Source organism: Capra hircus, chromosome 5, assembly GCF_001704415.2.
Source record: "Capra hircus breed San Clemente chromosome 5, ASM170441v1, whole genome shotgun sequence".
NCBI lineage: Eukaryota > Metazoa > Chordata > Mammalia > Artiodactyla > Bovidae > Capra > Capra hircus.
In genome coordinates this window covers 97,275,507-97,347,595 of record NC_030812.1, presented here as the reverse complement: position 1 = coordinate 97,347,595, position 72,089 = coordinate 97,275,507, and the positions used below count along the sequence as shown (strand labels likewise).

Sequence of the window (72,089 nt, the reverse complement as noted above, 5' to 3'; positions counted from 1 at the left end):
GCAACTGAACTGAACTGAACAGTAAGTATAAGGAGGATAAACAAGAGAAAACTGTGAGTTTTTCTGGTAGCACATAATGCTGACTGGAATCAAATAGGTAAAGCACTACATTTTTAAAAGAGCTATGATTCTTTGAAAGATCTGCCAGCCAAGACTAGGCTGCATGCTGAGATAAAATTCCTAATCCAGAGATAAATTTTAACACAGTATAAAGACAAATGGGTGAATATAGAAGATAGGAGCAAGTCTCATAACTATTATATTTTGTCTTTTTCTACTTCTGAAAGTGGGCTTTCCTGATGCTTCAGCGGTAAAGAACCTGCCTACCAGTGCAGCAGACTTGGGTCAGGAAAATCCACTGGAGATCCCTGGGTCAGGAAGAGCCCCTGGAGAAGGAAATGGCAACCCACTCCAGTGTTCTTGCCTGGGAAATACCATGGACAGAGGAGCCTGGCAGGCTACAGTCCATGGGATGGCAAAAAGTCAGACACAACTGAGCAACTGAGCGTGCACACGCTTCTGAAAGTACGTTTCTATTTATAAGAAATTTATGTTCTTCTTTCCCTTTCAAGACAACTTCAACTATCCTTGGCCTTAACAGAGACCAGTCACACTAGAAGATCCTAGAAATGCAACAACACCACCCAGCTTATTTAACTTATATGCAGAATACCTTGTGTGAAATACTGGGCTGGATGAAGCACAAACTGGCATCAAGACTGCCAGGAGAAATATCACTAATCTTAAGTATGCAGATGACACCACCCTTATGGCAGAAACTGAAGAGGAACTGAAGAGCCTCTTGATGAAAGTGCGAGAAGAGAGTGAAAAAGTTGGCTTAAAACTCAACGTTCAAAAACTAAAGTCATGGCAACTGTTTGCATCACTCCATGGCAAATAGATGGGCAAACAATGAAAACAGTGAGAGACTTTATTTTCTTGGCCTCTGAAATCACTGCAGATGGTGACTGCAGCCATGAAATTAAAAGACACTTGCTCCTTGGAAAAAAAGCTGTGACCAACCTAGACAACATATTAAAAAGCAGACATTACTTTGCTGACAAAGGTCTGTCTAATCAAAGCTATGGTGTTTCCAGTAATCACGTATGAATGCGAAAGTTGGACCATAAAGAAAGCTGAGTGCTGAAGAATTGATGCTTTTGAATTGTGGTGTTGGAGAAGACTCCTGAGAATCCCTTGGATTACAAGGAGATCCAAGCAGTCAATCCTGAAGGAAACCAACCCTGAATATTCATTGAAAGGACTGATGCTGAAGCTGAAGCGTCAATACTTTGGCCACCTGATGTGAAGAACTAACTCATTAGAAAAAGACCCTGATGATAGGAAAGACTGAAGGCAGGAGGAGAATGGGATGTCAGAGGAAGGGATGGTTGGATGACATCACCAACTCAATGGGTATGAGTTTGAGCAAGCTCTGGGAGTTGGTGATAGATAGGGAAGCCTGGCATGCTGCAATCCATGGGGTCTCAAAGAGTCGGACATGACTGAGTCACTGAACTGAAAAAACATATAAATCCTTACATTAGCTAAAGGAGAGTTTAGTGGAAGGAAGGAGATATCACTGAGAAAAAAAGAAAGCTGAGGCAGGTGACAAACCTAACAGTTATGTACAGGAATCAGTCAGTAATCCAAGCAACCTAGTTATTGAATTAGCTCACTGTTCTTCCTCTAGTGAAAGCATCATGAATTCCACAGTTAATACCACCATGAAAATGCCTTCCTCTAGAGAGAGGCTTCCGTGGTGGCTCAGAGGTTAAAGCGTCTGCCTGCAATGCAGGACACCTGGGTTCGATCCCTAGGTCGAGAAGATCCCCGGGAGAAGGAAATGGCAACTCACTCCAATATTCTTGCCTGGAGAACCCCATGGATGGAGGAGCCTGGTGGGCTACAGTCCATGGGGTCATAAAAAGTCAGACACGACTGAGCAACTTCACTTTCACTTTCACTAGAGAGAGAAAACCCCAGATTTTTCAGTAGTGTCTCATGAGTTAAGGGATTGATAGCCAATATTTATTGTTTTTTTAGTTCTCTGTTGCTATTTCATTTGATCCATAAAAAGGAAAAATCCATTCTACTGTGGTGTAGGGCCACATCCGTGTTTATGAAAGCATAACACTCATTTTTCAAATGACTCAGCTAGCAATTTAATTCTAGCAAGTACATCTTCTATTTTCTTTGATGAATCATGGGTTATATTTTTCCATATTCAAGAGTATCCAAAAAATTGCAGTGTTCTCAGATGCAAATATGGGCCCAGATTTCCTTTCACTGTTTTCACCCTCTAATGAACTTATTAACACTTTATGATCCCAAACTAGGTTGGAGACAAATAGCGGATTGAATAACAGAATTGATAGATTTCTGAATTTAGAGATGGCAATTTGGCATCCCTATTATTACCAGCATCGTTATTTGTTCATTCTTGAAGTGCTTAGTGAAAGAGGTAAACTAGCAATGAGGAGTTTGGATTCAAAACCACACGTGACATTTTGTTAGTTATAAACATTACTGTAAAAATCAAATTTTAAATATTAAAGAAATACTGGAAAAGGTCAGTTTTCATTCCAATCCCAAATAAGGGCGATACCAAAGAATGTTCAACTACCACATGACGGCACACATTTCACATGTTAGCAAGGTAATACTCAAATTCCTCCAAGGTCTACTTCAACAGTACATGAACGGAGAAATTCCAGATGTACAAGCTGGCTTTAGAAAAGGTAGAAGAACCAGAGATCAAATTGTCAACATCTGCTGAATCATAGAAAAAGCAAGAGAATTCCAGAAAAACTTCTGCTTCATCAACTACACTAAAGCCTCTGATTGTGTGAATCACAACAAATTGGAAAAATTCTTAAATAGATGGGAATATCAGACCACTTGCCTGAGAAACCTGTATGCAGGTTAAGAAGCAAACAGTTACAACTGGACATGGAACAACAGATTGGTTCAGAATTGGGAAAGGAATATGTTAAGGCTGTATAGTGTTACTCTGCTTATTTAACTTCTATGCAGAGTACATCATGCAAAATGCTGGGCTGGATGAATCACAAGCTGAAATCAAGATTGCCAGGAGATATAATACTAACCTCAGATATGCAGATAACACCACCCTTATGGCAAAAACCAAAGAGGATCTAAAGAGCCTCTTGATGAAGGTGAAAGAGGAAAGTGAACAAGCTGGCTTAAAATTCAACATTCAAAAGCAAAGATCATGGCATCCTGTCCAATCACGTCATGGCAAATAGAAGGGGAAACAATGGAAACAATGAGACTATTTTCTTGTGCTCCAAAGTCACTGCTGGTGGTGACTGCAGCCATGAAATTAAAAGGTGCTTGCTCCTTGGAAGAAAACCTATGACAAACCTAGGCAGCATAATAAAAAGCAGAGACATCACTTTGCCAACAAAGGGCTGTATAATCAAAGCTATGGTTTTCCAGTAGTCATGTACAGAGGTGAGATTTGGATCATAAAGAAGGCTGGACGCTAAAGAATTGATGCTTTTGAATTGTGATGCTAGTGAAGAGTCTTGAGAGTCCCTTGAACTGCAAGGAAATCAAACCACTCAATCCTAAAGGAAATCAATCCTGAATATTCATTGGAAGGACTGATGCTGAAGCTGAAGCTCCAATATTTTGGTCACCTGATGCGAAGAGCCAACTTATTGGAAGAAAAGACCCTGAGGCTGGGAAAGATTGAAGGCAAAAGGAGAAGTGGGCAACAGAGGATGCGATGGTGAGGTAGCATCACTGACTTGGTGGACATGAATCTGATCAAAACAGGAGACAGTGGAAGACAAGGGAGCCTGGCATGCTGCAGTCCATGGGGTCACAGAGTCAGACTCAACTTAGCAACTGAACAACATCAAATTTCTTTACAATTTTATTTATCATTTTGTTCAGTTCTTGAGTTGATTCTATGACTCATTATTTTGGCAAATATCTTTTTTCTAATACATGAAATACTGGATGTGAATTTTTAGCTTTAGCATATCTCGAGTTTGATTATACAGAGGATTTTTTTGTTTTGTTGAGTTCTAAATGTTTATCTCTTACTTAGAAACTTAAAAGAGAGAGTTTAATTTCTGAATTTATTTTTAAATTTATTTAGCATTTTATTGCATTATAATTTATGTAAGATCTCTCCTATAGAATCTGCTGAGACTTTTACTGCTAGAGTATTACACATGGTCTGTGTGTAAATGTTTTATGCATATTTGAAATGATTGTGTAAAGATTTCTGTCAAGTACATATTCCACATAAAATCATTTGATCAATTTTGGTAATTGTATCCTTCAAAATTTTCAGTCACTAATTTGCTTGTTGTATTACCTTATGGAATGTGTGTTAAATTCTATTTGTGTACTCATCAGCTTCTCTTTGTGATGAATGAGAAGCTCCCTTTCATTTTGCTCTATTTGTTTTACCTAATGCACTGTTCATTGTTGCTGTTGTTGCTTAGTCACTAAGGTGTCCAACTCTTGTGAAGCAATGGACTGTAGCCCACCAAGATGCTCTATCCATGCTATTTCCCAGGCAGGAATACTGGAATGGGTTTCCATTTCCTTCTCTAGGGGATCTTCCCGACCAAGAGATTAAACCTGTATCTCCTGCATTGGCAGATAGAATCTTTACCGCTGAACCACCAGGGAAGCCCCAGTGCATTGTTAGGTGTGTTTAAATTTATGACTATCACATCTTTTCCATAGATGCGCTCTATCATTATTATTCAGGAATAATACTTCTTTACCCACTGGTGCTGTTTTCCATAAATGTCCTTTGTCTTATACATCCCTTTCTGTAATATATTAGTTGTAATTTGACTAGATATGACCAATATAAACAAATAAACAAGATATTTAATGCTAGTAACTTAACCATATAGAAGAATCTCTATTTCTTCTATAACTAAAATGCACACAGATAAGCATTTGTAGCACAACTACGTCAGAAAGAATAGTGAGATTCTATCCCCACAAAAGGGAAGGATAATAGATGATAGGAGACAAGCAGTAGTCACTATGGTTATTAATACATGGTGCATTTTTATCCATTTATTTCCGATCATTATGGTTTTCTGCTTTAGGTATACTCTTGTAAGAAGAATATAGCTGTGTTTTGTTTTGTTTTTGAAATTCTATCTTTTGACTGGAAATAAAATAAATCTGTTTAAATTCATGTCATTTCTAATAACACTGGACTCTTTTTTTTTTTTTTACCATTTTATTAGATTTTTCTCAGTTCAGTGCAGTCACTCAGTTGTGTACAACTCTTTGTGACCCCCATGGACTACAGCACATCAGGCTTCCCTGTCCATCACCAACACCTGGAGCTTGTTCAAACTCATGTCCATCAAGTCAGTGATGCCATCCAATTGTCTCATCCTCTATTTTCCCCTTCTCCTCCTGCCTTCAATCTTTCCCAGCATCAGGGTCTTTTCCAGTGAATCAGTTCTTCATATCAGGTGGCCAAAGTATTGGAGCTTCAGCTTCAGCATCAATCCTTCCAATGAATATTCAGGACTGATTTCCTTTAGGATTGATTGGTTTGATCTCCTTGCACTCCAATGTATCCTCAAGAGCTTCTCTTGAGATTTTTGCTGGTTATCAATTTTCTTTATTCGTTCTCTTTTTTTGCTTTTGGATTAGACTGATAGAATTCTTTTCATTCCCTCCTATATCTACTCTTGGGGGAGGCTGGTGGGCTGCCATCTATGGGGTCGCACAGAGTTGGACAGGACTGAAGCAACTTAGCAGCAGCAGCAGCATATCCGCTCTCAGTATCAATTTCTGAATTATCAACCACCCCCAAAATGGGGAGTAAAATGGAAGCTTATTTTTTTCATGGTTCTGTTGATTCCCTGGCCATGACAAGACAGTTCTTAATTCTGACCTTTCATTTAGCTGCCATCCGATGATGACTGGGACCAGTCATTTGAAGGCCCAAATTGGAGGGACATATGACATGGTCAATCTAATGGCTGAGAGTTGATGAAGGTTGTCAGCCAGGAGCTCAGCAGCAACTGTCCACTGAGGTGCCTACAATGGCCTGTCCCCGTAGCTTGGCTTCTCACAGTTTGGTGGCTGGGTTCTACAAATGGTTGTTTCAAAGACAGAGAGAGGAGAATATCAGTATGATAAAGATGGACCTAGATACTGGGAATGGCACCACTTATGCCATGTTCTACTGATCAAAGCAGTTACAGAATCTGCCCACATTCAGAGAGAGGGGATGGAGACCCCCTTCTCAACAGTAGGAATGTCAGAGATTGCAGCCATTTTAAACCCTTCATATCATCTTTAACTTTTAAAATTATACCTTCTTTTCCTATTAACTCAAACTATACCTGTCAAATACAAATTTTTTTCTTTTTTCAAAAAGCAAAATATAGTTCAATTTTTCTGTTCTCCTCCAATCAAGACTAATTCTATGGTATCCAGATGTACTTTACCTTTCTTTATATTTTAAAATATTCTACAATTCTTCCAATATTTGAAGCTTGTCCCTGTAGGAAAATTATATTTCAAATAACATAAATTTGAAAATTTGTTTAAAAAGCTATTGGAAATTATAGCATTTAATGAATATATCATAACAGTATGATATATTCATTTATGCATGATTTATATATCACATATATCATTGATATATTCATTTATATATCATATAACAATATGATGCATTCACCTTGAACAGTAGCAGAAAGTTAAAGGACATTTTTCTTTAACATGAAAGAGACAGAAATAAGGGAACCAATGTCTTGAATAATATAATAAATATATTTAACACTATTTGTATATGTCAAATTTTGAAACTTGAAGCAAAAAGCATATTATTTTCTTATGGAATTGATTCAAATAAAACAAAGTAAGAAGTGAACTTTTGTAAATCACATTCTTATAACCCTATAAAATATTTGAAAATAGAAATCTGATGCAAATCACATCATTTATATTTTTGAAATATTTACATAATGTAAACACCTGATCAACAGCAAAGGTCCATCCAGTAAAAGCTATGGTTTTCTAGTAGTTGTGTATAGATGTGAGAGTCGGACTATAAAGAAAGCTGAGCACCAAAGAGTTGATGCTTTTGAACTGTGGTGTTGGAGAAGACTCTTGAGAGTCCCTTGGACTGCAAGGAGATCCAACCAGTCCATTCTGAAGGAGATCAGCCCTGGGATTTCTTTGGAAGGACTGATGCTAAAGCTGAAAGTCCAGTACTTTGGTCACCTCATGCGAAGAGTTGACTCATTGGAAAAGACTCTGATGTTGGGAGGGATTGGGGACAGGCGGAGAAGGGGACGACAGAGGATGAGATCACTGGATGGCATCGTCGACTCAAAGGACATGAGTTTGAGTAAACTCTGGGAGTTGGTGATGGACAGGGAAGCCTGGCGTGCTGCAGTCCATGGGGTCACAAAGAGTTGGACACGACTGAGCAACTGAACTGAACTGAAGCAGCTAGTCAAAAATAAAACTGAAGTTCACTGACAATTTTGAAAATAAAATAGCGCAAACAAACATGTGGAAATAATAGAGGATGGTGGATGATTTTAGCGGCTCAGCCGGTAAAGAATCTGCCTACAATGCAACAGACCCAGATTCAGTCCCTGAGTCAGGAAGATACCTGAAAAAGGGCATGGCAACCCCCTCCAGTATTCTTGCCTGGAGAATTCCATGGACAAAGGAGCCTGGCAGGCTACAGTCCATGGAGTGGCAGAGTCAGACAGATGAAGAAACATTAACTAATACTGGATGATTTTACAAACCAAGAACAGATACTGGAAATAAATTAAGAAATAAACTAAAACAATTAGAAAAGGGGGAATAAAATAAACTTGAGAGAGCAGAAATAACAGTTAATTAAAATAAATAAAAGCAATAAAAGATGAAAGAAAATTACTCATAAATTTGAGACTAACAGTAGTAACTTCTTGAAGATACCATAAAATTGAAAGTCTGTCAAAACCTAGATTACAGAAGGAATACAATCTTAGGAGTAATTAAGTAAAGCTCAAGAAAAGTGTTTTTAAAGAGGAGACTTTTTTCCTACATACAGAAAAAATAAAGAGGAAGATGGGCAGTTTCTATAGATAAAAAGTACAAAGTGAGTTATGATGTAGAAAATGGCATTAAAGTATATTAAACATATGTTAAAGTACTTAAAAATCTAAGTAAAATATGAAATTCAACAGAGAATTGACTCTTCCTCAAAATTGCTGTATATACATGGCTTCATAGAAGATTTCCTTGAATAATAGTTCCTTAATGTGACAACATATACAAAATATTGAAGACAAATAGCCAAAGTTTTTAAATAAAAAGAAACAATCCCTATATGAATACTCTAATAAAGATAATAACTAATAGATCTCACTCAAAGAAATAAAACATTGTCAAACATATTAAAGTGCTTACTTAATTCAAGTGGGTACAAACAAATTACTAGTTAGATGATGATCAAGCAGGCTTTATTCCAAAAATATTAATGGATGTTCATTACTTCTTTTAATAAATAAGAAGTGGGGGAAATTATGCTCATCTCAAAGAACATCAATTTTGTCTGTTGCCTTCTAATAAAAAAGGAACAAAATAAGGATGCTTATCAACATAGTGGATAGTCTTATTTATCATTAGACAAAACAGTATGTAAAAGAGAGAATACATAATCAAATTGAAAGAATAAAATTGTCACTACATACAGATGTCTTTTACTATCCATGAAAGGACAGAGAATCAACTAAAGACAAAAAGAAAGAAAACACATTGTAACAAGTTAATACCATAACTGGTTACTAATGCAATTTTTAAAATCTTTGTGATTACACAATAAGCAGCCAGCAAATATCATAAGAAAGTAACCATTCATAAAGGAATCAAAAGATGTATTGATGGCAACCACTTGATTTTTTTCACAGTTCTGATTTATTTCCTTTTAGATTATAAAACCACCTTCTTTCCTGTGATGTGCTCCCCTGGTGATATATTATCCGCATCACAACAGTCTGCTGCTGCAGGTGCTAGAAATGCTTGAACTCATGAAGTTCAAGTTTATAAACTGAGTCTGAGAAATCTCTGCAATATGCAGTCTTCAGTTTTGGTGAATAAGGCCAAGCTCATTCTCCCAATTCTAGTATGCATAATTCATTCAGTTATTCACTCACTTACTAACCGATCAAATATTTATTGAACTACTTTGTATACCAAGATCTCTTTTAGGTCCTCAGGTTCACTAATGAACAAGACTACCAAGTTTGTTGGTCTTATGGATCACATATTTTACTATAGACACAGAGACTAATAGATAGCATCTCATTATATTCATAAGTTAACATTACTCCCTGACAAAGTTTATTCTTTATCTCTCTTTTGAACTTGATTTTAAGTTGTTGTTCATTTGATAAGTTGTGACCAATGCTTTGTGACCCGATGAACTGCAGCATGCCAGACTTCCCTGTCCATCACCATCTCCCAGAGTTTGCTCTAACTCGTGTCCATTGGGTTGGTGATGCCATCCAACCATCTTATCCTCTGTCACCCTACTCTCTTCCTTCCTTCAGTCTTTCCCAGCAACAAGTCTTTTCCAGTGGCTCAGCTCTTCTCATCAGGTGGCCAAAGTATTGGAGCTTCAGGTTCAGCATCAGTCCTTCCAGTGAATATTCAGGGTTGATTTCCTTTAGGATTGACTAGTTTGATTGCAAGTAAAATTTGACATATTACACTAAGTCTAATCTTCACACAATGAAATCAGTCCTAGAAAAGTCACATCTTAATGTCCTGTTTTCCACTCACCAGTAACGCAGAAGTTCATGATCAGGTAAAATATACATTTAGAAAACAAAACAAGGAATTAAGATTTCAAGCTCATTGACAAGTATAAGTGAAAACGTTGGAAATTTATGCATCCTAGTCTAAATTGTGTATGTATTTAAAGATTACAGTAGGACATAGAAATCAATTAATTCCTAAGAAAATTTGCAATTTCCTGATAATTTATAAATATACATTTCATGAACCATTCAATGAAAAGGTACTGAAGTGAACAAGTAAGTGAAATACAAGTTGCTCCAAAATCTAACAAATATTTGTAAATTAATTCTTGTAATTGAAAAACCAATATGCATGAAAAGAATGTCTTTCACATTTTAGTAAATATATGTCTATCATGTATATTTTTGACATTTTAATTGAAAATTTCCAAAGAAGTAAAAACTGAAATACTATTTATACCACCTGTTGCTGACAAAAGTTCTTATAAATAGTCCATTTAACTTTTCACTTGTATATGTTAAATACATGTATATATGCATGTAACTAACATTTAATAAGCATGGAAAAGAGCCTATTGCAGATAAACATTTAAAACTATTCACTATCATGCATTACAGAAGAACTTTGAAGAATGGTAAAAAAAATATTCTTCAACTTTTTCCTCTTAGAATATATGTTATGCTCTCCAGAATGGTCTATGAATCTGAAGATTTCTTAGCTTTCAGCCACACCTCAACTGCCACAGCACCAAAAGTGAAGCTTTTCTTAGCTTGTCATTTCCCAGAATCAAGACAAATGAGTGGACTGAAGGATAAATAGTTCCAAGAGCTTCAGCAAGCATAAAGGCCAGTTCACTCTGCATCACATTGTGATGAAAAGTTGTCATGAGATGAGATAGGAAGTGAATGGCAAGTAGTATGAGGAAAGGCATCGCCATGATCATGGCTCTGACGTGGGCTTTGCTGCTGGGATCTCTTGAACCCTGGCTCCTCATCTTCTAGACATGATTCAGTAGGGAGAACATTAACAGGAGAAAACAACTCAGGGATATAATAAAGGGTGAGAAAGATCCCATGGTGAATATGATCAATTTGGAAAAGGTTTCAGTGTCACTTCTTTTAGAACTTAAAGTCATATTTCTTTCATATGGATGTATCTTAATATTAATATAGATGCTCACCAAAGTAAGACTTAGAGGCAGCAATACTAATGTCCCCAGAAACATTACCATAAATACCATTCCAATTCTAAACTTTAGGTGAAGAAAAACAGCATTTGAAAAATTGGCTATCTTGAGGAAATAAAAGAGGCAGAGGACTGTGGCAAGCCAGACACTAAAATAATTGGCCAAGAGCCCAGCAATACTAAAAAGTATGACTTTATTTCCCTTTATGTCTAAAGAAGAAAATGGATAAGACTCCTTTGTAAACCAACTCACCATCATTACCAAAATCAGACGAATCCTGGAAATTGCCAAAGCAGTGAGGATTTGATCAGCCAAGCAAACCTTTTGCATCTTGATCCAGTCAATGCCGTTCACCAGTGTTATGAATCCATTCCCCAGAATACCAATTATGAATGCTGAATTTATTAAAATGATAAAGATGTTTTCCAAGGAATCTGCCATGTCTGCAAAAAGAGATCTTCAATCTCTAATTGCAATATTGACCATTTCCTGATTGATTATGTTTAAATGGTATATGTATACCCTTATTTATGAGATATGCAGTTAGTTTCTTCCTTTAAAAAACTGTAGGCTAAAGACCAAATCAGAAAGTACCTAAGAGGTATTAATGAATAGGCACATAGCTCTCTTTGTAAGAATTATTTTCTCCCAGACAGATAGCTACACTCTGAGCCAGGTACTGTGTTCTCAACACAAACTGAAATTTCTCATACTTGATGGTGAAAGAAAAACTGAACTCTCATTTTTTGACATACAAATAAACACATATTCTGTTTATTTTGCACTGCTTGCTTTGTTTAATCTCCACCCAACTTGTTCACCAATTTGAGTTACGACCAATAACTTTAAAGAATGTATATTACCGTATGTGAAATAGATGACCAGTCCAAGTTCAATGCATGAAACAGGGCACTCAAACCCAGTGCACTGGGACAACCCTGAGGGATGGGATGGGAGGGAGGTGGAGGTGGGAGGCGGGTTCAGAATGGAGGACACGTGTACACCCATGGCAGACTCACGTCAAAGTAAGGCAAAAACCACCGCAATTTGTAAAGTAATTAGCCTCCAATTAAAATAAATTAATTTTTTTAAATGCAATGCAGAGAGCTTCATTGGGATTTAAAACTTCTTACTATTTCTTTAATAGCTCAGATTTTAATCCCTCATTAATACTTATGAAGCTTTTCTTGATGTTAAAAATCATATTAGATAGAAAAATACTTTAAAACATTATTAATCTTTGTATTATTTAATACTTAAAACCATTTACAGGGCTTTTGAGAAGTAATAGAACTATTTTTATCCCACAACATTCTCTCAGCTAAAGCCAGGTATGTGCAATAATGAAAAGAGAAGAAAATCATCTACAGAGCATAAATCGTCCTCACTTTGTGTCTCTTCACCACTCAGTAATAGCACTCACCAATAATCGTCAGCAAGGACATACAAGTGAATGAGAAAACAGTGCCCTGCACACAAAGGGTAAGGAGAGTACCTGTCCCTACCAGTAAGATTACATGCTACAGACTGATAGTTGTATCCTCTTCAAATTTATCTGTTAACTCCTAACTCCCAATGCGGTGGTATTTGAGGTGGGGCCATTGGGTGATTAGTCTATGACTGTGGAGTCTTCATAAGTGGAAGTAGGAGCCTTATAAATTGAAAAGCTACTCAGTCATAATAAAGAATGAAATTTTGTCACCTGAAACAATGTGAATGGACATGGAGGGTATTAGGCTTAGTGAAAGAAGTCAGATAAAGACAAATACTATATGATATCACTCATAGGTGAAATCTAAAAATACACCACAAACTAGTGAATATAACATAAAAGAAACAGACTCAAGGAAATAGAGAATAAACTAGTGGTTACCAGTGGGGAAGGGGAAGGGGGAAGTAAGATCAGAGTAGGAGATAAAGAGGTACAAGCTACTATGTAAAAAATAAATAAGCTTCAAGGATATATTGTACAGCACAGGGAATATAGCAAATATTTTATAATGTTAAATAGAGTATAATCTATAAAAATTTTGTATCTCTATATTGCACAGCTGAAACTAATAATGTTGTAAATCAAATGTACATCAATTAAGAAAAGCCACTTCAGAGGGATCCTTTGCCCCTTCTTCCACATAAGGACGTAGGAGATGAACATCTGTGAACCAAGAAGTGGGATCTCATCAGACAGCAAAACTGCCAGCTCCTTGAGCTTGGACTTCCAGCCTCTAGGACTATGAGAAATATATTTCTGTTGTTTATAAACCACTCGGTCTTTGGGCATTTTTGTTATAGCAGACAAAATGGAATAAGACTCTGGAAAAAAACACATTTCACAGGGCATCAGATTGAATGACTAGAAAAGTGTTTCCTCAATGATGGAAAAAAAATTAGCTCCTTTTAACACTGCTCTTGATCCTGTCAAACAAATCTTAAAAGCATAACCCGAAAGGACTAATTCCCAGTAATTTAACTGCATCTCAGAACAAAGCTTATGAATAACTATAGGAATATAAAAATGTCAAGCATTTTACTCAACAGGGTAAAATTCATGATTCCTGATATCAAGTTATCAATTATCAGGTCTGCAAAAAAGCAGTAAAATATGACCCAAAATAAGAAAAATCTAGCAAAGGGAAACTTGATACTGTTAAAGATATTAGAGTTAGCAGAGGAGGATATTATATTGAAACAGTTATTATAACTATATTCTAGGTGTCCAAAAACTTAAGATACAAAGAGGGTATTAAAAAAAAAAAACTCAAATTGAGTTTCTAGAGATTAAAACTGCAACATCTGAGATGCAAAAGGCACTAATGGGATTAATAGATTTGACACTATAAGAAAAAGATCAGTGAACATGAAGACATAGCAATAGAAACTATCCAAAATGAAGCACAAGAAGTAATAGAATTTTGAAAAAAAAAAAAAAGAGGCATCATTGATCTTTGGAGAAGTTTAAGGTGCCTTATGGATGTGTAGCAAGAGTGGCCTAAAATGTGGGGGTGGGGAGAAGAAGTAATGACCAAAATTTTTATAAATATGATGAGAACTATAAACCCATAGACTCAAGAATCTCAATATACCCCAAGCACAAGAAACAAAACAAAAATACACCAAGACACATCATAATCAAATTTATCAAAAGTAGTTTTAAAGGAAAAATATTAACAGTAGCCAGATAAAAAGATGTTATATTCAGAGGAACAAATAAGGATAGATTTCCCATCAGAAATAGTATAACCAAGAATTTGCTGTAGCAACATCTCTAAAATATTTAAATACAAAAAAAATCTCTTAACCTAGAATACCCAGACAAATATTTTTCAGAACTGAAGGAGAAATATAGACTTCTTCAGATTAAAAAAAAAAAAAAAGAGCACACAAACAGCAGACCCACGATATAAGGACCTCTTCCAGGCAGAATGAAAATAATACCTAATGGAAATAAGAATCAATACAAAGATTGAATAGCATTATATATGGTAACTATACAGGTAAGTATATAAGATTCTCCTTTCTTAAAAAAATTTTTTAAGATAACTTTTAAAAACAGTAACAATGGATGGTGGCATTTTTAATATTCAGTCCAGTTCAGTTGCTCAGTCATGTCCTACTCTTTACGACCCCATGGACTGCAACACACCAGGCTTCCCTGTCCATCACTAACTCCTGGAGCCTACTCAAACTCATGTCCATCATGTCGATGATGCCATCCAACCATCTCATCCTCTGTTGTCCTCTTCTCCCACCTTCAACCTTTTTATAATTTTTATTTTTACTTTATTTTGCTTTACAATACTGCATTGGTTTTGCCGTACATTGACATGAATCAGCCACGGGTTAACATGAGTCCCCAATCCTGAACCCCCCTCCCACCACCCACCCCATATCATCTCTCTGGGTCATCCCCATGCACCAGCCCCAAGCATCCTGTATCCTGTATTGAACATAGACTGGCAATTCGTTTCTTACCTGATAGTATACATGTTTCAATGCCATTCTCCCAAATCATCCCACCCTCTTAAAAGTAAAACATATGATAGTATGCTTTTCTAGAATAAACTAGAAAATAATAACTCTTTAAAATGGGATATGATGAAGAGGTAGAGGATATGTAGTTAAACAAATTATCCTACATTAGAAACTGATGTTTAACACCATCCAGAATTTAAAAAAATGAAACTCATCTTATGCCTCTTCCTGATCACACCACCTGTTTTACTCCCAAACAGAAATCATCATCCTGTGTGGAAGTAATTTCTATAGCTTTATTTGTTGTTACCTACATATGATTTCTAGATATTATACAGACACATCTTGGAGATATTGCAGGTTCAGCTCCAGACCACTACAATAAAGCAAATATCACAAGGAAGTCACATAATTTTTTGGTTTTTCAGTACATAGAATTGTTATGTTTATACTATAATCTGTTAAGTGTGCAAGAGTATTATATCCAAAAAATGTGCATACCATAACTTTAAAATATTTTATTGCAAAAAAAACTCATCATCATCTGAGCCTTTAGCTAGTAACACCAAAGATCACTGATCACTAATCCACGTCAGTTCAGTCCAGTCAGTTGAGTCGGTCAGTTGTGTCCAATTCTTTGCAAACCCATGAATCCCATCACGCCAGGCCTCCCTGTCCATCACCAATTCCCGGAGTTCACTCAGACTCATGTCCATCGAGTCAGTGATGCCATCCAGACATCTCATCCTCTGTCGTCCCCTTCTCCTCCTGCCCCCAATCCCTCCCAGCATCAGAGTCTTTTCCAATGAGTCAGCTCTTCGCATGAGGTGGCCAAAGGACAGGAGTTTCAGCTTCAGCATCATTCCTTCCAAAGAAATCCAAGGGCTGCTCTCCTTCAGAATGGACTGGTTGGATCTCCTTCCAGTCCAGGGGACTCTCAAGAGTCTTCTCCAACACCACAGTTCAAAAGCATCAATTCTTTGGCACTCAGCTTTCTTCAGAGTCCAAATCTCACATCCACACATGACCACTGGAAAAACCATGCCTTGACTAGCCGGACCTTTGTTGGCAAAGTAATGTCTCTGCTTTTCAATATCTTATCTAGGTTGGTCATAACTTTTTTCCAAAGAGTAAACGTCTTTGGATTTCATGGCTGCAATCACCACCTGCAGTGATTTGGGAGCCCAAAAAAATAAAGTCTGACACTGTTTCCACTGTTTCCCCAAGTATTTCCCATGAAGTGATGGGACTGGATGCCATGATCTTCGTTTTCTGAATGTTGAGCTTTAAGCCAACTTTTTCACTCTCCTCTTTTACTTTCATCAAGAGGCTTTTTAGTTCCTCTTCACTTTCTGCCATGAGGGTGGTGTCATCTGCATATCTGAGTCTTTGATATTTCTCCTGGCAATCTTGATTCCAGCTTGTGTTTCTTCCAGCCCAGCATTTCTCATCATGTACTCTCCATAAGTTAAATAAGCAGAGTGACAGTATACAGCCTTGATGTACTCCTTTTCCTATTTGGAACCAGTCTGTTGTACCATGTCCAGTTCTAACTGTTGCTTCCTGACCCGCATACAGGTTTCTCAAGAGGCAGGTCAGGTGCTCTGGTATTCCCATCTCTTTCAGAATTTTCCACAGTTTATTGTGATCCACACAGTCAAAGGCTGTGGCATAGTCAATAAAGCAGAAATAGATGTTTTTCTGGAACTCTCTTGCTTCTTCCATGATCCAGCGGATGTTGGCAATTTGATCTCTGGTTCCTCTGCCTTTTCTAAAATCAGCTCGAACATCTGGAAGTTCACGGTTCATGTATTGCTGAAGCCTGGCTTGGAGAATTCTGAGCATTACTTTAGTAGCATGTGAGATGGTACTGACCTGCCTCAAGAGGCAGAAACCTGTATGCGGGTCAGGAAGCAACAGTTAGAACTGGACATGGTACAACAGACTGGTTCCAAATAGGAAAAGGAGTACATCAAGGCTGTATATTGTCACTCTGCTTATTTAACTTATGGAGAGTACATGACGAGAAATGCTGGGCTGGAAGAAGCACAAGCTGGAATCAAGAATGCCAGGAGAAATATCAATTGTGTGGTAGTTTGAGCATTTTTTGGCACTGCCTTTCTTTGGGATTGGAATGAAAACTGACCTTTTCCAGTCCTGTGGCCACTGCTGAGTTTTCCAAATTTGCTGGCAAATTGAGTGCAGCACTTTCACAGCATCATCTTTCAGGATTTGAAATAGCTCAACTGGAATGCCATGCCTTCACTAACTTTGTTCATAGAGATGCTTTCTAAGGCCAACTTGACTTCGCATTCCAGGATGTCTGGCTCTAGGTGAGTGATCACACCATCATGATTATCTTGGACCTGAAGATCTTTTCTGTAAAGTTCTTCCATGTATTCGTGCCACCTCTTAATATCTTCTGCTTCTGTTAGGTCCATACCATTTCTGTCCTTTTTCGAGCCCATCTTTGCATGAATTGTTCCCTTGGTGTCTTTAATTTTCTTAAAGAAATCTCTAGTCTTTCGCATTTTGTTGTTTTCCTCTATTTCTTTGCATTGATCACTGAGAAAGGCTTTCTTATCTCTTCTTGCTATTCTTTGGAACTCTGCATTCAGATACTTCTAGCTTTCGTTTTCTCCTCTCTTCTTTTCACAGCTATTTGTAAGGCCTCCCCAGACAGCCATTTTGCTTTTTTGCATTTCTTTTCCATGGGGATGGTCTTGATCCCTGTCTCCTGTACAATGTAAGGAACCTCCGTCCATAGTTCATCAGGCACTCTATCTATCAGATCTAGACCCTTAAATCTATTTCTCACTTCCACTGCATAATCATAAGGGATTTGATTTAAGTCATACCTGAATGTTCTAGTGGTTTTCCCTACTTTCTTCAATTTAGGTCTGAATTTGGCAATAAAGAGTTCATGATCTGAGCCACAGTCAGCTCCTGGTCTTCTTTTTGTTGACTATATACAGCTTCTCCAGCTTTGGCTGCAAAGAATATAATCAATCTGATTTTGGTGTTGACCATCTGGTGATGTCCATGTGTAGAGTCTTCTCTTTGTGTTGTTGGAAGAGAGTGTTTGCTATGACCAGCATGTTCTCTTGGCAAAACTCTATTAGTCTTTGCCCTGCTTCATTCCGCATTCCATGGCCAAATTTGCATGTTACTCCAGGTGTTTCTTGACTTCCTACTTTTGCATTCCAGTCCCCTATAATGAAAAGGACATCTTTTTTAGGTGTTAGTTCTAAAAGGTCTTGTAGGTCTTCATAGAACCTTTCAACTTCAGCTTCTTCAGTGTTACTGGTTGGGGCATAGACTTGGATATCATGGGTGGCTGTGATGGCACACATAGTGTGGCCAAGAGGAGCTACCCCGCACCCGAGGCCTGGGGCAGAAGCAGGGAGGAGCTACCCTATGCCCAAAGCCAGGTGCAGCGGCCAGGAGAAGTAACTCCACATCCAAGGAGTGGTGGCTGCGTGGGCGCAGGAGCTCCTAGAAGAGCTATTCCACGTTCAAGGTCAGGAGGGGCAGCAGTGAGGAGATACCCCTCATCCAAGGTAAGGAGCAGTGGCTGTACTTTGCTGGAACAGCCGTGAAGTGATACCCCATGTCCAAGCTAAGAGAAACCCAAGTAAGACGGTAGGTGTTGCAAGAGGACATCAGAGGGCAGACACACTGAAACCATACTCACAGAAAACTAGTCAATCCAATCACACTAGGACCACAGCCTTGTCTAACTCAATGAAACTAAGCCATGCCCTGTGGGGCCACCCAAGACGGGCGGGTCATGGTGGAGAGGTCTGATAGAATGTGGTCCACTGGAGAAGGGAATGGCAAACCACTTCGGTATTCTTGCCTTGAGAACCCCATGAACAGTATGAAAAGCCAAAATGATAGGATACTGAAAGAGGAACTCCCCAGGTCAGTAGGTGCCCAATATGCTACTGGAGATCAGTGGAGAAATTACTCCAGAAAGAATAAAGAGATGGAGCCAAGGCAAAAACAATACCTAGTTGTGGATGTGACTGGTGATAGAAGCAAGGTCTGATGCTGTAAAGTGCAATATTGCATAGGAACCTAGAATGTCAGGTCCATGAATCAAGGCAAATTGGAAGTGGTCAAACAAGAGATGGCAAGAGTGAACGTTGACATTCTAGGAATCAGTGAACTGAAATGGACTGGAATGGGTGAATTTAACTCAGATGACCATTATATCTACTACTGCGGGCAGGAATCCCTTAGAAGAAATGGAGTAACCATCATGGTCAACAAAAAAGTCTGAAATGCAGTACTTGGATGTAATCTCAAAAATGACAGAATGGTCTCTGTTCGTTTCCAAGGCAAACCATTCAATATCACAGTAATCCAAGTCTATGAAATACATAAGGCATGCCTATAGTTCAGTTGTGCCAGCAACTAGATTTTAGGAAATTGGAATCATTTAGTTTTCTTTTTAAGGAGTGCATGGGAAAAGTCAAGTTCCACTTATTTGAAAATACATTTTATATGAAATTATTCACATGGTGGTATGTAGTTATAGTTTACTTTTGTTGTTGAATATTATTCAACTGGATGAATTTACCACTTTTATTGATCCATTCTATTGTCAATGGATTATACTCATAATAGTGCTGGTGAACATATTAATCCTTATTAAAAGTGTTTCATGATTTTATGATTATTTAGGATAAATTCAGGATATCTATTCTTTATTCTCCTTGAAAATCCAGTGTACCAGTTTAATCAAGTTATTCAGTAAAATTATCCCTAAACTGGAGGTTAGCATCTGATTTACTTTATTAAAGGTAAGCATTCAGTTCAGTTCAGTTCAGTCGCTCAGTCATGTCCGATTATTTGCCACCCCACGAATCACAGCACGCCAGCCCTCCCCATCCATCACCAATTCCCAGAGTTCACTCAGACTCACATCCATTGAGTCCGTGATGCCATCCAGCCATCTCATCTGTCATCCCCTTCTCCTCCTGCCCCCAATCCCTTCCAGCATCAGAGTCTTTTCCAATGAGTCAACTCTTCGCATGAGGTGGCCAAACTACTGGAGTTTCAGCTTTAGCATCATTCCTTCATTATCAATATCAATGTATATGAGAGTATTAAGAGATTATAAGGTATATACAGTGCTTGTTAAAGAAAAATAATAAAAAATATATAAATAAAAATAAAAAAATAAATTTTCTGCTTAGTGACTAAATCTTACATAAATGTGTATATATTCATATTTCACACTTTGTTTTTTAATATCTCTGAATAAATGAATCTGAATGAAAGTAAGGCTGGAAAAGCAAATTAAATCACATAAAAGAAAAAAGCCTTCAAGTCGTAGAAATTTCTCTGTGAAGCCTTAGTAAAGGCTTAGTGAAGTCAAAAGATTCCTCACTTTTGACTATGTATATATTTACTAATTGGAGAAGGCGATGGCGCCCCACTCCAGTACTCTTGCCTGGAAAATCCCATGGACAGAGGAGCCTGGTAAGAATCCTAATTCAGAAATGTGTAACATCATTAACTACAGATCTTGGCTTTAGATTTTCTCCTTCATGTTGTTTTACTTCATCCTTTTCATACAACTTGAATTTAAGTGTTTTACCTACCTGTAGTGAATTTAGTCCTCCTTATTTGTACCAAGTCATTATTAATTATAGTCACACACATAAAAAGTTTATAAAGATCATAGTTTGCTTCTTGCCAGAAGACACATCATGCCCACTTATTTCCTTTCTTTTAGCCATCAACTCAGTTGCTGCAGAAATGACAGGAAGGACTGTCTTAGTATCTGTTTTCCCCATGTCAGGATAAGTGAAAGACATATGATTCCAAAAGCCTGGCATGCCATGATAACCAAGTTGTTCCACTGCCTATTAGAACTCCAAACAGAAAACTAGAACCAGGAAGTAAATGGCAAATAGAAAATAGAAGACAGTTTGCATGGCTTTTATATGGACCTTGGGCTGGGATCTTGGGGTCCTTTACCACTGAGCTGCATCTTCCCGAAATGTTTCCACGGGGAAAAGATTAACAGCAGAAAGGACGTCAGGGACATTGCAAAGGGTGTGAAGTTTACTAACATGAACAAAGTCATATTTCAAAGGTGTAAAGTGTCCCTGTGCTTGGTCTTCTGAGTGATGTTTCCTTCATAGTCATTTGCCTGGATAGTCTTATTTATGTTTACACCATGAATTAACAAAGCCAAACAGGACAAAGTGAACAAGAAGAATATTTTTAATTTTCCATTTTAGGTAAAGAAAAATAATATTGGAGAATTGGCTATCTTGAGCAAATAAAATATGCTGAGGATAGCAGCAAGCCAGATGCCAAAATAGTTGCTTATTATCCAGGCAATAATAATAATTCTTGCTCTTAAATTGTCTAAAGCTGGGATTAAACACATTTACATATCAATTTATTAATGTTACCCAGAGCAGACCAATTCTGGAGACTGCCAGAGCAGTGAGAATCCCATCTGCTGAAGAGATTTTTTGTCTCTTCACCAGTCAGTGCAGTTCACCAGTGACATGAAACCACTGGAAAAATTTCTTAGAATAAATTCTATTACTAGGATGGAAAAAATGTAATAAAGTTACCATCTGTAGGAAAATAGGTAAATTCAATATCACCAGTCAAGATTTCTTTAATATCCTGACCACAGACTCTATGTGAGCTAATTTTTCTTGATATGAGGTAAAGTCCTTATTTCCTTTAAATTCTGTGACCTGTGTCAGGCAGGAAAGCATGAGGTATGCTAATGGAAGAGCTCAATGTTGACATGATGAAAATCACTGTTATTCCCTGGCAGCTCAAATTAACTTCTATTTACACACTTTATGACCTTGCTGTAGCCTGAAATATTCATATTCATGTTGAAGTGAAAGTTAAATTCTCATTTGCTAACATGCAAATACAACCATATCCTCTTTCACTGCTTTGCGATTTGTTTCTTGTTTCACATCTCCATAATTTGTATTCATCAGCTTTACTTGTCATATAGTAAAATTTTAAAACCCAATACATAGAATATACAGTGACTGTTTTGTTAGATGGAGCTTGGTCATAACTAAGATCTTCATCATTATGAATTTCTTTAACGTCAGAATTATGTAGAAAGAATTCAATCTTTTTCTATCAAAATATCAAAGTTTTCTTGGGGATCTTATAAGTTAAATATTCTTTAAAGGCTGCTGCTGCTGCTAAATCGCTTCAGTCGTGTCCGACTCTGTGTAACCCCATAGACGGCAGCCCACCAGGCTCCCTCGTCCCTGGGATTCTCCAGGCAAGAACACTGGAGTGGGTTGCCATTTCCTTCTCCAATGCATGAAACTGAAAAGCGAAAGTGAAGTCGCGCAGTCGTGTCTGACTCTTCGCGATCCCATGGACGGGGCTCCTCCGCCCATGGGATTTTCCAGGCAAGAGTACTGGAGTGGGGTGCCATTGCCTTCTCGGCTAGTTGTTGATAAATAGCATTTATGTATAGTTTATCGTTTACAAGCTCGTAAGTGTATACACAGACATGCACATCCGTATTCATGGATACAAGTTATTATTGTCCTGTAATTTCCAAAATAGAAAATAAGTCTCAGAAAGGCCATCTGCCCTTAAAAAATCTTTTTTCTCATTCAGGCTTTTCATCCCGTAATTAATAGTTATCATATATCTCATGCTTGGAGAAGGCAATGGCACCCCACTCCAGTACTCTTGCCTGGGAAATTTCATGGATGGAGGAGCCTCATAGGCTGCAGTCCATGGGGTCGCTAAGAGTTGGACACGACTGAGCGACTTCACTTTCACTTTTCACTTTCATGCATTGGAGAAGGAAATGGCAACTCACTCCAGTGTTCTTGCCTGGAGAATCCCAAGGACAGAGGAGCCTGGTGGGCTTCCGGCTATGGGGTCACACAGAGTCGGACACGACCGACGTGACAGCAGCAGCAGCATCTCATGCTTAGGCTTTTGATAAAGTTTCTCTCCTGAGTCTATTTATATATATATATATATTTTTTTTAATATCAATTATTTAATTTAAAATATTCAAGAATTCTATAAATATTCCTCAGAAACTTAAAAAGTACATTTAATTCCTGCTATAAAGCCTAGGCTTCTCTCTGCATAAGTGTTCAATTTTATTTTTCCTGTTTAGTTATTAGACTATTAAATATTTTAAAGGTTAATAGATGTTAAGATGATCTTCTTCCCCTGGATTTTATTCAGTTCCAGTTTTTATACTATAATTTGTGTGTAGCAGAGACTCTTGAAGCCAGATTGCTAGAAAGGAAAACCCAGATTCTCTATATCACATGATTCCAATCTTGGACTCAATTTTAAAACAACACTTTGCCTCATTACCATCCTCAGTAAAATGCAAATGATAACATTATCCTCTTCAGGTGGTTTTTGTGAGTTAGTGTATTATTTGTGTGAAGTACTTCCAGTTGTACCTATCTGGTAGAGAGCAGGCGGAGAGAATTCTTACTCATTTAATCACATGATGGTAGATGTTACAAACGTAGCAGGTTTTAAAAGGCAAGATTTCCTCCTGCAGCAACTGGGATACTAGTAATAAATCCTAAAACTGTTATAAATATACCACAGAGCTATGCAAGGAAGAAGGGCCAGTTAAAATCCAGCAAGAGGGGAATCTTTTCACATGAAGAGATGGTCTGTATATTTAATACAATCTCTGTCAAATCCTAGAAGGCATTTTCACAGAAAGTTAAATTATTCCTGAAGTATATATGTATGCAAAATGCCCAGAAGAGCAAAAAGAATTTTTTAAAAAATAGCAGGATTATAGTTTCTGATTTCAAAGCTTGCTACAAAGCAGTATTAGTCAAGATGGTGTGGTATTCACTTAAGGATAGACATATGTATCAATGAAACACAACTGGAGTTCAGAAATTAGCACTTACCATTGTAGTCAACTGATTTCCAAAAAGATACCATGTCTGTTTACAGGGGAAATGGTCTTTTTTTTTTTTTTTAAGAAATGGTGCCAAAAAACTGGATATACACATGAATAAAGCTGAATTTAGATCCTTATTTCATACTTTATGCAAAAATTAAAATAGATCAGATGCCTAAATATGAGTTAACCTATAAAACTTTTAGAATAAAACACAGGAGAAAACTTTTGTAAATTAGGGCTAGGCAGATCTTTTAGATACAACAGCAAAAGCATGATGCACTAAATTTAAAACTTAAATAAAAAATTAATTAATTAATTAATCAGATTATATCAAAATTGAAAACTTTTGCTTTGTAAAATACACATCTGACTTTCAGTAATTAAATCAATGTGGTGCTGCCATTTGCTTATACAAATAGATCAATGGATTTGTCAGAGTATCTAGTGATTGACTCACACAGTGTGTTAGTTGCTTAGTCCTGTCCAACTCTTTGTGACCCCATGGACTGTAGCCCACAAGGCTCCTCTGTCCATGGAGTTCTCCAGGCAAGAATACTGGAGTGGGTTGCCGTTTCCTTCTCCAGGGAACCTACCTGACTCATGGGTTGAACCCAGCTCTCCTGCATTGCAGGCAGATTCTATACCATCTGAGCCACCAGGGAAGCCCCCAGTGTATCTGTATAATGGAATATTATTTAGCCATAAAAAAGAATCAAGTTCTGAAATACACTACAATATGATGAATCTTAAAAACACACTAAGTGAAAGAAGTCAATCACAAAAGTTCAAATTATGATTGCATTTATCTGGAGTCAGAAAATCCACTGAAATAGAAAGCAGATTAGTGGCCACCAGGGGCTGGGGAAGGGGAAATGAGAAATTGATGTGTCCTTCAAACTGCGGGCAGGATTGAATGAAGCTTTCTTTCCTTGTTGAGGATTGACCCACACATGTATGGTCAATTCACCTTCAACAAAAGAACTAAAAACAATTCAATCAAAAATAAAATTTTCTTCAAAAAACGATTCTAGGAAACTGAATAACACTATAAGAAAATTACCTTCAACCTCAACCTATCACCATAAAAAAATAATAATTTGAGGTGGTCATAGATCTAAATATAAAAGATAAAACAATAATGCATCTGTAAGAAATTGGATATTTTTGTGACCTTGTAATAAGGAAAGATTCCTTAGCTAGGACACATATAAGCACACACATATGTGCACACACACAACGTTAATAAAAGCAATGATCACTATAAAGAAACTATAGTGAGACTATAAAGACACTAAAGAGATAACAAAAATATTTGTCATAGAGAGAACAAAATACACATATATATTACAAAGTACACACTCATATATATTATATATTATACATATATATTGAATATTCCTTTTAACTCAATACTAAAAGACATCTCAATTTAAGGAAAGTAAGCAAAAGATATCAAAAGACCTTTAACAAAAGAAGATACAATAAACCAATAAAAAAGTTCTTAGTATCATTACATACAAGGGAAATGCAAATTTAAACTATAATGAAATATCACTTCAAACCAATTAGAGTGCTAAAAATAAAGAAACTGACTGGGCCAGATTTTGGCAATGATGTGAAACAACTGGAACATTCCTATATTCCTGCTGAGCACTAAAGAATACAGCCACCTTGGAGAATTATTTGACTGTTCAAGGCTGTATATTGTCACCCTGCTTATTTAACTTATATGCAGAGGACATCATGAGAAATGCTGGACTGGAAGAAACACAAGCTGGAATCAAGATTGCTGGGAGAAATATCAATAACCTCAGATATGCAGATGACACCATCCTTATGGCAGAAAGAGAAGAGGAACTAAAAAGCCTCTTGATGAAAGTGAAAGTGGAGAGGGAAAACTTGGCTTAAAGCTCAACATTCAGAAAACGAAGATCATGGCATCCAGGACCATCACTTCATGGGAAATACTTGGGGAAACAGTGGAAACAGTGTCAGACTTTATTTTTTGGGGCTCCAAAATCACTGCAGATGGTGACTGCAGCCATGAAATTAAAAGATGCTTACTCTTGGAAGAAAAGTTATGACAAACCTAGATAGCATATTCAAAAGCAGAGACATTACTTTGCCAACTAAGGTCCGTCTAGTCAAGGCTATGGTTTTTCCAGTGGTCATGTATGGATATGAGAGTTGGACTGTGAAGAAGGCTGAGCGCCGAAGAATTGATGCTTTTGAACTGTGGTATTGGAGAAGACTCTTGAGAGTCCCTTGGACTGCAAGGAGATCCAACCAGTCCATTCTGAAGGAGATCAGCCCTGGGATTTCTTTGGAAGAAAGGATGCTAAAGCTGAAACTCCAGTCCTTTGGCCACCTCATGTGAAGAGCTGACTCATTGGAAAAGACTCTGATGCTGGGAGGGATTGGGGGCAGGAGGAGAAGGGGACAACAGAGGATGAGACAGCTGGATGGCATCACTGACTCGATGGACGTGAGTCTGAGTGAACTCCGGGAGATGGTGATGGACAGGGAGGCCTGGCGTGCTGCGATTCACAGGGTAGCAAAGAATCGGACATGACTGAGCGACTGAACTGAACTGAAAAAAGCTACAAATACTGTTGGGCTGCACCCCACAGGCCTACAAGGCCTACATTTGCCTAGTTTTAGAGCCAAAAACAGAGCCTGGAGTCAGCAACAGAGACATCGATGGTTTAGTGGATGAAGGAGCTTATATGTCTGAAGCAAGGTCCTGGAGTAACATCCCACTGTAGCAGATGGTGGGCAGGACATAGTGGCAGGTTTCACAACTGAGGACAAGAGGAGATTGCCAATTGATGTCAGATTGGTTTATTAGTTACCAGGGAAACGAGCAGATAGGCATGCCCCCTCATGACCCCTTTGATAAGCTATTACTAGCTGGGGCCTGGGGCAAGTACATAAACACGTCAGTCATGCGCATAGGGTGTAGGTGAAGCAGGCACTGATCAGGCAGGGGATGTACAGAGAACAAGAGAATGGAGATCTTCAGTGGCCTGACCACACACAAGCACACTGCCCACTATCCAGCTATTCCACTCTTATATATATAGTCATTGAAAAGAAATAAAAACATGTCCACAAAAGACTGATACAAGAATGTTAACACCAGTTTTACTTATTAAATCCATTACTTAAAACAACCTAAACATATTTATATCAACAAGGTGATGAAAGAACAAATTGTGAAATATTCATAGAGTGAAATAGCACTCCACAATAAAAGAAATAAACTACTCATATACACAACAGTACAAATTAGTCTCAAAAAATATGATTGAAAAAGATCTAGACCAAAAAAAAAAAAAACCCAAACAGAAATCTGTATGTATGATATGATTTCTAAAACAAGCAAAACTAAGACAGAAAGCTCAAAATCAGTTGTCTGGAACCTGATCTAAAGAGGGCATGAAATAACTTTGAAGGGGTGAAAAAATTATTCTATATTTTATCATGGCGATTGTTTCAAAGATGCATACAATAGTTAAAGGTCATCAAACTATATACCTAAAGACAGCATATTTTACTATTTGTAAATTTTACCTCCCTAAAGTTAATATTGGAAGGACTGATGCTGAAGCTGAAACTCCAGTACTTTGGCCACCTCATGTGAAGAGTTGACTTATTGGAAAAGACCCTGATGCTGGGAGGGAATGCAGGCAGGAGGAGAAGGGGACAACAGAGGATGAGGTGGCTGGATGGCATCACTGACTTGATGGACATGAGTTTGAGTGAACTCCGGGAGTTGGTGATGGACAGGGAGGCCTGGCGGTGCTGCGATTCATGGGGTCACAAAGAGTCGAACACGACTGAGCAACTGAACTGAACTGACTGAAAGTTAATATTAAAAGTAAATACAATAAATAAAAACGAGAGAAAAATAGACATTTTCAGAAGAAAAAAAAAAGTCTGGCTTGACCTTGCTAATGGAAAGTCAAGCAGATCCTCTTCAAGAAGATCTGACCCCACATGGACAGTCAGAGATATGGAATCAATCTTAGCATTGTTATTTTTCACATTGATGAGTTAAAGAAATCTTTGACACATTGTGCTTTAATATTTTTAGAAGACTCGTGTTTTTGACATTTTTGTAAATTATACTTTGACTCTTGTCACGGTCAGAATATACCCATATGCCCAAGAGGACACATGCGGCACGCGTCACGTGTGTTGCTGCTGCTGCTAAGTCGTTTCAGTCGTGTCCGGCTCTGTGCGACCCCATAGACGGCAGCCCACCAGGCTCCCCTGTCCCTGGGATTCTCCAGGCAAGAACACTGGAGTGGGTTGCCATTTCCTTCTCCAGTGCATGAAAGTGAAAAGTGAAAGTGAAGTCGCTCAGTCGTGTCCGACTCTTAGCGACCCCATGCACTGCAGCCCACCAGGCTGCTCCATCCATGGGATTTCCCAGGCAAGAGTATTGGAGTGGGCTGCCATCGCCTTCTCCGCATGCGTGTTAGAGCCAACTAACTAAACTATGTGGCCCCTGAAAAGCCAGTTGTGAGCTATGCAAGCCCAGGCATGTCTCTTCCAGGCACTGTGTGGATTTTCACCAGCTCTGTGTTTCTCTTTCCTTCCTGAATCTGTGCTCTTATTTTTGATTCTGAATGTTGGTCAAGTTTGGTTCTGGGTCTAATTTGTGCACAGTCAATATATTATACAAATACCATATGATATTAGTTACATGTGAAATCCAAAAGAAGAGATACAAATGAACTCATTTACAAAACAGAAATATATCCACACGCATAGAACACAAACTTGTAAGCAGGTTGGGAGTACACATACAAGCCATGATATATAAAATAGATAACCCACTGAAACTATCATAACATTGTTAATCAGCTATATTTCAATGCAAAATAAAATGATTAAAAAATAAAAATATTTATTATATGTTGAAATGATAATATGTTGGATAAAATATATTTAAAATAAATTTTAATGCTGTACAAAAAAAGATAACCAAGGACCTACAGTATGGCATAGGAAATTATATTCAATATTTTGTAATAAGCTATAAGAGGAAAGAAATGAAAAAAATACATATATATTCAGTGATATATATTCCATGATATATATATTCAGTGATATATATATCTTCAGTGATACATATATATATATATCATTGAATCACTATGCTGTCCACCTGAAACTAATACAACATTGTAAATCAACTTCATTTCAATAAAATATGAATAAAGAAATGATTTTTAAGAAGAGCCAGTGGGCACTTTCCCTTCATTCTCCTTCTGACTTACTTCATTAGTAAAATCAAATCACCAGCTTCTCCCTGGAAGGAACTTGTCTACACCTTTTGTGCCCCAACTTTTATGGCTGAGGGATAGGATCTAAGGGATAAGACCTGAAATCAACTAGCTCAGCTATCCAATGCGGCTCAGCATTCAGGAGTTTCATAGGACTGAAGCAAACAAAGAAGCAGGATTTAAATGGGTGTGCAAGCATCTCTTCCAGCTATGCTGTCAATCTTGGCACAGAGGGAAAAGGCAAAATGCCCATCTCCTATTGTTTTCCTGGAAGCAGTTGCATACTTGGGACAACTGCTGCCTGAGGGTCTGGCTTCTGATCAGCCTACAACTAGGTACTGACTGAAATCATTCTGGAGACCAAACGAGCTGGTGGGCACTTTCCCAGCATTCTCCCCCAGCTCAGGCAATAATACCAAGTTGCCAGCTTTTTCCCGGAAGGAGTTTGTCCACACATCTAGCACCCTAAATTCTGCAACTGTTACCCAAGAAACTAGTCCTTCAAATCACCTAGTTCTGATCACCAACAGGACTCAGCGTTCATGACTTACACAGGATAACATTAAATTAAAAAAAAAAAAAAAAACAATTTTCAAACAGCCCTCAAGCACTTTCCATAGAAATCTATCCCCCAAGTTCGGTGCAGAGGGAGTAGACAAATATGTCCACCTTCCAGTTTTTCCTGGAAGGAATCAGAATGCATACTTTTCCAGCTGCTGCCTGTGATTTCAGATTAAAATCAGTCTGTATGGGGTTGGAGGTGGGAACCTGACTGGGATCCTCTAGATAGTCTGAAGAGCAGGAGCCATATCACTCCAATAATAAAACCAAATCTCCAGCTTCTCCCTGGAAGAAGCATGTCCACACATCTAGCACTAGAACCACTGCAGCTGCTACCCAAGGGATTGGCTCTCAAATGATATAGCTCTGAGAGCTAAGAAAGCTCAGCATTCAAGACTACAGAAGACAGGACCACACAAGACAAGCAGGCAGATATACTTGGGCCACACGCACTTCCAGGGAGAGTTCCTTCTGGCTCAGCACAGAGTGAGTGAACAAAAACACCCAGCTCACAATTTCTCACTGATATGGGCTAGACTGTTTAATGTTCTCACTTTCTCAGCTGCACCTAAAGGCTGGGTTTCCAAATAGTCTGCATCGGAAGCTGAAGGGGAAGACAATTAGTACTTACCTGGGAGCCTGACCAGGTAAGTGGGCATTTCCCAAGCCTTTGGCACATTGATAAGTCTTGACACACTTTCCTGTATTAGGAGCCCGGGAGAACAAAGACAGCAGCTTGAATGATCACAAAACCTTAAGCGGCAACCAGGTTCTCAGTGCAGGCTGACTGATAAGGTTCATCTCCTGCATGAGGCAAGTCAGTCAACACTAGGAGAGGGCTGTTTCATCTAATGTGTAAAGACCAACACAGTCAAGGAAAATGAAGAAATAGGGGAGTACATTTCAAATAAAAGAACAAGATAAATCACTAGAAACCAATCTTAATGAAGGGGAGATAAGTGATTTATTTACTAGATAGGGAGTTCAAAATAAAGGTCATAAAGATGCTCACTGAGGTCAGGAGAGCAGTGTATGAACAAAACAGGAATATCAGCAAAGAGAGAGAAAATATTAAAAGGTACCAAACAGGGAATTCCCTCGCAGCCTAATGGTTAGGACTCCACGCTTCCACTGCTGAGGGCCTAGGTTCAATCCCTGGTCAGGGAATTAAGATCCCACAAGTCTCATGGTATGAGGAGAGAGGGAAGAGAGAAAAAGGATAGGGAGATAAATGTATTATTAAAAATAGAAAAATAACAATAAAAGTACCAAACAGAAATCATAGAGCTGAAAAACATAATAACTGAACTAAAAAAAGGTTAATAGAAAAGTTCAACAGACTAGTCAAGAGGAAAATAGTCTCCCTGAACTCAAAGACAAAGCAGTAGAGATCATCTAATCAGAGGGGCAAAAAGAAAGGTGAATGGAAGGAGTGAAGTTTGTTAAGAGACCCGTGGGTCACCACCAAGCAGGACAGAATCAGATTACAGATCTCTGTCAGGCAGATAACTTGTCTTTTTAGTTTCTTGATTACCAGATGAAGAGAAGACATAGCTAAACAGGATATAGATCATAAGATCCTGGAATTCAAGAATAACACTGTAACTGAATGAAAGTTTGGACATGCTCAGAGAGAAATGAGCATGTTTTGTATACGAGAGAAGTGTGAAAAAATCAAGAGAATATACTGAGATAGAGTGTCTCATTTTCATGAAATTCTTTAATCCTCACTGTACCTATACTTTTGGGGAATAATTTTGTTGTATCCTTCACCATGGGTTACCCAGGTGGCACAGTGGCACAGTAGTAAATCTGCCTGCCACGGCAGGAGACTCAGGTTCAGTCCCTGGGTTGGGAAGATCCCCCAGAGAAGGAAATGGCTAGGCACTCCAGTATTTTTGCATGGAAATTCCCATGGACAGACGAGTCTGGTGGGCTACAATTCATGGGGTCACAAGGAGTGGGACAGGACTGAGCTTGCATGCACACACATGCACATCCTCCACTACAGGCACATCATATAGGTTTTAAATGGTTTCCACACTGGGGCTGCCCCAGGCTTGCGCATCTTTAATCACCATGAAAACATGCCCAGGCAAGTACACTGGTCCCAAAAGGAGAATAAGTGAATCACTGAATCAAGCTTTTCCAGAAAGATTTAACCTAAACTTACAATCAGGGTCTTCCCAGGTGATTCAGTGGTAAAGAATTTGCTTGTCAATGCGGGAGCCACAGGAGACATAAGTTTGATCCCTGGTCAAGAAGACCATCTGGAGAACAAAATGGCAACCAGTATTCTTGCTGGGATAATCTGATGGACACAGGAGCTTGGCAGGCTACAGCCGTTGGAGTCACAGAGAGTCAGACACTACTGAATAACTGAGCACGCATGCAAACTGACAATCAGCCAAACTGTAACTGGCTCCCAGATACATTTCTCATTTAAAAATCATTTAAAAGAAACAGCTGTTTCTTTTAATATAATATACTCTTTCTCTCTGGTTACTTGAGAGATTTTCTCCTGGTTTCTAGTGATGTTGATAAGTTAAATTGTCTCCATTATCTTGTCTGAGATTCAATAATTTTTTTTAATTAATGCCTTGAACATTTTGAAAAAATCTGAGCAACATTGGTTCCACTCCAATATTTTTCTCTCCCACTTCTCAGAAATACAGAAGTGTGTTAGAATTTCTGTCTATAACCTTCGTATCCCCTCCCCTCTAGCCTGTATTGTCCATCTCTGTCTCTCTATGCCTCATTCTAGGTAGTAATCGTCTAATTTACTGCAATAATGAACAATGTCTAATTGGTTGTTAAATATGCCTGTTGATTTTAATTTTAAGTATTTTAATTTTGAGTATTCATTTTATCAGTCCTATTGTTTCAGTGATAAGAACAGTCTCTTACTCTTCTATACGTCATCTTTGGTGGGGAAACGGAAAAAAAAAACACACAGGATACCAACATCGTAAAGAAAGCCTTTTAATTTTAATAGTGTTAAGGAAAAATAGGAAGCATTCCCTTCTGTTTCCAAAATTTAGTCACAGAGTAGGTAAAATCATGATCTGGTCATTCTTCACCAAGTTGGATGGCAGCTTGTCTACTGCTCGGGTGTCACCACAGGCTCTCACTCAGGAAAGTCAAGGAACAGAACTCCATCTCCAGATGTCATTCCAATAAGCAAAATATAATACATTATCACAGAGACACCATTCTGTTCCATGGCTTTTATTTTTCAGTAGTCCTTATTCACTACCTCTAGTGTTAGAAAGAAGGTTTGGGGCCTTAACCCTGTAATTTTAAGATTATCTATCAATAAGCAGCTCAAGTAATACACAAACTAAAGACTACTCAATTTCTAATGTATTCAACTTGAGTTAAACTTTACTATTTTCACTAAGGTTAAATTATCTACAGTGATCTTTAGAAAATTATTTAGACATTTTTTAACTTATGAAATATTTCAAATATAAACCATTAAATATAATGATGACAGCAACTAAATGGGAGAACTCTAACTGATAGATATGTATTCATCTAGTTTTCTAAGTGTCAGAGAACGCTGCCAATCTTCTCTATGGTCTTAGGGTACTTACGTCATTCTCAGCACCAGGGCTAATTTGAAAGAATACTTTCACTTATGATTTCACCAAGAACATTAAAACTAACATACTTAAAATGATTCACTTGTTATTTTTTCTCTGCTTACTCTAAATTCATGGCAAACAAAATAACACTTTACTTTTATTGCATTTTCATATGGATATGTCTATATACTCTACTTGATAATACAGTCTGTATACTTTTTTTATATTTAATAGCACCATTAGCAAGCAAAATTCTCCCATCTGCTTATTTGTGTTCCCACTTATGAATGAATCTGGAGTATTTTATTAAAGTAGTAAAAGCAGCAATATATAAACACAAATATATTCAAACGTTACACGAAATATGTACTACGCTTTACAAATTTGCTTCTCTACATGTATGTCTTTTCTTCTCTAACAAAGAACTAAAAAATGTTATGGATCTAATTTGTTCCTTTTCATTGTTGTATCAGTTGCCACAGTATATTTTTATCAGTATGCCACAATATACTTATTCATTTTGTCACTGATGGACTGTTATGAAACTTCTCAATTTCAGCTAAGAAAAAGAGTAATATGCACATTTTTGCGTATATATCGTGGTGCATATATATCAAAGATTTCTTTGTGTATAAAAATAAGAGTGAAATTACTGTCTTAGGTTTAGACAGCATATTAAAAAGCAGAAACATTACTTTACCAACAATGGTCCATCTAGTCAAGGCTATGGTTTTTCCAGTGGTCATGTATGGATGTGACTTGGACTATAAAGAAGGCTGAGCACAGAAAAATTGATGCTTTTGAACTGTGGTGTTGGAGAAGACTCTTGTGAGTCCCTTGGACTGCAAGGAGATCCAACCAGTCCATTCTGAAGGAGATCAGCCCTGGGATTTCTTTGGAAGGAATGATGCTAAAGCTGAAACTCCATGCAACTCCACCTCATGCAAAGACTTGACCCATTGGAAAAGACTCTGCTGCTGGGAGGGATTGGGGGCAGGAGGAGAAGGGGATGACAGAGGATGAGATGGCTGGATGGCATCATTGACTCGATGGACATGAGTCTGAGTGAACTCCACGAGTTGGTGATGGACAAGGAGGCCTGGCGTGCTGCGATTCATGGGGTCGCAGAGTCGGACATGACTGAGCAACTGAACTGAACTGAACTGTCTTAGGTTTAGTGTGTTCACCCTAACTGCTTAAAGTCACACTATTGCCTAAAGTTGTATTACATGTGTTGTAATTCTATGAATGGTGTATGAAACCTTCAATTGTTTCAGATCCTTTCCAAAATAAATAACATCAGAGTAATATTTATACTTTTATATTTATATAAACATTTATTGCACTTATTTATTACACTCTAAACTTTACAAAACATTTTACTATTCTAATTTTAAATTTACCTTTAGTTTAAAATTGTGTTACTCTTTTCTCTTTCTATGACTGTGATTTCATATACATTTATTCTTATGTAATTGTGTTGAACATATATGTTTATTAATATTTCATTGTATGGTTTTATAAGCTTCTTTCTTTAGGTTCCAAATAAGCCTTTGTTAAGACCAAATGTTACAGCAGAAGCATTTTCCTTAATTGAACAATATGTCAGATGACTTTGAGAAAATATGATTAAGTAACAGCATGTTGTAAGGGAAACCAGTGCAATTTAATAACACTTAAAAGGATTAAAAAAAAAACTAGGAACTAAAAATGAACATACAAAGTCTTCTATTAAGGTATTTCCACATATAATACAGAAAGTTTTTTTACTGTCTATTAAGCTAAAGTTTTGATTAGTTTTTAGAGAACTTAAGACCCCACAGTAGTCTGAAGACAACCTGCCTTAGCTTGCTGTTCCCCAAAATTATAACAAATGAGTGGCCTGACCAAAAGAGAGTTGAAATCACCATGACGAACATCATGACCTCATACCAGTGTAGCTTAAGGAAGATCCAATTTCCAGTTGGAGTAGAAATAAAGTAAACGATGAAGAGGAGGAGAAATGTTGTCACCATTTTCAAGGCCCTTTTATCGGCCTCTGTGCTGAAATCTCTCGGTGGTTCAAGTTGACTTGGAAATTCTTGATGTGTCTCACCAGGAAAAGAAAGAAAGGCAGCAAAGAAGCCATGAAGAGAATGAAAGGGATAACATATGTCAAGCTGAGAAGAATCAGGCTTTTAAGATAGAAAATTTTACTTGCACCTAAATGCAAAGTCATGTTCCTTTCAGGTTCTCTAAAGGTGTTCATCCACAGCTCACCAAGAGCATCTTGCATGAAGAGGTCAAAAGATAATAAGAAGAAAGAGGCCAGGAAAAGCGCAAGAGGCACTCGGTTCATTCTCCATTTCAGCCACGTGAAAAAGCAGTGAGAGAAATTGACTATCTTAAGGAAGCAGAATATGCTTTGGCAGGTGGCAAACCAGGTAGTTAAGTGATTCATTAGTGCCCAAAGAAGAATAACTACTTTTACTAGTTACCAGTGGCATACAGATGTGGAGCTAATCCTACTATAAGTGAATCCAAAAGTGTTACCCACAGCTGAATGATTCTGGCCACAGCCAAGCAAGTAAGGATGAACTCAGCTGATGAGACCTCTCCATTCTTGACCCACTCGATGCAGTTTACCAGTCCAATGAACCCAGTACTCCTAAGATCAATTCTCCTGTTGACACCGCTAGGAAGAAGACCTTTGTTCCAACCGACATTTGTATAAAAATATTTCTAGTGTCACTGAAAACTTTATAGTTACAGTTGCAGACTGACATCCACTTATGTTTTCTTTAGTATTTTTGTCATAATTCCAGGAAGTAAAGCCAAAATTGTGCTATGTGATTTAGATGCACAGATCTTCACAAAACAGTAGTTTATTCTTTTTATATTGTAATTCCAGTGCTACACCAAACAGTTCTGTCAACAGGTAACAAAGTTCATGAGTACCTTTCTTATGACTTACAATCAGTTGCTATATAATTTTCAGAATAAATGCTCACAGTGTCTGCTTATCCTAGACACCAGCTGCAGTTTCTCGTTTCTTCTAATGACTAAAAGAATAAGGTCAGGTATGTCAACATGCAAATATGAGAGAGAGTGGTTTCCACTAATTTGTACTTTCAACTTCCCCAAGTCATACATTTGAATGCAAACATATTAAATTTTGAATAGGAATTTCTAAGAAAAAATATGTATGTAATTCAGTTTATATTTCTCACTCATCACTAAGATCTTTCTAACTCTCAAGAATTTTGTAGAATCCATATGATTTATAGGAATAAGAAAATTATTTATATTTCAAATTGGGCACACAAGTACAAGGACAAATATATTAGTACATATATATATAGTATGTAGTACTAATTATATTATTACAGGATACTGTAGAAGCTAAGTCAAAATTATAAGCAAAATAGAGAGGCAATATACATGAGGAGGTACAAGTGCTACAGTGCAGAATCAATTATGATTTTATGAGGAAATGAAATGTAGTGTAAACATAACTCCTTTGAAATTTAGGAAGAAATAGAAGGAAAAAAAAGAACTTAAGCCTGATGTAAGAGCATGTCAGTATTATCAAAATGACATGAACAGGCTACACTATGCTCTGATAGAGACACTTGCTTCCTTTTGCAGGAACTTGCTGTTTTCCTTGGAATGTGACTAAGTGCCTTCCCACTTCTGTGTCCTCAATTCCATGTTCTTCTCTTATTTCTAAGCTACAGGTGACCACATTCCCAGCTTTCATCACAGATGGTTGTGGCAATGTGATCAAAATCCGAGAAATGCTATGTAAGTGAAAATTATGAGCACAATTTTAGGTCCATCCCCTCTAAATATATCCATGCACAGTCTTGCCTATGCCTTTTTCTTCCAGCTTTCTTGAAAGGGAGATAACTCCAAGCATTCTTGGAAGCAGCATATTAAGGATGGCAAACTTCTGATTAGCCAGATTCATGGATAACCACCTAGAGAAGGCTTCTCTAGAGCAATATTAAATGTGCATTGTGTGGGAGTCGCGTGATGCTTGGGAGCTTATTTGGGGGCAGTTTATCTACCCAGTCTAACGCAGAAATTGGAATTGAGACTGTGTAGACTTGTGTAGAAGCAATTGAATGGTGAGGAAACAAAATTAGGAAAGTTTGTGCAGAGTATGTGATGAGTTTCATTTTCATTGGTTTCCAGCCTTCATAGTTTATTCATCCATTTAATGACTAGAATATCATTTGGAGGAACTCTTCTATAGACTGACTTTTATATCCAGGAAAGGAGCAGGAAGCAGGATAAACATGATCTACCCATTGTAAGGTTTACATTGTCCTGGGACAGAGAGATAATTAAAAACAATAAATAAGTCAGATGTGGAAATATTTACCTTAAGGGGAGGGATTGGGGGCAGGAGGAGAAGGGGACAACAGAGAATGAGATGGCTGGATGGCATCACGGACTCAATGGACGTGAGTTTGAGTGAACTCGGGGAGTTGGTGATGGACAGGGAAGCCTGGCATATTGCAATTCATGGGGTGGCAAAGAGTCAGACATGACTGAGAGACTGAACTGAACTGAATTGAACTGAAGGTAAATAATGATGTTACAATTTCATAACTAAGAGTTAATATAGACATGTAAATACAGTTGTCAAACAAGTTTATATGTTTCTTTCCTGTAGCGAAAATTGTTATCAATACTACATCAACACACTTTCTATTTCATCATTTTCCCCAAGATTGTCATAAAACAGGTTTTGAAGACATTTCCTATAATTATTATATAGACATCATAGATACCACTTTAATACATGCAGAAAAGCCACTGATTCATGTAGCATAATTTTTTACTATTCTTACATTGAATGTGTTTTTAAGATAGGGAAAATCCAAGTCTTCTCGCCTCAAGATTAAAAGGAAATTTTAGGCAGCAAAATGGAGGAGATGCTTAGCATTTCAGAGGAAGCCTCAAGATGGTTTAGGGGGAAAATGAATAATTTGACATCAAATGCCAACTTCAACACGTATCTTCTTAATTAAAAAGTCTAAAAAGTTATTTTCATAACTTCATGTGGAAATATAGCAGCACTGCAAATAAGTCATGATTAATATTTTATTCTTCATCCATATAACAGAACTTGATTTTTTTCTCAGCTTTTGTGAAAGTGCTAATTGCTTGTCATTTCCAACTCTTTGCAACTCTATGGACCATGGCCCATCAGGCCCCTGTCCATGGAATTCTCCAAGCAAGAATACTAGAGTAGGTTGCCATTCCCTTCTCCAGGGGATCTTCCCGACCATGAATAGAACCTGGGTCTCCTATGTTGCAGGCAAATTCTTTACTGTCTGAGACACTAGGGAAGTTTATAAATCTAATATTCCTCCTTTGAACTGATTGTACACATATGTAAAATGTATCTGAATGTGATTGCTATTCTTGAATTTTATTGTGAGCATAGTTACCTAAGAATATTGCTAATTATTCTCCAATAACCATGAAGTAAGTGATCATGATGGATAAAAACCTATCTCAAATATACATCCTCATGTTGATTCAGAATTGAAGGTCATTAAATTCCAAATGATTGGAGGCTCAAACAGTAAAATGTAAACACATTGTGTTACCAATTAGAGTGAAAAATAGCCATAATTTCCTGAGATAAGTTGTCAGTTCTTTAAAATTCATAAATATACATAATTTTTTCAGCAGAAAAGTGGTAGTATAGAATATGTAAGTGAAATACACATTGCTACATAATCCTGAGGCATTTCACATAATATTTGTAAAATTAGATTGCTTATCTGAAATATGTTGGTTAATGGTATGGTAATCTTATCTGTCTTATATCTTTCATAAACACATGCATACACACTTTTCTAAGAAGCATAGGTAAAGGACTTTTCTAAGTAAACCTTTAGACATTACTCACTTATATACATACTTAAAACAGCAATAGAAGGTATAAAACATTATAGACTTCATCCCTTAATTTTATGCTAAAAGACATATGTTTCCACCTATTTCCTTTCTGCCGGGGTCTAGCCCCGGTGGATCCAGGGTGATTCGAAGGTGGGGATGGAGTCAGCGTCCTGGAAAAAACTTATTTAATTACAGATATAGAGGGAGATTAGAAACAGATAGTGTAGTAGGAGAATTAGTGGAGAAAAAGAGGCTGAATAACTTGGATTATGTGGAATAGCAACCATGCTCCAGATGGGAATTCAGCCAGAAAAACGAGGAGCAGGAAAGAAGCAACATGGGGGAATCAGTCTTTCCGGAAACTGATCCGATTTCTTTATTTTTGGGTTTGCTTATATACCTTTTGTTACACATAGGGATGAATACAGAGTCACGCAGGGGTCAGCAGTCCTGACCTTTATCAAAATCAGGTGCTTCACATAAATGTATAAAAAAGATACATCATCTTCTGGCCATGAGTGAGACCTGCTGACATTTTATGATCCTTTCTTTCTGATAACCAAAAACTTATTTCTTCCAAGGGTGTTTTTTCTTAAACCAGGCACCACCCTCCAAATCAAGTTACATTCCTATAGGGTGAGGGTGTAGGGAGTTACAATCAAGAAAGGAATTTATTCAAGGTTAACATGATTAGTCTTAAAGGTTAATACTTATTTCTCCTATATGCTTAAAGGTTAATACTTATTTCTTCCTATACGCTAGTTATATTCATTATAAGGGTAGGGAACATGGATATTTAGCAGCAAACATCAGCCCAGCAAATGAAAATCCTTTCACCAATACTCCCCTTAAGATCTATTTAGTCTTAAGATATGATAAAGTTACATTTTTACATAGCAAGGACACAGTGATTTATAACAAAGTACAGTGATCTATTACAAAAGAGAAAATCCATTAACTCAAAAAGTCTAGTATTGCTAACATCAAAAACTACTATATTTTCTTTGCTATATTCCAAATACATTGATTTATATATTCCCAGGTGCCTAAGGATATGGAGGCCTGGCGGCAATCATTGACTCAACAAGAAGAAAAAGCCCTATGCTAATTAAGACTCTCAAAATACTCCAAAACTCTTTGTGCTGTTTATGGTTAAGAGGTAGTAAACAATCATGTGGCAGGAGTATGGATAATCCTGTCACACAAGCTAGTCTGTCAGCAGAGAGGTTTGACCTGAGACATCCTTGTCCCACCCAGAGCAGGGAATTAGCAGCAATTATTGAAACAACAAATGAAGAACCCTTCGCCAATATAATTCCTAACCAACCCACTATACAAATAATTTCTAATTCCCCAAAAGAATTTGCCTTTAGTAAGTCTAAAACATCTCGTGCCTCTTAGGTTGGGAGGCTGTAAACAATCACATGTGGCCGGACGAACCTATACAGGTGGGCTAGATAACCTTCAGAGGAGTCCATAAGCTGAAACACTCTTGTCACACCCAAGAATTTTTATTTCTTTGGAGCTACACATTTACTCCTTCTCCAGGAAAAACGGTCATGGGGGAGAGCCCCCCGTAAAGTCAGAAGCGTAGGTGAGAGCATAAAACAGACTCTGGTTTTGGGGTTAGATGCTTGGGAACAGGGGGTTTCCTGAGGCTTGATCACGCCTTTGCATATGCCAAGCCTCCTTCCTCATGACCTTTGCCATGGGCGGAGTTCCTCACGCTGGCCCCCGGCACCTTTCCTTCAGCCAGCATCTTGACTGCCACAGAAATGACAGAAAGGCTTGAGTTAATTTTCTGTTTCCCCAGATCAAGATACATGAGTGGATTGAAGGATACATGATTAAAAGAACATCATAAAGCTTTCTGGAGCTCATTAGAATTCCAAACTGATAAAACTGGAGCCAGAATGTAAACAGCAAACAGGAAAAGAAAGGAGATGACAGTTGCATGGCTTTTATGTGGACCTTGGTGCTGGGATCCTTTACCATTGAGCTGCATCTTCCTGAGATGTTTCCACAGGGAAAAGATTAGCAGCAGAAAAGATGTCTAGGACATAGTGAAGGGTATGAAGTTAGCGTGAACAGAGTCACATTTGAAAGGTGTAAAATGTCCCTTAGTTTGGTCTTCTGAGTGGTATTTCCTTCATATTCATTTGTCTGAATAGCCTCACCTATGCTTAACACTGCAACTTGAAAAAACAAAAACAATGACGCCCCCAACATCATCATGAGAACTACACTTTTAACTCTCCACTTCAGGTGAAGAAAAATTCGGCTGGAGAAGTTGGCTATCTTCAACAAATAAAATATACTGAGGCTAGTAGCAAGCCAGTTACTAAAATGGTTGCTTACTGTCCAGGCAACATGAACAATAATTTTTACTTTTGAATTATATAGAGTTGGATTATGCACAATTACATACCAATTTATTAACATTGTCCAGAGCATAACAATTCTGCAGATGCCAGAGCAGTGAGAATCCCATCAGCTGAGATCTTTGGTCTCTTGATCCAGTCATTGCAGTTCACCAGTGCTATGAGGCCACTGGCAAAATTTCCCAGAACAAATTCTGTCATTAATAGAATGGAAATAATGTTTGACCTAAATATTATCATGTCTAAAAAAAATCCATGTCACTGTTGTGATTCCTTCAATATTCTGACCTTAAATTCTTTGTGCAGCTGATTTGGATGTGCAGCGAAATTCCTGTTTCTTATAAATTCTTTGATGAATATCAAACAGGAAAGCATCACAAAATAATATTGGAAGAGCTCATTGCTGTCTGGATGAAAGACATTGCTATTTCCTAATATTTCAAATTGACTCTATTCATATTCTCTGTGGCCTTGAAATGGGATGGATTACTTCTTAACCGATGTTGAAGTGAAATATGAATTCTGATTTGCTCGCATGAAAATAAGGACTTATCATTGTGCAAATTTCTCCGTCTAAGCTCTCCATAATTTGTGTTCATCAACTTTAGTTCTTAGTAAGGAAAATTTTAAAACCCAATATGTAGTATATACAGTGAAAGCTTAAACCATTAGATGAAGCTGGGTTGTAACTACATTCAACATCACTAGGATCATAATCACTAGGATCTTGAGGTTATATGTAATGCAAGACAGACATCTAATATAGTGATGGAAACTGTCTTTTCCTAGATGAAATCAGGGACGTTTTGTAAATTTTAAATGTGGAGTTAAGGGTGAACATGGACGCTGAATAAGTGGGCAATAGTGTACAACTGTTATTACTTTCAGTCACCCGGGGACTGAATCCTATTCCTGAAGACATGCACTATGAGATCTATCTCTTATTTTAGGAAACTAAATTGAAATACTTGCCCAGTCTGCTTTGAAAGGCTGCCACTTCAAACAAAGAAAAATAGGATGGGAAAAGTAGCTGTCTTCAAGAAAGAGAAGATGCTGAGGCAGATTTCAAACCAGACATTCAAGTGGGTGATCACAATGCAAAAGAGAATTATAAGTTTTCCAGCTTGACCAAAGTTATGTAGATCTGCAATGAACACTATAGAAATTAATCCATCAGTACCATGATTAAAAACACTTTCTGTTTCTGGATAAACTGGTGAGAATGGGGGTAATGAAGTTGATTTTCCAGTGTCTTACCCAGTTGGTTAAGTTCATTATTCCAATCAATCCATTTCCCCAAATGCCTATTAAGAACTTTATAGATTTAAAAAAAAAAAAAAAAAACTAAAAAGACCTTATCCTGTGCGCTTCACATTTCTTCTGAGTGAAAATTCCCTAAAATGCACAAAAAAGGCATGAAAAACTCCACGTTTAAAGAGTCATTTGCAGAATTTAAATTGTTGTGGAAAACTGAATGCAGGGATAGAATTTTATAATCATCATCATAATCAGCAATATCATTTGACTAAGGACCAGAAGACACATCAGTTCAGTCACTCAGTCGTGTCCAACTCTTTGTGACCCCATGAATCGCAGCACGCCAGGCCTCCCTGTCCATCACCAACTCCCGGAGTTCACTCAAACTCATGTCCATCAAGTTGGCAATGCCATCCAGCCATCTCATCCTCTGTCAACCCCTTCTCCTCCTGCCCCCAATCTCTCCCAGCATGAGAGTCTTTTCCAATGAGTCAACACTTCACATGAGGTGGCCAAAGTATTGGAGTTTCAGCTTCAGCATCAGTCCTTCCAATGAACACCCAGGACTGATCTCCTTTAGGATGGACTGGTTGGATCTCCTTGCAGTCCAAGGGACTCTCAAGAGTCTTCTCCAACACCACAGTTCAAAAGCATCAATTCTTCGGTGCTCAGCCTTCTTCACAGTCCAACTCTCACATCCATACATGACCACAGGAAAAACCATAGCCTTGACTAGATGGACCTTAGCCGGCAAAGTAATGTCTCTGCTTTTCAATATGCTATCTAGGTTGGTCATAACTTTCCTTCCAAGAAGTAAGCATCTTTTAATTTCATGGCTGCAATCACCATCTGCAGTGATTTGGGAGCCCCCCAAAATAAAGTCTGACACTGTTTCCACTGTTTCCACTGTTTCCCCATCTATTTCCCATGAAGTGATGGGACCAGATGCCACGATCTTAGTTTTCTGAACGTTGAGCTTTAAGCCAACTTTTTCACTCTCCTCTTTCACTGTCATCAAGTCTTTTTAGTTCCTCTTCACTTTCTGCCATAAGGGTGGTGTCACCTGCATATCTGAGGTTATTGATATTTTTCCCAGCAATCTTGATATCAGCTTGTGCTTCTTCCAGCCCAGTGTTTCTCATGATGTACTCTGCATACAAGTTAAATAAGCAGGGTGACAATATACAGCCTTGACGTACTCCTTTTCCTATTTGGAACCAGTCTGTTGTTCCATGTCCAGTTCTAACTGTTGCTTCTTGACCTGCATATAGGTTTCTCAAGAGGCAGGTCAGAAGACACATAAAAAGAACCAATAATTGAACTCTACTCTACCTAGGCTGAAGGAAGGTAGATTACTGCATAGAATTCATAAATTTAAAAAATTTGGTACAGAAGAATTTCAGTATTTAAGTTTAAAGTAAATATATTTTAACCAGAATATTTATATTTTGATGATTACATTGACAATAATAAATATTCTCTAGATATATGCCTATATTACAAGGACTTTTTGTCACTGAAATCAGACTTGCTTCTTTAAAAATATCCTTTAGTAGAAATTTGAAGATTATTCTGTTTTGAAAAATGTGTAACCTGAGATTATATAATTTATACAGTGTGCTCAAGACACATCAAGATCACGTAGCTACAGGTGACTTATCAGGCCTTAAATGAGATCTTTGAGTAACAGTATCCCTCTCTTATATTCCTACTGTGTGGTTGCATCCAAATTGACACAGGGTTCATGTGTGAGACCCTAGAAGTTTTATTGGGGATGTATGGGCAGATTTCAAAGAATCTGGAGGACCCTAAACCTTTCCATTCTACTGATCCTCCTTTGTCAGATGAACCATCCTTTCTCCCCTCACTGAGGAGATTGGTACTCCCTCTCCAGAAAACCTGTGGTGACTTCTCCTAAGTTGGATGTTTTATGGAGGAATGCTGACCCTCCTCAAGATACATCTCTACCTCTTCTTTGTCCTCTTAGGGCTTCAACCTACAATCACACTTAACTCCCACCCCACAAAGGGTAAAGTATAAAATATATGAGAAGGTAAAATACACAACAGAAGAATTATAATATTATTGTATATATATATATATTTTATATTAACACAGATTTTAAGAGTATGAGTGAGAATGGATCTTATAGATGGTAGGAATTAAAAACTGCAAGATATCATATATAATAACTAACATATTTTCTTTAAGTGTAATACAAATACAATAGCCAAATAAGTAGTCCATGTGCAAAGGAAAAGAATTTTTTCCCTAGTTTAACATCAGAATATAGAAGTGGTTAAAAAAAAAAAGTAGAAAACAATTTTTTTCTAAAAAATTCACAAATAGTATTCAATAAAACTAATTCTTGAGATAAATTCCTACTCTGATGTATGAGCTTATAACTAATATAATTCAAGAATACTCTCAATCTCCAAAAATATCTATAATGAAGTCTCCTAATTCTATCATCAGCAACAATACTCTGCAAATCAACTGAAATTCCTAAAGAGGAAAAAGTCCTAATCCCTAAGGTACAATTAATAGTTTGCTTAACTTTCTTCCATATCTTGTACCATGTGGCCAATATGTGATGCTTTAATGAAAAGTTTTAATCTAAAAATCCTTCAAACATATTATGGCAAAACATCTGTATTAATTTCTTGATCCCTATCTGGACCTTCTGTTGTGAGATAATTCATGCAAGTGGTCATTACTGAGCCTCACCAGGGCTGGCGATTTTGGTCAATGGTTTTGTAACATCAGATTCCCTAATACATACTTCATTGTACAGTTTTAATCTAGAAATCCTTCAAACTTGCTGTGGGCGACAAAATTTGTACTAAATCTTATGTTATTGCTTCTTGCAAATAGTTGTGCTGACATATACGATGGTGGCTCAGACGAATCCGCCTGCAATGTGGGAGACCTGAATTTGATCCCTGGGTTGGGAAGATCCCCTGGAGGAGGGCATGGTCACCCACTCCAGTTTTCTGGCCTGGAGAATCCCCATTGATGGAGGAGGCTAGCAGGCTACAATCCATGTGATCTTCAAGAGCTGGTTGAGCAACTAAGCACAGACAGCACAGTTCAGTCACTCAGTTGTGTCCGACTCTTTGCGACCCCATGAATCGCAGCACGCCAGGCCTCCCTGTTCATCACCATCTCCCAGAGTTCACTCAGACTCATGTCCATCGAGTCAGTGATGCCATCCAGCCATCTCATTCTCGGTCGTCCCCCTTCTCCTCCTGCCCCCAATCCCTCCCAGCATCACAGTCTTTTCCAATGAGTCAACTCTTCGCATGAGGTGGCCAAAGTACTGGAGTTTCAGCTTTAGCATCATTCCTTCCAAAGAAATCCCAGAGTTGATCTCCTTCAGAATGGACTGGTTGGATCTCCTTGCAGCCCAAGGGACTCTCAAGAGTCTTCTCCAACACCACAGTTCAAAGCATCAATTCTTCGGCGCTCAGCCTTCTTCACAGTCGAACTCTCACATCCATACATGACCACTGGAAAAACCATAGCCTTGACTAGACAGACCTTAGTCGGCAAAGTAATGTCTTTGCTTTTGAATATACTATCTAGGTTGGTCATAACATGTCTTTCAAGGAGTAAGCGTCTTTGAATTTCATGGCTGCAATCACCATCTGCAGTGATTTTGGAGACCAAAGAAATAAAGTCTGACACTGTTTCCACAGTTTCCCCATCTATTTCTGTTGAAGTGATGGGACCAGATGCCATGATCTTCATTTTCTGAATGTTGAGCTTTAAGCCAACTTTTTCTCTCTCCTCTTTGACTTTCATCAAGAGACTTTTTAGCTCCTCTTCACTTTCTGCCATAAAGGTGGTGTCGTCTGCATGTCTGAGGTTATTGATATTTCTCCCGGCAATCTTGATTCCAGCTTGTGATTCTTCCAGTCCAGCGTTTCTCATGATGTATTCTGCATATAAGTTAAATAAGCAGGGTGACAATATACAGCCTCGAAGTACTCCTTTTCCTATTTGGAACCAGTCTGTTGTTCCATGTCCAGTTCTAACTGTTGTTTCCTGACCTGCATGCACGTTTCTCAAGAGGCAGGTCAGGTGGTCTGGTATTCCCATTTCTCTCAGAATTTTGCACAGGTTATGGTGATCCACACAGTCAAAGGCTTTGGCATAGTCAATAAAGCAGAAATAGATGTTTTTCTGGAACTCTCTTGCTTTTTCCATGATCCAGCAGATGTTGGCAATTTGATCTCTGGTTCCTCTGCCTTTTCTAAAACCAACTTGAACATCAGGAAGTTCACAGTTCACATACTGCTGAAGCCTGACTTGGAGAATTTTGAGCATTACTTTACTAGTATGTGAGATGAGTGCCATTGTGCAGTAGTTTGAGCATTCTTTGGCATTGCTTTCTTTGGTATTGGAATGAAAACTGACCTTTTCCAGTCCTGTGGCCACTGCTGATTTTTCCAAATTTGCTGGCATATTGACTGCAGCACTTTCACAGCATGCAATCTCAAAAACGTCAGAATGATCTCTGTTCATCTCCAAGTGATTCATCAGTGCCCCCAAAAGAGTAATCACCTTTGCTAGTTTGCTAGTAGCACACAGATGTGAAAATAGCCCCACTGTAAATGAACCCAATAGTGTTACCCACATTTTAATTATTGTGCCCACAGCTAAGCAGGTAAGGATGAAACTAGCTGATGAGACTTTCCTATTTTTGACCCATTGCTCAGCACTCCTAAGATGAGTTCTCCTGTTGCCACTAGTAAAAAGAGCCCTTCTTTCCAACTGACATTTGTATTAAAATATTTCTCTTATTGTGCTTCACTGACAGCTTTAGAGTAAAACAGTTGTAGACTTACAAATATTAATGATGCTTTCTTTACTGTTTTCATCATAATTTCAAAAAGAATAGTCAAAATTCTGCAATATGATTTAGTTGTGAAGATATTCATAGAAAGAGTAGTCTATTCTTATACTGTACTTCCACTGCGACTTCAAATGGTCTTGTTAACAGATACAAAGCTTCATGAATACCTTTTTTATGGCATACAGTCAGTAGCTATATAATTTCCAGAGTAAACATTAATAATGTCCATTTATCCTTGATGCCAGATGCAATTTCCTATTTCTGCTAAGACTAAAAGGATGATTCAGCTATGTAAACACACAAATATGAGAGAACTGGTTTCCACTAATTTGGGCTTTTACCTCCCCTGAGTCATATATTGGAATGCAAATATTTTGAATTTTGAGTAGGAATTGCTAGAAAAAAATGTATAGCTCAGACTTTATTCACCATTCATCAACAAGGATCCTTCTGTCAAGAATTCTGTTGATTCTATATAATTTATAGGAATAAAGAAATTATGAATAGTTCACATTTCACACCTAAGTCCTAGGAAAAATAACTAGAAACATTAGAACAGAACATTATACTAGCTAAGTCAGAAATTACAAACAGAATAGAGAGGCAAAATACAGGAAGAAGCTACAAGTGCTACAGTGCACAATCGGCTATGACTTTATGAAGATACAAGCGTGTAGAGTGAACTTGAATTCTTTGCAGCTGATGAAGAAATAGAAAAAAGAACTCAAGACAGATATAAGGGCATGTAGACATTATCAAAATGACATGAACAAGCTACACCATGCTTCTTAATGGAGACATTTCTTTTCTTTTACAGTGACTTGTTGCTATTTTGATTGAAATATAACTAAGTGCACTCCCACTTCCACCATCTCAATTCATGTTCTTCGTTCTGGGCTAGAGAGTGACCACATTTCCCGCACCCCTAAAGGATGGTCGTGGTAAGCTGATCAAAATCTGAACAATGTCATGTAAGTGAAAATTATGTCCACTCTTTTTAGGCCCATTCCAAAAACTTCTCCATGGAGAGTATGCCCTACGCCTTTTTCTCCCAGCTCTCTTATATGGGAATAATCCCAAGCAACCTAAGAAACCGCATGATAAAGATGGTAAACTTGGTAGGCCTGATTCCTGTTATTCAACTGCCTAAAGAAGGCCACTCAGACATACCAGCACTATTCAAAGGGCAAAATGAAATGTGCACTGTGTTTGAGTCACTTCATGCTTGAGAGCCTATTTGTGGCAGCAGTTTGTCTACTCAGTCTAATTCAGAAACTGGAATTGAGACTGTAGATTTTGTAGAGGCAATTGAATGGTGAGGAAAGATAACTAGGAAATCCATGCGACCGGCAGAGTTTGTGATCAGTTTCATTTACATTGGTTTGCAGCCCTCATAGTTTATTCATCCATTTAGTGACTAGAATATCATTTGGATGAACTCTTCTATGGACTTTTTTTATGTCCAAAGATGGGGTAGGAAACAGGATAGACATGATCCTCACATTGTAGGGTTTACATTTTCCTAGGACAGAGAGATAATGAAAAAGAATGAATAAGTCAGTGTGGATTAATAAGTCACAGTGAACAAGCACTATAATTTTGGCTTAGACGGTAAAGCGGGTTCAATCCCTGGGTCGGGAAGATCTCCTGGAGAAGGAAATGGCAATCACTCCAGCATTCTTATTTGGAAAACCCCATGGACGGAGGAGCCTGGTAGGCTACAGTCCATGGCGTCGCAAAGAGTCGGACACGACTGAGTGACTTCACTCACTTCACTCACTACTCTAAGTTTAGATCATGTTGTTATAATTTCACAACTAAGAATTAATGTAGACATGTAAATTCAGTTGTTGAGCAACATTATACATTTCTTTCCTTTAGTGAAAATTGTTATCAATACCATGTCAACACACTTTTTCTATTTCATCATTTTCCATGAGATTGTTATAAAACAGATCTTGAAGACATTTCCTATAATTATTACATAGACAGCATAGATACTACTTTAATACATGCAGAAAAGCCATTCAATCATATAGCAAAATTCTTTACTTTTCTTATATGGAATACATTTTTAAGACAGGGAAGATCTGTGTCTTCTTGTCTCAAGGTTAAAAGGAATTTTTAGGTAGCAAAATGGAAGAAGAAACCCCAGGTGGTTTAGCAGGAAAATGAATAATCTGACATCAGATCTCCATTTCAACATGTCTTCTTAGTTAAAAATTATAAAAAGTGACTTTCCTTACTGCATGTGGAAATATACTAGCACTGAAAACAAGCAATGATTAATATTTTCTTCTTCATCCATATAACAGAACTGATTTTTTTCTAAGCTTGTCTGTGTATTAAATATAATAGTCCTCTATAGAGTTGATTGTACACATATGTAAAATTTATCTAAATATGACTGTTATTCTTGAATTTTATTTTAGGCATCTTTTCCTAACAATGTTACTAATTACTCTTTTTTTTATATTCAATATCTTTTTTTTTTTTTAAATCTTTAATTCTTACATGCATTCCCAAACATGAACCCCCCTCCCACCTCCCTCCCCATAACATCTCTCTGGGTCATCCCCATGCACCAGCCCCAAGCATGCTGTATCCTGCGTCAGACATAGACTGGCGATTCAGTTCTTACATGATAGTATACATGTTACAATGCCATTCTCCCAACTAATTACTCTTGAATAAACATAAAGTAAGTGATGGATGGAAGTAAGTGATGATGGAGTAACATCTATCTCAAATACATATCTTCAGTGTGTGATCTAGAATTGAAGATCATTACCATCCAAACAACTGGAAGCTCAAACAATAGAATCTAAACACACTGTGGTGCTAGTTAGAGTGGAAAATAATGATGAATTCCTAAGTTGTCCGTTCTTTAAAATTCATAACTTTAGATCATAAATTTTTCAATTGGAAGGTGATAACATAGAATACGTAGGTGAAACACACATTGCTTCATAATTCTGAAGAATGTCACATAATATTTTGTACAGTTAGAATGCTTATCTGAAATATATTGGTTAATAGTATGGTAATATTATTATCAGGGCTTCCTAAATGGTGCTAATGGTAAAGAACCCACTTGCCGTTTCAGGAGACATGGGAGACTAGGATTCAATCTGTGGGTCAGAAAGATTCCCTGGAGAAGGAAATGGCAACCCATTCCAATATTCTTGCCTGGAAAATCCAGAGACAGAGGAGCCTGACAGGCTACAGTCCACAGGGTCTCAATGAGTCGGACATGAATGAAGTCACTTAGAATGCATGAATGCAATTTTATCATCTTTCTTATATCTTTCATAAACATACACAAAGACATTTTTTGTTATTAGCTTGGGTAAAAGACTTTTCTAGGTAAACCTTTGGATATTTACTCAATTATAACACATTTTTTCAAAGAGCAGAAGAAAGTATAAACTGTAACAGACTTCATCCTTTAATTTTCTGCGAGAAGACATGTCTCTACCTAGTTCCTCTTACTTTTAGCCAGCATCTTGGCTGCCATAGAAATGACAGAAAGGTCTGTGTTAAGTTCCTGTTTGTCCAAATCAGGATAAATGAGTGCATTGAAGGATAGGTGATTGCAAGGGCCTGGAAAAGCATTTGGACCGGTTCCTTCCGCAGCTCATTAGAATTCCAAATTGTTAAAATTACAGTCAGGATATAAGTGGCAAACAGGAAAAGAAAGGAGATGACAGTTTGCATGGCTTTTGTGTGGACCTTGGTGCTGGCATCTTGGGATCTTTTGCCGTTGAGCTGCATCTTCCTGAGATGTTTCCACAGGAAAAAGATTAGCAGCAGAAAAGATGTCAGGGACATAGTGAAAGGTATGAAGTTTGTTAGTGTGAGCAGGGTCATATTTGAAAGGTGTAAAAAGTCCCTTAATTTGGTCTTCTCAGTGATGTTTCTTTCATATTCACTTGTCTGAATAGTCTCATCTATACCTAACACAGCAACCTGAAAAATCAAAATCACTGAAGTCCCCAACATCATCATGAGAACTACACTTTTAACTCTCCACTTCAGGTGAAGAAAAATTAAGCTGGAGAAATTAGCTATCTTGAACAAGTAAAATATACTGAGGCTAGTAGCAAGCCAGTTACTAAAATGGTTGCTTACTGTCCAGGCAACACGGATAACAGTTCTTAAACTATATAGAGCTGGATTATACATAGTTGCATACCAATTTATTAATATTGTCCAGAGCAAAACAATTCTGCAGACTGCCAGAGCAGTGAGAATCCCATCAGCTGAGGAGATCTTTTGTTTCCTGACCCAGTCATTGCAGTTCACCAGTGCTATGAAACCATTCACAAAATTTCCCAAAACAAATTCTGTCACCGTTAGAATGGAAAGAATGCTCGATACTAAAGTTGTCATGTCTAAAAAAATCCAAGTCTAATGTCACTGTTGCGATTCCTTCAATATTCTGACCTTAAATTCTTTATGAAGTTGATTTCCGGTTGTGCAGTGAAGTTCTTATTTCTTTCAAACTCTGTGATGAATGTCAAGCAGACAAGCACCAGGAAATAATATTGGAAGAGCTCAATGACATCTCGATGAAAAATACTGCTATTTCCTAGCAGCTCAAATTAGCTCTCTTCATACACTTTGTGCCCTACTATGGGATGGATTACTTCATAAGTGACTTTGAAGTAAAATATGAATTCTCATTTGCCAGATGCAAATAAGGACTCATCGTTTTACAAAATTTTCCCTGTCTACCTCTTCATAATTTGTGTTCATCGACTTTTGTTGTTAGTGAGGAAAATTTTGAAACCCAATGCAGAGGACGCACAGTGAAAGCTTAAATGAGTTGATCAAGCTTGATCATAACTATGCTCTACGTTAGTGATTTGTAATGCAAAAAAGACACCTAATATAGTGTTGGAAACTATTTTTTCTTTTTAGACAGAATCAGGATCTTTTTGTAAATTTTACATGTGGAATAAAGGGTGGACATTGGAGAGCTGAATAAGTGGGCAATATTGGACAACTGATACTATTTTTAGTCACCCACGAACTGAGTTCTGTTCCTGAAACCATGCACTATGATTTCTAGCTCTCATTTTAGGAAACTAAACTGAAATACTTTCTGAGCCTGCCTTGAAATTACAAAAACTGCCACTTTAACTACAGAATAAGAGGATGGGAAAAAGTAGCTATCTTTAGGAAAGAGAAGATGCTGAGGCATATGTCAAACAAGACACTCAAGTGGTGGATCATTATACAAAATTGAATATTATTTTTCCCAGTTTGACCAGTGTTATGTAGCTCTGCATAGAGCATCAAAGTAGATATTAATCAACCAGTACTAAGATTAAGAAACATATCCTAGTTATGGGTAAGCTGGTGAGAATTAGGTTAATGAAGTTGAGTTTCCAGTGTCTTCCCAGTTGGTTCAGTTCATTATTCCAATCAATGCATTTCCCCAAATGCCAACTATGAATTTCATAGATTAAAAAAAATAGAGTCCTTATCTTTTGTGCTTCACATTTCTTCTGAGCGAAAAAAGCTCCCATCCCAAATACCACTACTGATGATTAATGGGTTGAAAACTAATAGTTTTGAAGTACTTTTTTGTTTTTATTGTGGTTTCCTTTCCATTGCAATAAATGCCAGCTTCTATTATCACACTGGTCCTCAGCTAACATTGCGAAAAACATTTTGATTTCTTTAAAATGACTTAGTATGTGATTTTCCTGCCAACAAGAGTGACTGTTTCTTCTTTTATTGTAAATCTGATATAATCTTTCGTTATAATGTGTGAAAGAATAGAATTTGGCTTACTTAAATAGTTACCAAGAAAGATCCTCTACCAAATTTTCACCTCTGAGTTCCCTAAAATAATTTTAAAAAGCATGAAAACCCCCAAGTAGGAGTTTCTAAGAGCCATTTTTCAGAATTAAAGTTGTGATTTTGGGAATAAAATTTTATCATCATCTTTGTAACCAGCAGCCTCAATTGACTGTAGAATCAAAGAAGAAAACACATAAAAAGTAACAATAATTCAACTTGGTCTAGGTGAAAGAAGGTAGGCAACTGAAAATAATTCAAAAATTAAAAATAACTTCTTACAAGTGAATCTCAGTAATTGAAGTTTAAAGGAAACATACTATTTTTACCAGAATAATCTTCCTTCTGATGATTATAATAATAGTAATCAGTATTTGCTAGATATATCCCTATATATTACAAATATTCTTGTCTTTGACATCATATTTGCTTCTCAAAAACCTCATTTACTAGAGATAATGTAAGTAACTTTTCTCTTATAATAGCTTGTCTGTCATTATGGGGAAAGTCAAGGAACAAAACTTGATCTCAAAACACCATTCAAATGAGCAAACTATAGTATATCAATGACAATGACACCATCCTATAGGTATCCTACGCGTGCTCAATCGTTTCGGTCATGTCCAACTCTTTGCGACCCTATGGACCGTAGCCCTCTGTCCATGGGATTCTTCAGGCAAGAATACTGGAGCACACTCTAAAGCCCTCTGTTAAGAGCTTGCTCATAAAGGTTATTTACTTTATCTTTTTTATTAAAGGAATTTAATTTAGTAAATGAAATAATTTGTGCAAGTAATACATGTTAAACTAAAATTTTTAATTTATAAATATACTCATTTTGACTTAAATTTTTCTCTTCACTAGGCCAAGATAATGTTAATCTTTAGGAAATTACATAGATATTGTCCAAATTACATTTATAAGCATCACTAAATGACATAGCTCATGATAATGACGATAGCAGCAGTGAAACGGGAGAACTCTGATAGATGTGATATCATCCAGTTTTCAAAGTGGCAAAATTCACTGTGACAGGTGAACACTAGCCAATCTTTCCTATTAGGTACTTCAATCATGCTCAGCATCAGAGCTAGCATGAAAGACTATCATTACCTACTATGTCATCAAGAACAATGTCAAACTGACATACTCTAATGATTTACTTGCTGTTATTTTCCTTTACTTACATTCTGACAATTATGGCTAAAGTTACCTCAAAAAGTACTTTGCTTTTATTGTTTTCATATGGAAATGAAGATATATATACAATAATACACTATACAATCTTCTTTCATACTTTAATACCATCATTAGCAAGCTAAGTTCTCTCACCTGCTTATTTATGTTTCTAGCTACTGTGGTTAAATCTAGGTAATTTATTAAGCAGTCAATGTACAACAACATATGCACAAATATTTTCAAACATTCCACTGAATGTGTATTGAGTTTTACCAAATTTACCTTTCTATGTCTTTTTTTCTCTAACAAGGAACTAAAAAATTTATAACAACAAAAACATATGCATCAACACATGTGTGCATACACATACACACACATTCTTAGTGTGCAATTGATTATGGATGGAAGCAGAAAATTGTTATTTAATTTTAAGATAAACTATCATATTTTTATATCTAGGTTTAGTTCATAGGAAATTCACTAAATTTTGCACTCAAAAGGTGCGTGTGTCTGTGTGTGCTCAGTTGTGTCCAACTTTCTGCAACACCATGAACTGTAGCCCATCAGGCTCCTCTGTCCGTGGGATTTTCCAGGCAAGAATATGGGAATGGGTTGCCATTCCTTACTCTAGGGGATCTTCCCAACCCAGGGACTGAACTCATGTCTCTTGAATCTCCTGCATTGGCAGGCAGATTCTTTACCACTAGCACCACCTGGGAGTGAGTGGATATTTGAAAACAAAAGTGTCTAAGAAAACTAAGATATTTTGAATTTGAGATTTTAATGGGAGGTGGAAGTTTAATGGGAGGTTCAAGGAGGAGAGAACACATGTATACCTATGGCTGATTCATGCTGATGCTTGGCAGAAACCAACACAATATTGTGGAACAATTATCCTTCAATTAAAATTAATAATTTTTAAAAGGCACAAATAATGTGGATTTATAATTCTTGTATCATGTCTTCCTTTTTTTCTATTAATTAAAATTATTTTTAAATTTTAACTCAGGCTTCATACTACCATAACCCTGTATTTCTCTTTATTCAAAAAGAACTCTAATTACAGTGGTATCTATGAGCATATGTGGTTTCAGGTTAATATTATTTTTAATAATTTCTTTTTCTGCTTTCTACACATATTCGTTATTGTAAAACATAATACCTATAGAGATTAAAAGGAAACACAAATGCATAGGAATAAAAAAATTATAGTGTTAATACTACTTTCACATTTGACTCATAATACAGAATTTTGCCAGGTATCTAGACCCTCCCCCATATATTCCTTTCTATTGATATTATTTCTTTTCTCTCTCCACCCTCCATACACTCCAAATTGCTACAGTAATCATTAATTTGTTTTACTTCAGAGTTTTGTCACTTATGTAATGCTTTGAAAACTATCCAGTCGACCTATTTTTTAGCTTTGTATGTCTGGAATTCCAGTGAATTTTTTAATCTTGATATTTCTCCTCAATTTCCAATGTGCATTATTATCTATATAGCTCTAGTTTGTTAATTTTTTTGTTATATAAATTCTATTGACATCATATAGCTCTACTTTTTATTTCATTGCTGTATAGCATTCTTTTATACAAGCATTCTATTATATCCATCTTACCAATGATGGAAATCCAGGTGATGTCTTAATTCTAGTTACTCAGAACAATAATGACAGGGGCATTCCTATATATGTATCCTAATACACAGTACAAAAATTCTCTAAGGTACAAAACTTCTATTATATATTACATATATTAACATTTCATTATATAGTTTTAATCATAATACAAAATTTGTACGAAATTATTTTCCTGAGTGTCATAATGCTACAGCATTAAAAACAAGTCATGATTATTTTTTTTCTTCTTCACCGCTATCATGGAAGTGTTAGTCACTCAGTCATGTCTGACTCTTTGTGACCCCATGGGCTGGGGCCCGCCAGGCTCCTCTGTCCATGGAATTCTCCAGCCAAGAATACTGGAGTGGTTTGCCGTTTCCTTCTCCAGGTGATGTTCCGGAACCAGGGATCAAACTTGGGTCTCTCTGCATTGCAGACAGATTCTTTACTGTCTGGCCTACCAGGGAAGCTCACCCCTATCATAGGACTTCATTTTTTTCTAAAGTTTTAGCCTACTTATAAAAATCTAATATTCTTCAGTGAAATTTATTACACACATATATAATACACACAAAATGTTTATTATTTTTGAATTCAAGGTGGTTCTCCTTTCCTAACAACATTTCTAATTTCTATTGACTATGAAGTAAGAATCCATGATGAAATAATATCTATCCCAAACATACATCAGTTCAGTTCATTTAAGTTGCTCAGTTGTGTCTGACTCTTTGCGGCCCCAAGGACTGCAGCACACCAAACTTCCCTGTCCATCATCAACTCCCAGAGCTTACTCAAACTCATGTCCATCGAGTTGCTGATGCCATCCAACCATCTCATCTTCTGTTATCCCCTTCTCCTCCTGCCTTCAATCTTTCCCAGCATCAGGGTCTTTTCAAATGAGTCAGCTCTTCCCATCAGGTGGCCAAAGTATTAGAGTTTCAGATTCAGCATCAGTCCTTCCAATGAATATTCAGGACTGATTTCCTTTAGGGTGGACTGGTTGGCTCTCCTTCAAGTCCAAGGTAATCTCAGGAGTCTTTGCCAACACCACAGTTCAGAAGCATCAATTCTTCAGTGGTCAGCTTTCTTTATAGTCCAAATCTGACATCCATACATCCTCAGTGTGTAATTTAAAATTCAGAGTAGTTACCATCCAAACAATGGGTGTATGTGAAAAAGACAATGCTTCATTATCCTGATCAACTGCACAATATTTTGTAAAATTATATCGCTTACCTGAAAAATCTTCAGTTCAGTTCAGTTCAGTCGCTCAGTCGTGTCTGACTTTTTGCAACCCCATGAATCGCAGCATGCCAGGCCTCTCTGTGCATCACCAACTCCCATCCCATTCACTCAGACTCACATCCATCGAGTCAGTGATGCCATCCAGCCATCTCATCCTCTGTCGTCCCCTTCTCCTCCTGCCCCCAATCCCTCCAAGCATCAAAGTCTTTTCCAATGAGTCAACTCTTTGCATGAGGTGGCCAAAGTACTGGAGTTTCAGCTTTAGCATCATTCCTTCCAAAGAAATCCCAGGGCTGATCTCCTTCAGAATGGACTGGTTGGATCTCCTTGCAGTCCAAGGGACTCTCAAGAGTCTTCTCCAACACCGCAGTTCAAAAGCATCAATTCTTCGGCGCTCAGCCTTCTTCACAGTCCAACTCTCACATCCATACATGACCACAGGAAAAACCATAGTCTTGACTAGATGGACCTTAGTCAGCAAAGTAATATTTCTGCTTTTGAATATACTATCTAGGTTGGTCATAACTTTTCTTCCAAGGAGTAAGTGTCTTTTAATTTCATGGCTGCAATCACCATCTGCAGTGATTTTGGAGCCCCCAAAAATGAAGTCTGACACTGTTTCCACTGTTTCCCCATCTATTTCCCATGGAGTGATGGCACTGGATGCCATAATCTTAGTTTTCTGAATGTTGAATTTTAAGCCAACTTTTTCACTCTCCTCTTTTACTTTCATCAAGAGGCTTTTTAGTTCTTCTTCACTTTCTTCCATAAGGGTTGTGTCATCTGCATATCTGAGGTTATTGATATTTCTCCTGGCAATCTTGATTCCAGCTTGTGCTTTTTCCAGTCCAGCGTTTCTCATGATGTACTCTGTATAGAAGTTAAATAAGCAGGGTGACAATATACAGCCTCGACGTACTCCTTTTCCTATTTGGAACCAGTCTGTTGTTCCATATCCAGTTCTAACTGTTGCTTCCTGGCCTGCATACAGATTTCTCAAGAGGCAGGTTAGGTAGTCTGGTATTCCCATCTCTTTCAGAATTTTCCACAGTTTATTGTGATCCACACAGTCAAAGTCTTTGGCATAGTCAATAAAGCAGAAATAGATGTTTTTCTGGAACTCTCTTGCTTTTTCCATGATCCAGCAGATGCTGGCAATTTGATCTCTGGTTCCTCTGCCTTTTCAAAAACCATATCAGGAAGTTCACGGTTCACGTATTGCTGAAGCCTGGCTTGGAGAATTTTGAGCATTGCTTTACTAGCGTGTGAGATGAGTGCAATTGTGTGGTAGTTTGAGCATTCTTTGGCATTGCCTTTCTTTGGGATTGGAATGAAAACTGACCTTTTCCACTGCTGTGGCCACTGCTGAGTTTTCCAAATTTGCTGGCATAGTGAGTACAGCACTTTCACAGCATCATCTTTCAGGATTTGGAATAGCTCAACTGGAATTCCATCACCTCCACTAGCTTTGTTCGTAGTGATGCTTTCCAAGGCCCACTTGACTTCACATTCCAGGATGTCTGGCTCTAGATGAGTAATCACACCATTGTGATTATCCAAGTCGTGAAGATCCTTTTTGTACAGTTCTTCTTTGTGTTCTTGCCATCTCTTCTTAATATTTTCTGCTTCTGTTAGGTCCATACCACTTCTGTCCTTTATTGAGCCCATCTTTGCATGAAATGTTCCCTTGGTATCTCTAATTTTCTTGAAGAGATCTCTAGTCTTTCCCTTAGTTAATGGTAAAGTAAACACCATTTTTCTTAAACACACACACAAATACACTTTTTGTGATAAGCTTTGGTGAAAAGCTTCTCTAGGTAAACCTGTGGGTATTACTCAATGACATACAGAATTAAGAAAGGAATAGAAAGTATAAAACATGACAGACTCCATCCATTCATTTTTTGATAGAAGACACATGATGCCCACCTATTTCCTGTCTTTCAGCCAGCACCCCAGCTGCCTCAGAAACAACAGAAAGGCCTGTGTTAACTTTCTGTTTCCCCAAATCAGGAAAAATGAGTGGACTGAAGGATAGATGACTTCAACTGTTGGGAAAAGCAAGAGAAACGGTTCCTCATGCAACTTTTTAGGACTCCAGATTGATATGATTAGAACCAGAAAGTAAAAGGCAAATAGCAAGAGAAAGGAGATGACAGTTTGCATGGCTTTTGTATGGATCTTGGTCCTGGGAACTTGGAATCCTTTGCCATTGAGCTGCATCTTCCTGAGATGTTTCACAGAGAAGAGATTGGTAGCATAAAAGATATTAAGGACATAGTAAAGGGTTTGAGGTTTCCTAGAATAAGTGGGGTCACATGTGAAAGCCATAAAATATCCCTCAGTTTGGTCTTCTGTGTGGTTTCTTTCAAATTCACTTCTCTGCATAGTCCCACTTACACTTATAACTACAACTTGTAAAACCAAAATGAATGAAGTTCCCAGAAGCATCATGAGGACTACACTTCTAACTCTCAACTTCAGGTGAAGAAAAGTTAGGCTGGAGAAATTGGCTATCTTCAACAAATAAAATATACTGAGGCTAGTAGCAAGCCAGGTGCTATAATGATTGCTTATTGTCCAGGCAACATGAACAATAGTTCTTATTTTAAAACCATATAAAGCTGGATGAAGCAAAATATAATACCAATGTATTAACATTACACAGAGCAAAACAATTCTGGAGACTGCCATAGCACTGACAATCACATCAGTTGAGGAGATCTTTTGTCTCTTAACCCAGTCAACGCAGCTCACCAGATCTAAAAAGCCATTGGCAAAATTTCCCAGAACAAATTGTATTATAACTAGGATGGAAAAAATGGTTGATAGTAGAGTTATCATGTCTAGAAAAAAAAAAAAAAGCCAAGTCTAATATCACTGTAATGAGTCCTTCAATATTCTGACCTCAAATTCTTTGTGCAGCTGATTTGGAGATGTGCAGTGAAGTTCTTGCTTCTTTTAACTTCTGTGACCAATGTCAAGCAGGAAGGTATCAGCATATGTAAATGAAAGAGCTCAGTACTGTCTTGATGTAATAATTGCTATTACCTAACAGCTCATAGGGCTTTCCTGGTGGCTCAGAGGTTAAAGCATCTGCCTTCAATGCAGGAGACCCAGGTTTGATCCCTGGGTCAGGAAGATCCTCTGGAGAAGGAAATGGCAACCCATTCCAGTATTCTTGCCTGGAGAATCCCATGGACTGAGGAACCTGGTGGGCTGCAGTCCACAGCATCACAAAGAGTCGGACACAATTGAGTGACTTTACTTACTTACTTACTTAACAGCTCATATTGACTTTTCTTCATGCACTCTGTGTCCTTGCACTCACATTTGTGGGATGGGTTATCTCTTACCTGATGTTGAAACAAAATAATAATTCTCATTTGCCAGCATGCAAATAAAAACATATTGTGTTGCAACTTTTCCCTATTTAACCTCCCCGTAATTTGTGTTCAACAAATTTTGTTGTTGGTGAGTAAAATTTTAAAACCCAATACACATGCCAGATTTACAAAGAAAGAATTCATGAGTTTCTTATCAAAAACATCTAAGATTTTCTTGGGGACCCCAGGAAAACCAACACACGATAAAAACTGGTTGTTGATAACCAATACAAAAACAAGAGGGGGGCTGACTGTGAGTCAGATAATGAATTTTTTTATTGCCGAATTCAGACTTAACTTGAAGAAAGTAGGGAAAACCACTAGACCATTCAGGTATGACCTAAATCAAATCCCTTACAATTATACAGTGGAAGTGAGAATAGATTCAAGGAATTAGATCAGGTAGACAGAGTGCCTGAAGAACTATGGACGGAGGTTCATGCCATTGTACAGGAGGTAGTGATCAAGAAAAGAAATGCAAAAGAAAAGAAAAGAAAAAGAAATACAAAAAGGCAAACTGGCTGTCTGAGGGGGCCTTACAAATAATGGAGAAAAGAAAGGATGCAAAAGGCAAAAGAGAAAAGGAAAAATATATCCATTTGAATGCAGAGTTCCAGAGAATAGCAGGAGAGATAAGAAAGCCTTCCTCAGTGATCAACGCAAAGAAATAGAGGAAGACAATAGAATGGGAAAGACTAAAGATATCTTCAAGAAAATTAGAGATACCAAGAGAACATTTCATGCAAAGATGGGCACAATAAAGGATAGAAATGGTATGGACGTAACAGAAGCAGAAGATATTAAAAAGAGGTGGCAACAATACAGAGAAGAACTATACAAAAAAGATCTTCATGACCCAGATAACCACAATGGTGTGACCTGGAGCCAGACATCTTGGAATGTGAAGTCAAGTGGGCCTTAGGAAACATCACTATGAACAAAACTAGTAGAGATGATGGAATTCCAGTGTAGCTATTTAAAATTCTAAAAGATGATGCTGTGAAAGTGCCGCATTCAATATGCCGGCAAATTTGGAAAACTCAGCAGTGAACACAGGACTGGTAAAAGTCGGTTTTAATTTTGTTCCCAAAGAAAAGCAATGCCAAAGAATGCTCAAATTACTATAACCGCACTCATCTCCCACACTAGCAAAGTAATGCTCAAGATTCCCCAAGCAAGGCTTCAACAATACATGAACCATGAACTTCCAGATGTTCAAGCTGGATTTAGAAAATGCAGAGGAACCAGAGATCAAATTGTCAACATCCTCTGGATCATCAATAGAGCAGGAGAGTTCCAGAAAAACATCTACTTCTGCTTTATTGACTATTCCAAAGCCTTTGACTGTGTGGATCACAATCAACTGTGGAAAATTCTTCAAGAGATTGGAATACCAGACTACCTGACCTGCTTTCTGAGAAATTTGTATGCAGGTCAAGAAGCAACAGTTAGAATGGGACATGGAGCAACAGACTGGTTCCAAATAGGTAAAGGAGTACGTCAAGTCTGTATATGGCCACCCTGCTTATTGAATTTATATGCAGACTACATCATGAGAAATGCTGGGTTGGATGAAGCACAAGCTGGAATCAAGATTACCAGGAGAAATATCAATAACCTCAGATATGCAAATGACACCACCCTTATGGAAGAAAGCAAAGAAGAACTAAAGAGCCTCTTGATGAAAGTGAAAGAGGAGAGCGAAAAAGTTGGCTTAAAGCTCAACATTCATAAAACGAAGATCATGGCATCTGGTCCCATCACTTCATGGCAAATAGTTGGGGAAACAGTGGAAACAGTATCAGACTTTACTTTTAGGGGCTTCAAAATCACTGTAGATGGTGACTGCAGCCATGAAGTTAACAGACATTTGCTCCTTGGAAGAAAAGTTATGACCAACCTAGACAGCATATTAAAAAACAGAGACATTACTTTGCTGACAAAGGTTCATCTAGTTAAAGCTGTGGTTTTTCCAGTAGTCATATATGGATGTGAGAGTTGGACTACAAAGAATGCTTTGAGCAAGCTCTGGAATTTGGTGATGGACAGGGAAGCCTGGCATGCTGCAGTCCATGGGGTTACAAAGAGTCGGACTTGACTGAGTGACTGAACGGACTGAGCTGAACTCCTGAACAATGTTATGAACTTCTGTCCATAGTTCTTCAGGCACTCTATCAGATCTAATCCCTTGAATCTATTTGTCACTTCACCTTTATAATCATAAGGGATTTGATTTAGGTCATACTTGAATGGCCTAGTGGTTTTCCCTACTTTCTTCAATTTAAGTCTGAATTTGGCAATAAAAAGTTCATGGTCTGAGCCACAGTCAGCTCCTGGTCTTGTTTTTGCTGACCATATAGAGCTTCTCCATCTTTGGCTGCAAAGAATATAATCAATATGATTTTGGTATTGATCATCTGGTGATGTCCATGTGTAGAGTCATCTCTTGTGTTGTTGGAAGAGGGTGTTTGCTATGACCAATGGGTTCTCTTTGTAAAACTCTGTTGGCCTTTGCCTTGCCTCATTTTGTACACCAAGTCCAAACTTGCCCATTAGTCCAGGTATCTTTTGACTTCCTACTTCTACATTCTAGTCCCCAATGATGAAAAGAATATCTTTTGAGGGGTTTAGTTCTAGAAGGTCTTGTAGGTCTTCATAGAACCGTTCAACTTCAGCTTCTTCAGCATTAATGGTTGGGGCATAGACTTGGATTGCTCTGCTATTGAATGGTTTGCCTTGGAAACAGATCATTTTGTTTTTGAGTTTGCACTCAAGTACTGCATTTCAGACTCTTCTGTTGACTATGAAGGCTACTTCATTTTTCCTAAGGAATTCTTACCCACATTAATAGATATAATGGTCATCTGAATTAAATTTGCCCATTCTGGTCCATTTTCGTTCACTGATTTCTAAAATGTCAATGTTCACTCTTGCCATCTCCTGTTTGACCACTTGCAATTTACCTTGATTCATGGGCCTAACATTCCAGGTTCCTATATAATCTTGTTCTTTACAGCACTGGACTCTAGTTTCATCACCAGACACATCCACAATTGGGCATTGTTTTCACTTTGGCTCATCCTCTTCATTCTTTCTGGAGCTATTTCTCCACTCTGGTAGCATACACATGTGGAAAAAGCCCCACTGTAAATTACCCACAGTTGAATGAATCTGGCCACAGCCAAGCAGAAAAGGATGAAATCCGCTGATGAGACGTTCTCATTCTTGATCCACTTGCAGTTTACAGTTTATCCATCCAGTGAGCCCATTTCTCAGCAATCCTAAGACGAGTTGCCACTGCCAGAAAGAGACCTTAATTCCAGTTCACATTTTGATGAAATTGTGATATTGTGCTTCACTGAAAACTTTATGATCAAACAGCTGCAGACTGAAATCCATTTGTGATGCCTTCTTTAAAGTGTTCATCATAATTCCAGAAAGTACAGCCAAAATTCTGCTTTGATATAGTTTCAGATCTTCACTAAAAAAGTAGCTTATTTTCCTTATACTGAAATTTCAGTGTTAAACCAAATAATTCTGTAACAGATACAAAGCTTCATGAATATCTTTCTTATGACTTACACTGTTACAATATAATTTCTATAGTAAACATTAATGATGTCCACTTATCCTTGACACCAGTGCAGTTTCCCATTTCTGAAAATGACTAAAACGATGAAGTCAGTATGTAAACATGCAAAAATAAAACAAACTGGTTTCCACTAATTTGTACTTTGGTCTCCTCTGAGCCACATGTGCTGAGTGCGTGCTAAGTCACTTCAGTCATGTCCAACTCTTTGCAAACTAATGGACTGTAGCCCACCAAGTTCCTCTGTTAATGGGATTCTCCAGGCAAGAATACTGGAGTGGGATGCCATACTCTCCTCCAGAGGATCTTCCTGACCCAGAGACTGAACCCACGTCTCTTATGTCTCCTCCATTGGCAGACGGGTTCTTTACCACTAGCACCACCTGAGAAGCCCCGTGAGCTGCATATTTGAATGCAAATATTTTAGATTTTGAATAGTAATTGCTAGAAAATATTATATAACTCAGCCTTTATTTGTCACTCATCAATAAGATCCTTCTACCTATAAAGTATTTTGTTGATTTAATTTCATTTATAGAAATAATGTGGTGGTTCAAACAGTAAAGAATCCACCTGCAATGCGGGAGACCTGGATTCAATTCCTGGGTTGGGAAGATCCCCTGGAGAAGGAAATGGCAACCCACTCCAATATTTTTGCCTGGGAAGTCCCACTGACAGAGAAGGCTGGTGGGCTACAGTCCATGGGGTCACAAAGAGTCGTACACAACTGAGTGACTAACACACACACACATATAGAAATAATGTAAGGAAGTTATTCATAGTTCAAATTGCACACCCAAGTGCCAGGAAATATAGCTACAAATATTAGTACAGAATATCACAGTAGTTAAGTCAAAAACTGTAAGCAAGTTAGGCTGGAAATATACATTAGGAGGCTACAAGTACTATAGTACAGAGTCAGTTATGACTTTATGAAGATATAAATATGAAGTGTGAACTTGAATCCTTTGGAATTTATGAAGAAATAGAAAAAAAACTCAAGACCGATGTAAGGGTGTGTGCATATTATCAAAATGACATGAAGAAGATACACCATGCTTCTAAAGGGAGGAACTTCTTTCCTTTTACAGTAATGTGTTGCTATTTCAAGTGAAATGTGACTAAAGGCTCTCCCACGTCCATGTCCTCAATTCCATGTCTGTCTCTTATTTCTGGGCTAGAGAGTGAGCACATTCCCCAGCCTCCCTTACCTTTGGTTGTGGCAAGGTGATCAAAACCTGAACAATGTTATTTAAGTGAAAAATTTGTGCAATATTTTAGGCCCATCCCCAATACTCTCCTCAGGGACTGTCCTGCCTATGTTTTTTTTCTCCCAGCTTCCTTGAACGGAGAAAACTCCATGCAATCATCCAAATCCACATGTTAAATATGACCAACTTCTGATCAGCCTAATTCCTTGGATAACTACTTAGAGAAGTGTGCTCAGACATATCAATACCCTTAGAGAACAATATTAAATGTACACTGAATTTGAGTCACTTAATGCTTTGGAACCTATTTGTCTACTCTAATGCAGAAACTGGAATTGAGATTGTGTAGATTTGTGTAGAAGCAATTAAATGTTGAGGAAACAGAACCAGGAAATCCATGTGACCTGCAGATTTTGTGAAGAGTTTCATTTTCACTTGTTTCCAGCTTTCATGTAGTTTTTTTAATCCAATTAATCATTAGAATATCTTTCATATAAACTCTCCTGTAGACTGATTTTTATGTACTGGAAAGTTAGCATAAAACATGATAAGCATGATCCTCACATGATAAGGCTTATGTTCCACTAAGCAGACAGGTGATTAAAAATAGTGAGTAATTCAGATGTGGAAATGATTTATCTTAACATTTAGATAATGTTGTTATAATATCTTAATACCAAGAATTAATAGAGTCATAGAAATTCAGTTGTTGAACAAGGTTATAAATTTCCTATAGTGAAACTTGCTAGCAATCCTACTATATGTCAACACATTTTCTATGTCATCATTTTCCACAAGATTGTATTAAAACAGATCTCCAAGACATATCCTATAATTATGACATAGACATCATAGACACCATTCTAATACATGTAGAAATATCATTGAATTAAGCATCATAATTTTTTTTACTATTCTTACACTGAATGTATTTTTAAGATTGGGAAGACCTAAATCTTTTGTCTGAAATTTAAAATGAATTTTTAGGTAGCAAAATGGAGGAGAAGATTGACAATTCAGAGGCCCAATTTTGGTTTAGGGGAAAACTGAGAAATTTTTTAAAAATATTTATTTGGCAGCACTTGGTGTTAGTTGCAGCATGCAGGATCTTCAGATCTTCCTTGAGCCATGTGAAATCTTTAGTTGTCGCTTGAGTGCTCTTAGTTATGACAGGCTAAATGTAGTTCACTGACCAGGGATGGAACCCAGACCCTCTGCTTTGGGATCACAGAGTCCTAGCCACTGGACCACTAGGGAAGTCCCGAAAACTGAGCAATTTGACACCAGATTGCAACTTGAAAAGGGGTCTTCTTAATTTGACACCTCTAAAAAATAATTTTCCTAACTGCATGTGAAATATAGCAGCTATGAAGACATCGTAATTATTTTTTTCTTCTTCATCCTCACTGTAGTATTTGATTTTTTTCTGTTTTTTGACTACTAGTAAAAATCATATATTCTTTAGTACAGTTAATTATACACACATATAAACTTTAATCTAAAAATATTTGTTACATTTGAATTTTATTGCGGGCATCTTTGCTAAGCACATTGTGATACTAATTTCAATGGAAAATAGCAATAATGTCCTGAGATAAGCTCAATTCTTAAAAAGATGTAAATACAGATTATAAATACTTCATTTGAAGACAACAGCATAGAATATACATGTCAAATACACATTGCTTCATAACCCTGAAATTATACATTTTGTAAAATTAGACTGTTTATCTGAAAAATATTGGTTAGTGGTAGCATAAACTTATCATCAGTTTTGTATCATTCATAAACACTCACATATATACTTTTCATCATAAGCTTGAGTAAAAGACTTTGCATGTTAACCTTTAGAAATTACTCAGCTATAGTCACATTAGAAAAAGCAGCAGAAAGTATAAAATTTTACAAACACCATCAACTTATTTTTTTGCTGGAAGACACATGATGTCCACCTATTTCTTTTCTCTCAGTCAGCACCTTAGCCGCCAAAGAAATGACAGAAATGCTTTTGTTAACTTCCTGTTTCCCCAGAACAGGGTACATGAGTCATTTGAAGGACAGAGGAATCCAAGAGCCTCAAAGAACAAAAAGACAGGTTCCTTCTGCTGCCTTTTAAAACTCCGAATGGATCCCATTAGAGCCAGGAAATGAATGGCAAACAGCAAGAGAGAGGATATCACAGTTTGCATGGCTTTTATATGGACTTTGGTGCTAGGATCTGGAGATCCTTTACCACTGAGCTGCATCTTCTTGAGATGTTTCCACAGGGAAACAATTAATAGCAGAAAACATATCAGGGACATAGTATGAGATTTCCCAGCATAAGCAGCAGAGAAGGCAATGGCAACCCACTCCAGTACTCTTGTCTGGAAAATCCCATGGACGGAGGAGCCTAGTAGGCTGCAGTTCATGCAGTTGTGAAGAGTCAGATACGACTGAGAGACTTCACTTTCACTTTTCACTTTCATGCATTGGAGAAGGAAATGGCAACCCACTCCAGTGTTCTTGCCTGGAGAATCCCAGGGATGGGGGAGCCTGGTGGGCTGCTGTCTATGGGGTCACGCAGAGTCGGACACGACTGAAGCGACTTAGCAGCAGCAGCAGCAGCGTAAGCAGAGTCACACGTGGAAGCCATAAACTGCCCCTCAATGTGGTCTTCTGAGGAATGTTTCCTTCGTATTCATTTGTCTGGATAGCCTCATTGTCTATATCACTGCAACATGAAAAACCAAGAAGAATGAAGTTCCCAGAAGTATTATGTGCATGACACTTTTAACTTTCCACTTCAGGTGAAGAAAATTAGGCTGGAGAAATGGCTATCTTCAACAAATAAAATATACTGAGACTAGCAGCAAGCCAGGTGCTATAATGGTTGCTTACTATCCAGGCAATATGAACTATAATTCTTGCTTTTAAACTATATAGAACTGGATTCAACACAACTAAGTACCAATTCATTAACATTACCCAGAGCAAAACAATTCTGCAGACTGCCAGAGCAGTGAGAATCCCATCAGCTGAGGAGATCTTTTGTCTCTTGACCCAATCAATGCCATTCATCCGTGCTATGAGGCCACCGGCAAAATTTCCTAGAACAAACTCTGGTTAATACTAGGATGGAAAAAATGGTCAATAGTAAAGTTATCATGTCTAGAAAAAAAGCCTATTCTAATGTCATGGTTGTGATTCCTTCAATAGTCTGACCTTAAATTCTTTGTGCATCTGATTTCTGGATGGGCACTGAAGTTCTCCTTTCTTTTAACTTCTGTGACCAATGTCAAGCAGGAAATTACTAGCATATGCTAATAGAAGAGCTTACTGTTATCTTGATGAAATAATTTCTATTCCCTAACAGGTCAAATTGACTCCTCTTTATGCATTCTGTGTCCTTGCCATGGAATGAATTACTTCATAATTTTAATGAAGAGATGAAATCTCATTTGCCAGCATGCAAATAAGGACATATTGTGTTGCAACTTTTCCCTGTTTAACCTCTCCATAATTTGTACTTAACAAATTTAGTTGTTAGTGAGTAAAATTTTAAAAAGCAATACATAGAATGTACAGAGAAAGCCTAAACTATTAGATGGAGCTTGATCATAACCAGGATCATCATTCCAATGGATTTTTTTCTAATACTGGATTTATGTAGAAATAGTTCAAGCTTTTCTTATCAAAACTATCCAAGATTTTCTTGGGGACCCCAAGAAGACAAAAACACCCTATAAGCTGGTTATATATAACTTTATTGCTTATAAGCCTATGAACACATTAACTCAACCAAACGCACATTCATCTCACTGATGAAATTATTTTCCTATAATTTCCAAAACTGAAGTGAGTCTTGGGGAGGTGCCGGGGTCCAGCACTGGTGGATCCAGGGAATTCGAAGGGTGGATGGATTCGGCAAGGAGAGATTTGTTTAATTAGAAATATAAGATTAGATTAGGAAAGAATAGTGTAGTAGGAAAATTAATGGAGAAAAGATGTTAAATAACTTGGTTTATGTGGAGAATTAATAAAACCTCGAGACAAGAGGTTTGCACCATCTACGTTAGGCCACTGGCCTAGTAGAATAGTGGATAGTGGAGGGTGTTCCCCCTTGGGCTACCTCTCATATGCATCTTAGAAGCCAGGGCAAGTAAGTAGATATGGAGAGCCTCCATGCCCCAGATGGGAATTCAGCCAGAAAATAGAGTAAAGAAGACACAGGGAGACCAAGCTGCTTTGGTGAGAGAGGCCCCAATAACTTTATTTTCAAAAGGACTTTTATATCTTTCCCACAAATGATGTTGTGTACATTATCTTCTGGCCTTGGAGGCCTGTGAACATTTTAAGACCCTCTTTTGATAAAGGCTGCTCAACCAGAAAACTTATTTTCCCTTGAAGTGTTTTTTCTTTATATTTCTAATCTATGTCAGTCTCAGAAAGTATCAAACAGTTACGTTTTCAGGAAGCAAAGGTGCAGCCAGTTACAACAAAGAAAGAACCAATTAGCTCAAAAGTCTGATGTGGTTAGTTTCAAGGCTACATTTGTTTTTTCTTACATTCTAACTATGTTAACAAATGTGCTCCCAGGTGTACAGTGGATAAGAGATATGGGAACTTAGCAACAAGCATTGGCCCAATAATGAAATCCTACACCAGCACTACTCTAATAACTTTTAACTCGTTGAAAGGCTTAATGTTTTAGGCTTCCCATACCTCTCACAGTTGGGGGCCTGTAAACAACCACATACGTAGTTGTAAAAGTCTGGGTAAGGCAAGTTAGAGAGCCATCAGAGGGGTTTTTGGATTGAAACACTCTTATTATGCCCAGGAGACTTATTATCTAAAAGCTCTAAATTAACTTTTTCTTAAAAAAAGGTGGTGGGGGGACAGCCCCCTGTTAATGTCAGAAGAGTAAGTGAAAAGCATAATATAGTAAAGCAGGCAGACTCTGATTTTGGGGTTAGATGCTCAGGAAATTCCAGGGGGAACCCCTGAAGCCTGATCCCCGCCTTTGCATTTTGTCAGGCTTCCTTCCTCATGACCTTTGCCACGGGCGGGATTCCTCACGCTGGCTCCTGTCGGGAAGGTCACCTAGTTGTGATCTCTTTTCCCAGCAGGCTTTTCCTTCCACCATTTAAAGCTGTCAAAAATAACTCTCATGCTTAGGTCTTTAATAAAGTTAATTAACTATCTAATTTAGTTAATATTTAAATATTAATTTTTAAATATATTAATTTTGTCAATATTTCTTGGGCACTTCATCCATTGCACATTCAAAACTTTTCCATATATGAATATTCAGTCTTATTTTTCTCATTTAATTCATTTTTGACTGCTGAAATTTTTTTAAGAAGAACAGATGTTGAAATCAGGTGTACTTTTGGATTCTCTTGTTTCATTTTTTATAGTAGAAGTTTTTAAGGAGAGGATCTTGGAGCCGGACTGACAGAATGGAAAATCCAGATTTCCTGCTACCAATCTCTGATCTTTTACTCTGTTTTAAAACTACTGTCAAAATGCAGATAATAATGATATCCTCTTCCAGAGATTGTTGCTTATTCATTTGATCCTGTGTCATTTGATACTTCACAGTTAACCTGTTAGAACTTCTGCTTATGAGTTAAAGAGAGCAAGTGCAAAAAGGCAAGATTTTCTCCTACAATGACCAGGATAACGGGAATAAATTGCCAAATTACATTTTAAATTGATAAGAGAGCTGTGCAAGGAAAGAGAACAACTGAACTAAAATCTGGAATGAGGAGACTCTTTCCAAGTCAAGAGATTATCTATATATTCACGACAATCTCTATCAAATCCCACAAATCCTTGCAGAAAACTGAAAAACTATTCTTAAAATGTATATGGAAATACAAAGCTCCCAGAAGAGACAAGGAAGTTTTTTTTTTTTTAAAGGAACATAATTAGACGATTGCAGTTCCTGATATCAAAGCTAACCACTAAATGGCATCAATGAAAATAGAGTAGCACTTTCATCAAGACAGACATATATAATAGTTAAGCACAATTGAAAATCCATCTTAACATTTACATTCATGAGCAATTGATTTCAAAAAAGGTGTCAAGGCAATCAAGGGAGAAATAGCCTTTATTTTTCCAACAGATGAAGCTAGGACTTCATTAGATACCCACATTCATAAAGATGAATTTATACCATTATTTCTTACCACATAAAGATTGTCTAAATTGATCTTAGACCTAACTACAAATACTCAAACTAAAACCTTTAGCAAAACAAGCAGAGAGCTTTTGTAAACTTGAGTTAGACCTTTTAGATATAATACCAAGAACATGACACAGAAAATTCTAATCAATTAGAATGCACCAAAATTGAA

At 37.5% G+C, this 72,089-nt stretch overlaps 3 protein-coding genes and 3 pseudogenes across 3 annotated transcripts; all 6 read right to left on the bottom strand.

The window, feature by feature from the left end:
- Window positions 20,682-21,536, bottom strand: LOC108636115 (annotated as a pseudogene).
- On the bottom strand, window positions 35,106-40,969 carry LOC102170208 (annotated as a pseudogene).
- On the bottom strand, window positions 41,069-41,831 carry LOC102169944 (taste receptor type 2 member 31). Its single transcript, XM_013964187.2, is given in 3 exon segments — window positions 41,069-41,301; window positions 41,304-41,675; window positions 41,678-41,831. Coding segments are annotated over 3 exon segments (759 nt in total).
- LOC102169653 (taste receptor type 2 member 31-like) lies at window positions 51,181-52,098 on the bottom strand. The gene has a single exon (XM_005680875.2). The coding sequence runs from the start codon at window positions 52,096-52,098 to the stop codon at window positions 51,181-51,183; it is 918 nt and encodes a 305-aa protein (XP_005680932.1).
- LOC102179923 (taste receptor type 2 member 31-like) lies at window positions 59,489-60,403 on the bottom strand. Its single transcript, XM_013964192.2, is given in 3 exon segments — window positions 59,489-59,799; window positions 59,802-59,920; window positions 59,922-60,403. Coding segments are annotated over 3 exon segments (912 nt in total).
- On the bottom strand, window positions 67,716-68,893 carry LOC102179642 (annotated as a pseudogene).

Coding starts and splice junctions, on each gene's coding strand:
- LOC102169653 (XM_005680875.2), bottom strand. CDS start 52,098: ATGACAACTTTAGTATCGAGCATTCTTTCCATTCTAACGGTGACAGAA.